At 32.3% G+C, this 72,089-nt stretch overlaps 1 protein-coding gene across 6 annotated transcripts; it reads left to right on the top strand.

The window, feature by feature from the left end:
* The first annotated feature begins 14,089 nt into the window (after window positions 1–14,089).
* On the top strand, window positions 14,090–46,698 carry LOC127733084 (caspase-7-like). 6 transcript variants are annotated; one of them, XM_052242370.1, is made up of 6 exons: window positions 14,090–14,305; window positions 25,912–25,954; window positions 28,114–28,481; window positions 33,684–33,889; window positions 45,709–45,883; window positions 46,243–46,698. In XM_052242370.1, exons 1-6 carry the CDS (start codon window positions 14,236–14,238, stop codon window positions 46,455–46,457), a joined length of 1,077 nt encoding a protein of 358 aa, XP_052098330.1. In that variant the 5' UTR covers window positions 14,090–14,235; the 3' UTR covers window positions 46,458–46,698. The 6 variants fall into 6 exon arrangements, with proteins under 6 accessions (XP_052098330.1, XP_052098331.1, XP_052098329.1 ...); XM_052242371.1 differs by lacking the exon at window positions 45,709–45,883 and adding an exon at window positions 39,535–39,709 and having other exon boundaries at window positions 14,093–14,305; XM_052242369.1 differs by lacking the exons at window positions 45,709–45,883; window positions 46,243–46,698 and adding exons at window positions 39,535–39,709; window positions 40,125–40,578 and having other exon boundaries at window positions 14,095–14,305.
* The last annotated feature ends 25,391 nt before the right edge of the window (window positions 46,699–72,089 follow it).

The raw sequence follows: 72,089 nt of genomic DNA, 5'->3' as shown, positions 1-72,089 counted from the left end.
TTTGAAACTTAAGAAGGTACTTCGAGAATCTCAAAAAAAAAACATATTTTTATGTGTTTCAAATTTATCCTGTAAATAAAGATCTTAAATATATTCACAAATAATACGTAACTAAATTATACTCATTCGTTCAATCATAGCCCTCCACAGATGACTTCTTTCCCCTGTAGGGTACACAAAAAGGGCAATATTGAACCATATACATGACATACTACTATTTTCGTTATATGAAAAACTGTGAAAGCATCAATGCAAAGCTGAGTTTTGCTATTGAGAATACTTGTCTATACCGATTAATTATAGAAAAGAGAGTTGCTTTATGTTCCCACACCTACAATATCCCTCTTTCCTTATAAAAACCTGTTAGAGTAAATTGTAACCAATTTTTTATTACATTTAAAACAAAGTATGTAAAATACAATTTCAACAGAAAAGTTGCTATTAAATTCGAATTTATTCGGTCCAAAATGTGCAACATAAACACAAAATCTAGGTTTTTTTATACAACATATTTAAATTTCCATTAAATCTCCACAAATACTTTGAACGACAAATTTATTTTACTCGCGTAGTGGTATTAACCATATGTGGATTCTTAAAAATTCTAAAGAACTTCTGGACAATTTTAAATCTCGGTCTATTTCTGAAATTAATTCTAACATAACTTTTGATATTTTAACCCTGTATACCAACATTCCCCATGTGAAATTATAAAATTGTTTTGAATAAACATTGAATGACAAAATTTCTTCTTATGTGACGTTTACATTTTCTGACGTCAGACGCGCGAAGCAATGAATGTGGTTTATAATTTGATAGATGCTTTTGTGATTTTTTGTAAATAATTGTTTGTTTTGATATTGTAACACAGTGATGACTGCTGTACCCATATTTTGACTATTTTATTTATAATGTCTGTTTTGTTCACCCATCGTTGTAAATATAACGGAATTTAATGAGACTGTCGCACAAGTGAGAGGTTTAGCGCTATAAAACCAGGTTCAATCCACCATTTTCTACATTTGAAAATGCCTGTACCAAGTCAGGAATATGACAGTTGTTGTCCATTCGTTTGATGCGTTTTGTCATTTGATTTTGCCATATGATTAGGGACTTTCCGATTGAATTTTCCTCGGAGTTCAGTATTTTTGTGATTTTCCTTTTTTTTGCTCCAAAATTTCAGAGGTTGTTATAAAATCAGTAAGACAAGACTGTCTTATGATGATGCAAACCATTGTTAAACATTTCAGACATGAAATATGCAAAACCAATGTGTGTTGACTGTACTCATCTTAAGTATATAATTGCCGAATTATGTCACTTGGGAGTTTTCATTCCAAAAAAAAAATACTTTGTCAAGTATAATTTTTTTTTAAGTTCATCATTTTTGAAAAATAGAAACTATAAAATGAAGCACTAATGAAATTTTTGTTGCCTAATTTGGCAGTAAGTTGAACAATGTTAAACACAAGAGAGAATAAATTGTATCTAATTTCAAAAACTTGGCCTCTTTTTCCATTAAGAGGGACACTTTTAACAATGAAAATGCATTGAATTTGCCAAATAATGATTTTTTTCTATCAACAGTCCGAACATAACCAAAATGGTTTTTTTTTTTTGTATTTTGATAGATTTAATTTCAAAAAATTCTAAGTGATTCATTCACGAATTGTGGAGTTGCTGTTTTTTCGTAGAAGTTGAACAGACGTATCAAGTTACATTTTCATGTGTCAGACCACCATTTCACCCACTCCAACTTAGAACGTATGTAAAAGTAGCCCTTCCCGGACAAAAATAGTGCTTTTGATGTCATTGTTTACTTAAACTAACCAACAAAATTGCAGAAATGAAACTGTTGATGAAAGAGAAATACATTTAGACGATTTTGAGCCAAAATTTACTTGTCATTGAGTTTGCATTGAAAATTGAGGAAAAGTGCTCTCCATAGTATACTAAAGATTTCAAGAAAACCAGGGTTTAGTTTTAGTAGAAGTTACCCTCGGAAGGTTGTTAATTTACTACAAGACTTTAAACATGGGTTGAGAATTGGCATGTAGAAAGTGATACATGTAAAATGCAGGATATACCTGGTTTCTATTAAGTTAAACTTAAGGTAAAATATTTAGAAAGCTGTGGAACTTGAAAAATTTGGTTGAATAGATTGGGATTTTGAATTGGTGGTCTGACACCTTTCAAGGCCAATTTTGATCCGTTTTGACGATTATTTATTTTTTAAGTACTCCATGAAAAATATAATTGTCTGTCGCTACTTAACTATAATTGTATTAAATGTTTTATATCAAGAGAATTCAATAACAATTGACAATTATACCTGATGAAATGCACAAGAAATGATATCGTATATTTCTATAGTTTGACATTTTCATTATCATCCATTATCAGGTCTTCCTGTAATTCATTTTAATACTGATTTATCACATGTGAATTATATATGGTTTTGTCGTACTTAAATCATATTCGTTAAATCCAATTAGCGCAAATAATACACAGACATTTAAACTTTGTAAAATGCGTACACCGTCATCTAATATTGTTTTACTAAAATGAATCACGTATAGATTTTAAAGATAAAAATCATCGATCAACAACAATAAGAAAGAGAGCCAACAACGCAAGTAAATTAATATAGATATTTAAAGGTCACCATATGACTTTCTACGATGGAAAATACATGGATTTATTTGAAATCGCCCTGAGTATGAGTAGATCGTGAATTAATTCGACAGAGTTTACCAAATGTCTTTTAATAAGTGAACTTTTGAAGACCTATGGACCTTTCAAATGTACATATTAATTTATACGAATAGAAAATATTATACCTTAAAAAAAAGGAAACTGTAAAATTAGCAGATCCTTTCACCGGAAAAATAAATGAATCCTTTATGACACCTTTTAAACACTGAGAGAAAACCTCATATGAGGAGAAGTAACGCAAGAAGAAAAGTTGTTTACAGCCAGATCCAAAAATCAAAAACGCGTCACAAGAATAACAAAAAACTAAAACTTCATCAAGGTTAAAAGAATACAGTCATGATAATTGTTTGGTGTTAAGTGGTCTTTTCAATTTTATATGAACTGCTTACCCGTCCGCTTACGCTTTTGGGGTTCGTGTCTGCTGTTCAGTTTTTGGTGAAATTCTATTGTTAACTTTTCGGCTTTTTCGTTTTGGCTGTAATATTGTCTGTCTTATGTCGACTCGTTATTTTCATTGATATCGTTTTACCTTTCTTGAAATCTTTCTTATTAGGTTCTTTCATAGAATCCGTTTAAGTTGTTTATAGCTCTTTAGACTCGGGACGATTGAGAGCTAGACGTTTTGTAAAGACACCAGTCCTATCTATAATTAAAGACTGTATGTGCCCTCTTGGTGTTATTTTGTGGTTATTTATGTCATTGGTAGTAGTCCTCTACATCTCCATTTACTCATTTTAATAAGATAAGATGTACCAAAGGTTTATTTTTCCTATAATTCTCAATTAATATAAGTCCTAATAGAACAGACAAAAGATTGTATCAAAGAATAGGCAAATTTAGCATAACTAATCTGATTACACATTTTTTCGATGTTTTTCATGTGCAATTCTTCTTAATGTTGATTTCAATCTCTTGACACTATACACTACATAAATTCCAAGAAAATCGTGTTTCAAATATTCTAAATTGTGATATGGATTTTCATTCCGAAAATGTAAAACTATGAAACCAGTCAATTATCAAATCCCAAGGTTCTTTTGGAGTTTTTATGTGCATATATAATTATGAACATGATATTAGTGACAACTGAGGTGTATTAAAAGGCATAATTTCTTTAAATACTAGATGTCAAAGTGAACCCGGAACACAAAAACTAGTATCAATACTCATTACAGAATGTTGTTCGTGACCTCATTTGCTAACCTTGAAAAATATACGACATAAGACTACAAGCGCACTCCAAATCAACATTTTTAGATATAATTCCACCAAAAGATGGTACGTCACATTCGGTTTCATACGAAAAAGGGTCGAAAAAAAAAATATTCTTTTGAACTTGACAGTTGTAGGAACTTAACCCTGCATTTCATTGCAGAAAAAAAATTCCGGGTCATAAACATATATGGATAGTTCATTCAGCTTAAACACTTCAATTATTCATTTATTATCACACTTCTTACATAAATGTGTGATAATTACTCCAAAATTTTGATTTATTAGCCAAAAAAAAAGGGAGGGAATGAGAGGTGTAAATGGATCAAAAGGAACCTTAGAATGAAGACAAAGATGTACATTAGCGGTGTTTATCATATTAGAGTACTCTTTTGTAGCCTATTCAACTCTTTTTATGCAGATGAGATGAATATTTAATCATTTATTGGTCAACACTATATTCTATCATGATGCGGCGTGATTTGCATTTTTCGAAGAAATTTTGCTCAAATCGCTGTAGATGTCGTCTTACATTATACAAAATTTCTCTCAAACTATTGAACGAATTGTGACAAAACTTTACAGTAATTCTTGAACAACAAGTTTTTCAAACAAAAAAAGTCACATTCAGTTCATTTAACAAAAATGTCTTCTTTAAGGTTTATTACTTGATCAAAAATGATTACCAATATAAATTAAGTTATGGTGTAATTGTCATTTGAACACGCGATCACCAATACAAAATATAAAAAAGCTATTTTGATCACTTGACACGGGTTTCGTCGGGTGTTAGGGTTATAACTTCAATGAAACAGGTCGGTTTTCAAGACGTGAAACGGTATGATAGCGATAACGCGCCCAAAGTTAAACGTCGATTGAGAGATTTTTTGCAATACCAAATTGTGTCCGAAAATTGAAAAACGATTCATGGTCCAATATATACATGTAGGAGAAAAAATAAACGATTGACGAAGGTCTTTCTAAATATATATCCAGGCCAGGAAGGGATAGTAACTCTGACACGTCGAAGAATATTAGACTTGTATAATTTTGCAAGGCTGGTTGCATTGAAAGGCTGCATATCTCTGTTTATACAGGTAATACCACAATGTGATAATATATTTAGATAAACTCATCATAAATATCAGGATTGAAATTTTGTACGCTAAACGCGCGTTTCGTCTATATAAGACTCATCAGTGACGCTCGAATCAAAATATTAGGAAAAAAAGCCAAATGAGGTACGAAGTTGAAGAGCGTTGAGGGACCAAAATACCTAAAGGAATAGTGAAGTAGAAATAGAAAAGTAATAAGGGTTTTGTGAGAAAATAAATCTAAATGTCTGGATACGCAATGACGAAATAAAGGGTTCAACCTGTGTATGCTACCACCACACGTTTGACTTTATTTGATAATTCTTGGTGATACTTGTTTGGTAATACATGAAAACCTTAATTAGCAATGTTCACCTTATGTTATGAAGAAATAATATTGACAGTTATAAAAAAGAATTTTCATAACCAGGTTTTATTCTAGCTAAAGGTCTAAGTAAAACTAAATTTGGAAGAGTATGTTAACACCTCCTTCCGTATCGAGGCGAGCATTTACTTTACACGTACACGTCAAATCGTTTAAAGATCAACTTTAGCACCTACAAAATTCGGTCAGCATCCATTCTGTAGGTTGGAAACGAAATATAAGTAGAACTAAAAATATACTAAAACGTATTTATAATTACTTCTGCTTCTGACAGAATTTTCATTTATCATTGATTAAATATGCTTGGGAGCTTATAACTATTTTTAGTATTACTGTTAGCTTCTGATGCAAACGATTATTTGTTTCTTTATATATGTGTCTTGGTTTATCAATATCTATAGCTTTCTAATATTTATAAATGTTTTATATTCTAGTCTAATAAATGAAGTTTTTTACACCTACGTTTTATTTGGCGAGTATCATTGAGTGTAAAAAACTGCAGAACCATAAAACTTTTCATGATTGTATTCAACTGTTTGTCAATTGTTCGGGTTTTTATAAAAGAATTTGTATCCTATAGATTCTTGAAGCAAAATATTTTCTTCGTATTAAAAAATCTTATCTTATTGTTTAACTTTATATGTAACTACTAGAGATATTTTCAGATATGTACATAGTGAAACTTGCAGTTCGCTAGCATAGTGGGCAATCTTATAGAAAATTAGTAACATAACGAATGAATTTGCGCTCGGAATGAAACCTATAATTAATTGACTGTTTACAAATATACTTTTTGTATAACGGTCAAGATTATTATTTCAGTTTGACTACATGTACCACATGTCAAGATAAGAAACATTTGACATTTTACTGATGAAGGATATTAGTTATCCGAAATATTTAACATTTGTTCATGATTTTACTTTTTTTTGGGGGGTGATGTTGTACCCTTTAAGACTTGCTTTTTATATATTATATTTTGTAGTGTACTGTATCATAATCATATGATCCATCGCCCCGTAAGATTTATCGTTGGCTATTATTCAGACAACTTCTTTACATATATACATTTTGAAAGCTATTGAATATTTTAGTGTTGATCCCTTATACTATTCAATATCACATTATATAATTTATAGGGAACAAGATACAAAGATTGTGACCAAAAACAATAAGTCGAAAAAAGACAATAACACCATGGACAAATGAAGAAAACAAAAACATAAAACATCTGGCAGAATACTGAATATTGAGCAACACGAACCTCAACATAAACCGTTAGTGAACTCATATGACATGGAAGGCACAGTCCTTTAACCACAAGTAACACTCGTCGTGTTGCTCATGTCAAGTAAAATCAAATCTTCGGCGCAGATATCATAACTGTTCCATTCTGTCCTGGCGGAAAACGGTAGTATTTTTTTCATCATAGGCGACAAAACTAACATTTTCTAAATTTGTCACTTTAATGATAAAAACAAGGACAAAAGAGTTGGACATTAGTACTTTATCATTCTGTTTGACCATCTTCGAAGAGGGCTTGTTTATAGTACCTATGGCTACCGTCATGTTACATACAGTTAATGAAATTTTGAAAGTCTTTTCAAATAATTCCCAAGAAAAATATGTCCATGTGTTTCAAAATTAACATTGTAAATATTCACAATGCAGATACTCATAAAAAGAATATATTATCTACATCTAATCACAGCGCTCTTAACCTGCCTTGGGTACACAAAAGGCCAACCTAATGCCAGGAAAATGAAATACTACTTTTGTCCCTACTACATGTACGTAACACTACAATATATATTAGTGAAACATTGCAAAGCACGCATTTAACGGATACCAACTGTGTGATCGAGATTGTCAAAAATCCAAACAAGTCACATTTGGTGATGATATAAAAACAAGTAATTGGATGATAGATAGATATTCCTTCATAAGTGCTCCAAGAAAATAGGCTTTAGTTGCTAACATCTACGTAATTTTGTCTCTGAAGGGTAATTATCTGATTGGCAATCATAATGAAACTCATCAAAGATACCAGGCTTAACATTTTACACCAGACGCGCATTTAGTACGAAAGCCTCATCAGTGACGCTCAATCAAAAGCCCAATTAAAGAACGATGTTGAAGAGGACCCAAAATTACGAAAGGTTTTGCCAATTACAGATAAGGTAATCTATACCTGGGGTCGAAAATCCTTAGTGTTTCGAAGTTTTAAATTTTGTAAACAGTAAATTTATAATTATGACCATATCAATGATAATTCATGTCAACACAGAAGTGATGACTACTTGACTGTTGATACCCTCGGGAAGAAAACCTCTACTTGTAGTGGCCTAGACCAAGACATACCACATCTCCTTATCTAATATAAATTTCAGATTTTTTTTCTAGTTCTTATTAATAATAATTATCAAATCGTGAAACTATTCCTCTACAATTCACGAAAGTAAAATGTCGTTTAAAAAAGCGAATTAAGATAGAACAACACTACGAGATAAGTAAAAATGTAGTCTAGAAACTTAGTATCTGCAGACTTAAACATGTTGTTGAAAGTATTTATAGTGATACTAGTCTAGTGAACATTAACATGTAATTTTGCAATTATACCTCCTTTTGATTACTTATATCTTCAAACTGAATGGGACATGATTTGTCAAATAGGATAAACAGAAATGGTTGTATACATATTATTTTATTTATCGAGTTGTTGACTTGTTAATTTTGAAATGACACGATTCATCTGATGAATTGATTAAAGAAACTTTGAATGTTATATCATTTCTTTTCTTCTATTATTTTACTGTATTCATGTTTAAATCCTCATATGAAATCTTCAACGCATTTATTTCCCCTAAAGTATCATTTTTTAGGACATGGAAATTAAAAAGATATGCCGTAATAAGATATGTATTAAAGAAATTTCTTAAAACAATTTTGTCGTTGGCATATTTTTAATTGATAAAATCTTCATAGAACAGAGTTGGGTATCAACTATCTTTCTAAACCGAAAGTGTTATGTCTCCATATTGATTACTTCTCTGCCTTTAATAGTTCGTTTAATTTCATGTAACAACTCTTTACCTTTACATGAACAATTTCATAGCGTGCAGCTTTATTGGAGGCAACTGGAGTGTCCGTATAAAGCGATAAACTTTCGGCGAAGAGCTGACAAACTCCATAACAAACAGATAGTCATAAACCCTTTTAACACGCATGCAAGATTCAAAGCGGATACCATTAAATCCGATGTATATCTGGATTCATCGTATTGGAATTGAATCCTGATTGCGTTCACACGAAATTCTGTAAATAAATGTCTAATTGATATTCTTGCTTCAAATCTGCATACAAGAGTAATCAATATTAATGCATGCCAGTGATTTTCTGATGCAAAATATAATAAACAAAATAGATACGCAAGGATATATTCTAGATTATAATATGCATTCGCGTTCTCTAGTATATTTTTTTAGCACTCAAATTCGATGCAAGTTGAAATCAGATGTCAAATTAACTACCTCATATGGTTTGACTCAGTATTCACAAATATTCATTTAATGTGCGAGCTCAAACCGGTATTGTCAAATCGGATTTCAAATCTGATTGTTTTTCGTCGTATGAAGGGGGGTATAAAGTAAAAACATAAAAATACTGAACTCCGAGGAAAATTCAAAAAGGAAAGATCCCAATCAAATGGCAAAATCAAAAAAACAAACACATCAAACAAATGGATAACAACTGTCATATTCCTGACTTGGTACAGGCATTTTCTTATGTAGAAAATGGTGGATTGAACCTGGTTTTATAGCTAGCTAAACCTCTCACTTGTATGAAAGTCGCATCAAATTCCATTATATTGACAACAATGCGTGAACAAAACAAACAGACACAATAGGCAAAAATGTAAAAAATAAGGGTACAGCAGTCAACATTGTGTTTTCATCTTAATCACTATAAAAACAAACAAATGTAACGAAGAAGCACAAAAAGGCATACATCAAATTTAAAATCCTCATTTTGCTTATACGATTTTATTTATCTATGTAAAATCCACCCATAAAGGATGGAAGGTTTTAAGTACTGGCGTAAAATCGTGCGTTTGAAATTCGCACAGGTAGACATAAAATAATTTTGTCGTTCAAAGTATGAGGGGATACATAAATACAGAGTCACGTAAAATGGTATAAGAAAGCCTTTATTCGACCGAATAACACATTAACTCTTGTCGTCGTGATGATAGCCCGTATAAATTGATATCACATAACTACCTAGCTATGAAAGTCAACTTGTAGAATATGTTTTCAACTATGTATATCTACCTATATCAGTCGGTAATTCTGTTGAAGCGAAAAACAAATTGTGAATTATTGTGAATCCGTGCATAAATTGTTTTCGGTGTCTCCTAATTTTGTACTATCTCAACTCACTTGTTTACATGGAATCATTCTTTCGTTGATTGTAGAGGAATAGTTAAACAATTTGAAAATCATTATTAATAAGAACAAGAAAAACAAATCTGAAGTTCAATGTTTGCAGTATCGTCCAATACGTCAATCTTTTCGAACTAAATTAGCCAATGATAAGAATTATTCAGGAAAGTAAAATTATCTCTATCAATATTAGAAAGGCTAATCATAGAGATATTGTGTCATCAACTAGTCAATAATTATTGCACATATAACATAAAATTCGTTTGAAGTTATCTTATAGCGTTGTCAGATTTTTCTATCTATAATTAATCAAATTTGCAAATTACAGGTTAACAAATTCAAAAGCAAAATATGATGGTTCGTTTGGTTGGACTTTTGAACAGACGATGTTTTGAAAATATTTACATGATGACTGTCATTAAATAGGCAAAACACGAACTATTAAAGTGCATTCACCATCTACGGAACCACCTCGTCTACTTTGAGTCTAATCTGATTTGGTCTAATATGCACTTTAACTATGTTAGAACTGTCAGTACTGAGGCTATTTCATCAAGATAAAAACCAGTATCCCTCAGGATATCAAATAAATGAATTTGACATTTTATACAGCAGCTATTTGAATACCATCACAATCAGAACCTGAAAAATATTATTATCAAGAGCGTTGAGCCGCATGACTATATATAATCAGGTATATTTGTAACTTAGGTCCAGGTTACATCCACTTATTGACATAATTCTGTATGTTATTCTGATATATAGTTTTGAGATACTGACTTATTGGTGTTTGCTTTTATTGTAGTTTAGTGTTTCTGTTGTTCCGTTGTTTTCCTCTTATAGTTGATGTGTTTCCCTCGGTTTTCGTTTGTTACCCGGATTTGTTTTTGCTTAATCGAATTATGACTATTGAACAGCGGTATACTACTGTTGCCTTTATTTATTGTTAGTTTATCAATAAGATTCACACAACTTGTTATTCTTCTGCTTAGGATAACAAAGGGCTTCTAAGAGCCTGAATCGCTCACCTTGTGTTAACTATGTCATTCTGATATTTATTTTTTTCCTATATTGCAATCAGTAATGTTTGATAAAAACGTCATTAAATGAAAAGACTGAATTTTTTTAAATAAAGCAAACTGGATGTCAAAGTGAACCCTGATCACAACACTAGTATTATTACTCATAACAGGATGTTGCTCGTGACCTCAGTTATTAACCTTTAAAAAATGTGTTCAAAGACTACAAGCGGATGCTAAATTAATATTATTAAGGTTTATTTCATTGAGCTATAATTATGAATAAAATTAAAAATAGTAATTGGCATTCCAACAACGATCAACCAATACAAATTTACACGCGTTTCGTCGGGTGTTAGGATGATAACTTCAGTGATACAGGTCGGCTTTTACGATGTTGGTTTCACAGCTATATCGCGTTCGAAGTAAAACGTCCATTGATGGATATTTTTCAATACAAAGTTGTGTTAAAAAATTAACAAACAAAATGGATAACAATTCTAAAACGCCAAGAAAATCAGACTCGAAAAATTTGCAAAACTAGTTGAATTGACATGCGGCATACCTGCTATTACGGCTAATACCACAATATGAAAATGTGTTCAGAAAAGAGAAGTAATTGGGGTTTTGTTAGTAAAAATATCAAAAAAGGTCTGTATACGCAATGACGAATTAAAGGGCTCAACCTGTGTATGCTACCACCAAACGTTTGACGGTATTTGAAAATTCTTTGTATTGACAGATATACATAAGAATTTTAGTTCCATGTTATATTCTTGCAAGGGGCCTTAGTAAAGCGAAATCTGGAAGAATATCTTAACACCTCCTTCCGTATCGAGACGAGCATTTACACGTACTTAGGTTCTGTCAATTCATTAAAAGATCAACTTTAGCACCTAATAAAATGCTGTCAAAATCCATTCCGTAGGTTAGAAATGATATATAAGTAGAACTAAAAATATACTCAAATATATTTATAATTACTTCTGCTTCTGACAGAATTTCATTTTTCATTGATTTAATATGCTTGGAAGCTAATAACTATTTTTAGTATTAATGTAAGCTTCTGACGAAAACGATTATTTTTACCTTATAAATGTGTTTTGGTTTATTAATATCTATAGCTTTCTAAAATTTGTTATTACAGAATAAGCAATAAAGTAACGACGTTAACATTACACCTACGTTTCATATGGCAATTATCGTAAAGTGTAAGAAACAAAAGACCCATAAAACCTTTATTATAGTGTGTCAATTGTTCGCTCTTTTTTTTAAGAATTTGCATCCTTCCTAAAGCAGAATCATTTCTTTACAACAAAGAATCTCATTTCATGGCTCAAATTTATAAGGAACCACTACAGATATTTTGGAAACTAGCAGTTCGCTGGCATAGTGGGCAATGTTATAGAAAGTAAGTAACATAACGAAAGAAATCGCGGTGAAGGATGTGATTTATTATAAATTGACTATTAACATATACTTTTTACATATACCTTTTGAAATTTATTAAATACTTGAGTGTTTATCCCTTATAATATTTAAAATCACATTATATAAAGAATGGGAAACAAGATACAAATCAGTAAGTTGCTGATCATAGAGTTCTCACAATTACCCAAAGCCAGTTCAATTCAAACTCAAACTAATACATAAACCTTGTTTTTCATAAATTAGATACAAACAATTATATAAGGGATTTAGTGGAAAGAGTTTAAAAACTATCAAGAATGGTTGTCCTTAAAATAAAGCGTGTTTGATAGAACTTGAAATATCAAACGTTACTTGAATGCAAATATCTAACTGTATATTAATACTTTTGAACATTGGTTTTTCCTTATCCAAATCGTTGTTGCAAAATTTGGAACAGTAAACTGTATAGTAAAAACGATTTAAGATTATATGAATGTCGGACACTTGCCTCTGATAAACAAAATTCTTCTAACTAAGTGGTGAACATTTTCAGACTACTTTTCAATTTTCTTCATTGTCACTTCAAATTAAACGCTACCTTTAATTTCTACGGTCGTTAGAATAAGAGAAACATTGATAGCATATTAAACTCATTTTTGGCCACTGGTTCTGGTTGTTCCATTAAATTGTTTTAGGGATTCGCTCTGTCCTTCCAATTTAGGTCTCGACCGTATTTGGTTAAGGTATTCGAAAACACGGGTTAATAGATATAAGAAGATGTGGTATGAGTGCCAATGAGACAACTCTCCATCCAAGTCAAAATTTATAAAAGCAAACCATTATAGGTCACAGTACGGTCTTCAACACGGAGCCTTGGCTCACACCGAACAGCAAGCTATAAAGGGCCCCAAAAAATTACTAGTGTAAAACCATTCAAACGGGAAAATCAACGGTCTAATCTATATAAAAAACGAGAAACGAGAAACACTTATGAACCACATCAACAAACGACAACTACTGAACATCAGATTCCGGACTTAGGACAGGTGCAAAAAAATGCAGCGGGTTTAAACGTTTTATTGGTACCAAACCTTCACCCTTTTTCTGAAACAATAGTGTAACATCACAACATAGAAAAACACACTATAAAATATCAACTGAAATAGCTTAATTCAATCAAAGGACATATTAACACCATTGAACATACACTGAACAAATAAATTTGACCTATGACACAATGTAAATACAAAATAAATAAACTAAGGGAAGAATAATAAAAGTAACATGTTATATCGGTAAGAAATGTTAAACAATTAAAGAAAAACAATATGCTCGAACAAAAATACCATCCATTTGCAATAACTTTAAACACAGGTAAATGAAAATAATTTTGTTGTTAGGTATACCTGTACAGTACCAATAGAGAAAGGAAATATTTTTACAAAATAAATAATTTTGAATACAAAATAAATAAACTAAGGGGTTAAGTTGGTCTCATCTCATTTATATTAATATCCCACGTTTATATAATCATTATATATAGTTTCGCCCTACACAGTTTAGACATTTAAAGAATAAGAAAATTCGCAAATTGTTACACTTAACTATACTTATTTGTGATTACTGACTGTAATAACTTGTCAAATAACACATATTTAGCTAAATGTATGTCATAAAATTAAACATAACAGAAAATCGTACACCCGGTTTGAAACGGGTTTTAAATGTATAGAAGATTGACGGGGTTAGTTGGCATGTGCTTATCAAATGTTTCATCAAAATAAAATTTTAAACCTTTTGTAGAATTCAAGGTAATAGTTCAAGGGAAACATATTTGTCTGTTAACTTTATCTGTTGACGTATTCGTTATTGGACGGATCTTTATTGACAAATGATAGATTTTCAAGAAAGAAACAGTATCTAAAGATTTGCTTTGGATACTTATTTGACAATTACACATGAATATATCAATTGGTAAAAGTAACAGCATATCACATATTAGCAAGAAAAAAAAAAATATGCAGTCAGGTAAGTGTCATTTTGAAATACTGTTCAATTTGTGGTATCAATTGTAAAATCACACTCCAGTTCGATTACGAGCGCAGGTCATTAATTTTGTTTGACAATACCTTATAAAAGTAAATGAAATTAAGAAGTGCAGTATTTCGTCATCCTTGTGATGACAACTTTGTTGTTGGTTGATAGTCTATCATGTTATCATTGCTGTCATCGATTGTAACATTGATGTCTGTTTAATAAATTGAAATATTTTGATAATGAAAAATGCAAATAAACTCATCATATTTAACAGGATTCAAAATCTGTATATCAGACGCGCGTTTTCTCTACAAACCACTCATTAGTGAATCAGCGCTTGTATACAGTTACAATAATTTATTATCCTACATCATGTCGACAACCATTTATGGTCCTACATTCTGTCAATACTTATATGTTAGCATTGCGTAATGTTATGCTTTTTAAGAGTGTCTATAAAATCTTTACACTTAATCCGTTGGATGTGTACTGAATGATAATGAAGTCTGATTTATTCATTAGTTACAACTGAAAATGGATTAAAAACAACAGTCACTGTAGTATGTCAATGTTTGAATCTCTTAAATCCTATAACAAATTACAAATCAAGGTAAAAGCAGAAAACTTGCTACCTACGTGATTTGGTCTCTGGTGGAAAGTTGTCTCATAGACAATCATACCAAATCTTCTAATTTCTATACTGAGGGAACCGCATTAATTTCAAAAGAAGGGAGACTGGTAACGTCGACTTATTAAGTGTTTTCATTTTTTATTGCGAGGGCAATTTATAGCTTACGGTACAGTATAGGATTTGATCGTTGTTAGGGCTATGCGTTTGATTAGGATTGTTTACATCTTCGTCCTTGGTGTCTTGTGGAACTGTAAACTACAGTCTGTAATAGGATTACGAAGCTCGAACACTTCACTCTGCTATCAACAAATAGAGGCTTAAACCGATCTCCTTTTATATACATCGTATAAATTTTTTAACTTGAAACAGTTATTTTTAACTTTATCGCCAACTTCGAGGTTCAGATACCAAACCAAATTCTAGCCCCTCATGACAAACATCGAGATTTAAAGTTCTTGCCACAGATTAAACTCCAAATTGTAGCATAGAAAAATATAAACCTGAGAAACCCATGTGATTAGAAACACGGAATTGACTGAATAATTACAAACCACCTTTACAAAATATTGTGGCCAATTATAGTTTCAAAAGAGCTCGGTAGCTTACAGTTATCATGACGATTTCAAGACCTGTTTATACAAGCAACAAGCTTCTAGCTAAGTGGTTAAATTTTCAGTTTTCCTTTCAATTTCACCTGTTGTCGCTGACTTTAAGCTAAATACTAACATTCTTTTATTTGTGAATGAACACTTTCCATCTTTTACGGTCGTTGATCATATGAGCAACCAATCATGTGACCGAACTTATTTTATACTAAAAAGCGCGGCCCTTCTTGCACAATGTACAATCGAAAATTTAAAAAAAAATCTGCGTTACGGGCTAAAAAATAATTTGTTTATTCAGATTTTGTTAACATGGATTTCTTTCAGAATATTATAGCTATAATAAAAGTTATAAACTTTGTCACGTAATCACCTCTTTGTTTGCGACTGGCTCTGGATGCTCTGCTAGACCCTTTCTGGTGCTGTAAATCGTTTCATATAGCCTTATCCTAACCCCCATTTAGGACTCGAGCTTACATGGTAAAGGTTGTATGGATCTTATCAAAATTAATATGACTCGGTTGTAACTACCATAATATTTTGCTTCACCCTAAACAGTTTTGACAATTAAATTATATGCAAATTCACAAACTGTCAAAGTTTATAATTATTATCAAACGAAATTGTCATTATATTACTTGTCACCGACTATATACAATGTACACATCAAATTACACAAATTAAAACAATCAGCTATACACTTGAGTATAAAAGAAAGCCTAAAAACCGGTTTTAAATCAAATAGCAAATGTATAGACGACATGCGTTTAAATAAATGTTTCATAAGATTAAACTTCTAAACTTTTCGTTGAATTTAAATAACAGATCTAAAAAAAATATTAGTCTTCCAACCTTATATTTGGTTACATATTCGTTGAACTGACTAATTATATTTTTAAAACAATTAGACACTATTTAAGTCGTGACTGTGTATATTATTCGACTACCAAAAATGGTAAAAAACAGCATATTACATCAAAATAAATGTTAAAGAAAGGATAAATATGCAACCAGGTAAGTGCCGTTCTGAAATACAGCTCAATTCCTGGTATCAAGTGTAATTGCACACTTCGGTACGAACTAGGATAATTATGCAGATGATTAGTTTTGACTAACAAACAATTACAGAAGTAAACAAATTCGTGACAGTACAGTTTTTCGTCATTCTCTGGTGATAACTTCGTTATTAGTTGCAAGTTTATAATGCAATGTTTGCTGTCGTCGGTAGTTTTAATCTTATCAATCCATTAAAATCATAAAAAATATAGGTAAAAAACAAAGACTTGGGGAACGAATAAACTCCAGAAAAAAAACGAGATTGGTTGCGCCGACAGACTAAGCGCCTCCTGCTCTCTTGTAAAGCCCGCCGTGCAAAAACTAATTAAAAATATTACAATAAAAAATATGTCATAATCGGTATATTTACAAACTTTAAATAACTGCGAATGGTCTTGGAATGGTACCTCGTGTTATTGTCAAACTCATTTTGACAGAATTTTACACAGTTTGTTTTATGTTGTGCTGTTACACTACTGTTTGTGGTAAGGAGAGGATTGAGTACTAAAAAATGTTTAATTCCCGTACATTTTTTTATCATCCAGTCAGAAGCCTGTACATTGATAGTTGTTTTCTGTCACATTTGTTCTTCGTTTATTTATTTTTTTGCAAATTACAACCGTTGGTTTTCTCTATTATATTGTTTAACATTTTGTCAGGCCTGGATCCTTTTGAAGATAACTGTGCTGTGTGGGTTTGTTTATTGTTGAAGGCCCTACAGTGATTTTAGTTCATTTTCGTTAAAACCCACATTTCGAAACCACAATTCATATTCCTAAATAATAAATTAAAAAAAGGTAAATTGCAAGACCATACGACTTGGCCAATTCAGAAGTTCTACCGAAAAAGGTTCCTTTTTATTCAAAGGGGTAGCTAAACTATGTTTCGCACCTTCTAGAACGTTGACTACTAAAGATGAATTAGTGTGTGCCAATAAGAGAATGTATCCACTTTAAAGAGTAAAACGCCTGAAGAAGTGGACTAACAGTATTGCTCTACTATGTGAAGGAAACTAAGTATATACCAACGTATAAAGCTTTAGGTGGTAAACTATCATCATTTTCAGTTCCATACAATGTAGCCTTATTCTTCCACCATAAAAAAACCACTCTTATAATATCCTTTTGTAGTAGAAAATGCTAGAGAATCCGAAAATAATTCTAGAAGTATTCATTTTACTTACAAGCAAAACAGGTAGATTCTGCAATTCTCCAGCAAATGCCTGTACAAATTTACTTGTAATTGAATATATAATACATGGTCATATCCAAATTATCTAACTGGATTTAAAATCCATCATAAATGCCTACATATGCGAGATGTTAAATCAACATTGCCAAATATAGACTTCTTACTCTTACCAGCGATAGAAGCATTTTTGTAAGTAGGAAGATCTATAAAATTTGACACCTCAGAAATGAAATCGTCACCATAAGGACAGAGCATTGGTCAATAAGTGGTAGTGCGCCAGTAAGGTAATTTAAGTACCAACAGCTTTACACTATCGCATATACACTAATGCGAGTGGGATAAAAGAAACAGGTGTAACAAACCACCCATCGATTCCTCGGCAGTAAACCTATAAAGCGTCAACGCTTGATGAATACAAATTCCAAAATAATAAACAATCAATTTTAACTGTCATCAGAGGTAAACCAATCAATCTTATAAGGTCCCCAAAGAGATTAAACTATCTAAAATATAAATTCAGAAATAGTCCAATAATCTAAATCAATAATCCAAAAAAGTTAATCTACTCTTTCATTCTCAGTACGTGTAATCCATACAATACCAAAATTTACACCAAGATGTCGTGGATACCCTGCATACATCATGCTTTTCAATAACATATATTCAAATTGCTGAAAAAAACCCTCCTAAATTATTGAAAACTATCATTCTGCAGTGACAATAATATCTTGGTTTAAATTCGATACACCGATTCGGGTTTACGCCCTCAATGTGAATCTAATATCATCATTGTGTTTGATATGTTGCTAAACATGTCTAAAGCTAACTTTTGCAGTATTGATTTAGTGCTCCCTTTACTTATAATACTAACAACATTTTGGTTGGCGGTTAACCATTTTATATTCTTGCCAGTTCAAAAATTTATCAACGACAAAAATTAATTTTTCAATGCAGTCAACTCCTTCCTTGTGGAATTTCAGATTCTAACCACGTACCGTGAACAATACCACATGGGTTTTTCACAATATAATCACCGTAACCCTTATTGCTTGGGTCACTATGCACATTAGACTGTCAAGAAACAGCTTACTTGAAAGGTTTAACATTGGCTTCATGTAGATTTCACTTCCAAAAACTATTTTGGGTAAGCACAAGTCAATTTCTGAAATTGTTTTCATAATCTTATCAATACCATTGTCAGGAATACTATAAACTCCTTTATCTGTATCAATGTTGATGCCTAAAAAGTGAGGCTTTTAGTAGGTGTCCAGATAGAATTTTCGGTCTTTGGTACAAGCCCCTACTTAATATTTCTCTTTTGACTACACAATTCCTCATCATCATGTACAACAAGTTCATCATCTAATAAAACAATGTTTTGCTTTCCTTCTCCTCTCTATTTTGTAATCAGTGGTCAAGTTAGTTTAGTAAAAATATAACAAGCAGTACTGAGAACAACAATACTACTATTGTACGTTTGTTTTTTCTACATTGGCTAGAGGTATAGAGGGAGGGTTGAGATCTCAAAAAACATGTTTAACCCCGCCGCATTTTTGCGCCTGTCCCAAGTCAGGAGCCTCTGGCCTTTGTTAGTCTTGTATCATTTTTAATTTTAGTTTCTTGTGTACAATTTGGAGTTTAGTATGACGTCCATTATCACTGAACTAGTATACATATTTGTTTAGGGGCCAGCTGAAGGACGCCTCCGGGTGCGGGAGTTTCTCGCTGCATTGAAGACCCATTGGTGGCCTTCGGCTGTTGTCTGCTCTATGGTCGGGTTGTTGTCTCTTTGACACATTCTCCATTTCCATTCTCAATTTTAATATTTGAAATATTTTAACACCGTTAAATTCCCATGCACATCCTAGATATTTAGTAAGAGGCGGGAAAATATCGACATGGTGATTGCAGAATGTACGTCATACTTAAACATAAATGGGTGAAGATGGTAAATTCATTTCAGGTAGGCCACAATGGTAGTCTTTTCGTCCATTCCTCTGTCCATATCGTAAACTTGGATATGTCTGATAGCTTGTTTCGAAGCTTAGAAATTTTCAAAAATGTGGTTAAATTTTCGAGGCATGAAGTGAGATCAATTTTTTCAAAAAATTGGGCAACCCCGAGAGGCCCTACGTGATGCCGCTTCAGCAAGTGAAAAGTCAGTTAAATTCTCTGAAAATTCAGTTCTTTACAAACATTTAACAGCTCTAAAGTTTTTACATCTTTATTGTACAGTCCTCTGCTCTTCAAAAAAGGACAAATGGCTAAGCTCAGTCAATAACTTAAAGAGCATCATGTCCAACATCATTGCATACAGGTTTTTTTTTATTTCTATTCATAGTTGAGTACCTCATTTTGGGGCGCATTAGGGATATTGACCCATATGAATTGGAAGAATATAATGTTTTGGAATACGCATAAATTCCAATTGTACACTCTGCTTCCATAATTGTCTGTTAAATTCTCTCAAATCTAATATTAAACGTCTTTTACTGTTTGACTGAACTGAAATAGTTAATGGACTAACAACAAAGGGAATATCTGACGTCTCTACAATTAAACCTCTAGCTACTAAATCTGTATTAGCCGATCTAACAAAATCTACATTTGTCAAAGAAAATAAATTATTAGACAACCAAATCGATATTGGATTTGAATAGAAAAGTAAAATATAACCATCTCCTTTATCATGTATATTATTTATCATAAATTTAGGCTCACCAATATCTATCAAAAATTGATTGATTTTGCTAGGTTTAATCTCACAAATTATATCAGATTGACCTAGTTCATATTCAAAATAATCATTGGTCAAATTATAATAAATATAATTATCTATAGGTGAAAGTTCAAGTTAATGAAAAGAATACTCATTTTTCAGAAATTGATTGAGGTCTGGATTGGGTGGCTGGTTTACTACTGTTGACGTAAGGACAGCTTGACCGGTAGTGTGTGTAGGACCTACAACAGGAGCATTGTCCCTTCTGCATTTTTCCAGCATTGAAACCTTGTTAAAAGGGAATTCCGTTGAACAAAGGTTGCTGAGGCCCACGAAAGTACTGCGGAACGAAATTTGGAGCCTAACCTAAAAGAGACTGATTGTTGGCCTAACTAAGCCTTCCCTTTTTTCTTGTGAACATATCTATTATCAGCTCGGATTATTTTCGTTTTATCCTCAGAATCCCTTGTAACAGGATTAGCGTCATATTGCCTAGCGATATCTCAACCTCCCTGGGGGGTGTCAGCTGTTTAAATGATCTTGTTACGATGATTCATTCTATCTTCGGTAGATGATAACAAATCTCGTGCATAATCTTCTTTCTCTTTGTCTATGGCCCATAATGTCAGAACAAGATCCTCGAGATTTTCAGCGTTAAAGTTAAATTGGATCTTAGTACTGTCATATTTCCATTGATAGATAGCGTCTGTTTTAAACTTCTTAACCTGGGATTTCATCAACTGGTTAACACCCTGATACGCTTCTCAGAGTCACTTTAGAACCAATAATTGCCTCATTTTCTTTACTCTGTTGGTTTACAGCGTTTAAACGGTTGTCAACGAGATATCTGGTTCACCTTCATTACTCATTACAAATTCTAATGTTCTTCAATCGATAAACACAGTTAGTTTTATTAACGTGACCGAACGAGTAGACCCTATAAAATGATTAAACTGCCAAATCGCACAAAACACATAACCTAAACCCCAACTATGGACAGAAAATTCAGAAGAAAATCATTTCATTTATGACATGTCTTATTTTTACTGACTGAACATATTAAGATTCGTGAAATCTTAAGATTATCTATGGAGTGACCAAATATTGTAGCCAAATATGGTCTAAATGGCCCCTACTGCTTTTTTTCTATTATTCATAATAGACAAACCGGTAGAATAATTCGTACTACAAATAATAATATATATGACACAGACTAGAATTGCCTAATATGGTATATATGTTACAGGGAATTTGTAAAATCAAGGATTTTGTAAAATCACTGGACTAATTAGTGATTTTGTAAAATCACTAACAGTTTCAGTGGTTTTGTAAAATCCCTGAAATTGTTAGGGAGTTTACAAAATCACTGAAAATAAAGCTAGGTATTTTGTAAAATCCCTGATTACAAGTTTAACTTGCTATTAGAAATGTGTTTTTCTTAATATAAAAATAGACTAATGATTTTGAAATGCATTTGTTTAATAGATACTATGAGCTAAAACTAATATATAATGATAATGACTTAAAGGCATATAAACATATATTTAGACCACTATTTACTTATTTTTGCATGACAAGTTTGGGTGACATATACTATTACATAATTGTCCTGATTTTCTACAGGCACACCTATTTTGTTCACATTTATTCTTTCCAGAACATCGACATTTTAAAAATCCTTGTCCATCACAAATGGAAGACAGTTTAACAGCTTGTCGAATAGATATAAAGTTTTCAATTGAAACAGCTGGTGGACTCAAAAACAAGGAATCAGTGGGTTCAAACTGGTTTCTTGTGTATGACCCTAACAGAATACCATGCTTGGTAGCAAGACGATAGCCTTTCTCTGACTTTCCATGGACAATAGCCATTATATTTCGGGGATCACCTTTTCCGCGATCAACGACTGGGATAGGAATGATAATATTACATCCAATGTCTACTTCTTCTAAAACTCTATTAGACCGACTAAGCATACGATTAGCTTGTTTTACCATTGACTCGGAAGCGTTTGCACGTTCTTTTTCAATGACCGTTTCTGTATCACACAGAAAGCAAATTACTTTTGACTGAAAGTCTTCTGTTATGATAGATTTTCCACATAAAGCATGTACAGTTTTGTTACAAGAAGAACAAAGAAGTTGCATTCAATGCAGTTGCTTCACATACAACACACATGTCAGTTTTTGGTTCAGTAGGTTGTGGCTCAGAAATCTCCATTGCTTCATCATCAGTTGTACATATGTTTTCGTCATCAGTATTTATATTGAGCTCCATGTTTGCTAAATCTGACAAATGTTTTTCGCTGTCAATTTTAGCTATAAGTTCATCAGGGAGTGAGGATGATGTTAGCCCAACTCTTGCGTCTACCCCAAACATAGCTTTGTAGGGAGCTCTGTTTATGCCTGAATGATGACTTCTGTTTTTCTCAAACTGTACAAATTTGACACCGACAGGCCAGTCTTTACAATGATTATCTCGCATCCATGTGATAACCATATCCTTGACATCAGCATTAGCTCGCTCAACGCTGCCCTGACTCTGGGGGTGTCGAGGTTTACCATGAACAATTTTACATTCCGGCCATAAGTTTTTAAGCTCACTAATGATGTTTGCAGTGAATTCGGCACCATTATCACTTTGGAGGATGTTTGGAGCTCCGAAAAGTAGGAAGATATCAAGTATTTGCATTGCTACTTCATATGCACGCTTTGATGTAAGTGGGCGTAAAATTACAAATTTTGTTAAATGATCTTGGTATACCATTAAAAATCTATAGTCATTGTATTTAAATGATTGCATGTCTATCAAATCAACCTGTCCTCGGGAGTTGAACTCTTTGCTTATTATAGGCTTAACGACAATGCCTTTACTAGCAGTTCTACGTTTTTTAAGTTGGCATTCCTCGCAAAGTTCCTTGTAAAGTTATAAAGCTTCGTATGAAACATTTGCATACTTTCTATTTGCCTCCTTTACCATTTTATCCCTACCACCATGACCTATTGATATGTGAATTTTCTGCACTATGCTGTACATGTCTTCAAGACATACATAATATTTTACATCTTCATCTGACGAATACCGTTTTTTACGATTTTTTTCACATCTCCACATTGAAGAACTTCATACCTACATTAAACAAAATATTTACTGTACTTTTATTTGGATTAAAAGAGATGAGAAAGTTTAGAAATTTATTTAGAGTTTTATCACTTTGTGATAGAATACATGTATTTGAGATATGACCAAAGTAAGTAAAACGTTGACATGCAAGTACGTATTCTTACCTATATTCTCTGTTGTCTTTTTTTATTATCATTTTGTGAATATAAATGTTATTTTCTAGTCAGCAAATAAATAATACAACACTTATTTGCTTTTTATATATCAATTTTCATGTCAAAATAAGATGCTCTTGCCCTGATAGGCATGAATGTAATATTTGCCACTGGATCAAATAACCATTTTGTGAATATAAATGTTATTTTCTAGTCAGCAAATAAATAATACAACACTTATTTGCTTTTTATATATCAATTTTCATGTCACAATAAGATGCTCTTGCCCTGATAGGCATGAATGTAATATTTGCCACTGGATCAAATAACCATTTTGTGAATATAAATGTTATTTTCTAGTCAGCAAATAAATAATACAACACTTATTTGCTTTTTATATATCAATTTTCATGTCACAATAAGATGCTCTTGCCCTGATAGGCATGACTGTAATATTTGCCACTGGATCAAATAACCATTTTGTGAATATAAATGTTATTTTCTAGTCAGCAAATAAATAATACAACACTTATTTGCTTTTTATATATCAATTTTCATGTCACAATAAGATGCTCTTGCCCTGATAGGCATGACTGTAATATTTGCCACTTGATCAAATAACCATTTTGTGAATATAAATGTTATTTTCTAGTCAGCAAATAAATAATACAACACTTATTTGCTTTTTATATATCAATTTTCATGTCACAATAAGGTGCTCTTGCCCTGATAGGCATGACTGTAATATTTGCCACTGGATCAAATAACCATTTTGTGAATATAAATGTTATTTTCTAGTCAGCAAATAAATAATACAACACTTATTTGCTTTTTATATATCAATTTTCATGTCACAATAAGATGCTCTTGCCCTGATAGGCATGACTGTAATATTTGCCACTTGATCAAATAACCAAACCCACTCAATTTCTTATTCCTTACATATGTGTTTTTCTTCTCTTATGACAGCAATCAACCTAATCTTCCGTTTAAAATTTTATATTTGATTATCATAAAAAAATGAAATATTTTTTTTACTTTATTTTTACAGTAATTACAGAAAAAACTATAATAAACAGTAACTTACTTTCTAACTAGGTAGCAATAAGAGTTTGTTTTGTCTTCTTTCTGTGGCTCTTTGACAATAAGTTCCAAAATTTCATCATATTTTTCCCGGTTCCATATGTTGCACTTTAATTTTCCCTCAACTATTTGGAGTAACTTTTGTGTGTATGTTTGCTCTTGATTTAAAGACATCTATGCCTGAGACATTTTTCTACAGTATGTCAGTTGTTTAGTGCATGAAAACTGCTCACTTAGTATTAAAATAAAGGCCAGATTAACCTCAAACTTATTGAGTGTTACTGCTGTAGGCTTTTTTCACAGAAATTTTCAATCAATAAGAATGAAATTATTTTTACAAATTCCCTGAAAACAATCAGTGAATCTGTAAAACAGATCTTAATTATTTCAGGGATTTTGTAAAATCACTGGTCAAAATCAGGGATTTTATAAAATCACTAATCAGTTCAGTGATTTTACAAATTCCCTGAAATTTCAGTGATTTTACAAAATCCCTGATTTTACAAATTCCCTGTAACATATACACGGTCAGTAAATTGTATATTGGATGAGAGCTCATGTCGAGTCCCGATATTAAACTTTTGAGCGTATATATAAAATTTTAGGCCACTGATGGACTATGTAATATTTATATCATACATACTGTCTGTTACTTTGAAAAAAAAACATGAGTATCTGTATCTATGATGAATACATTTACTAACTTTGAATATTTTACATATCTTATATCGTAGAATCACATGAACGATAACTCTTGTATCGTCGTGTATTTTCAAGATACTAGTACACACAGTCAGCATGTGACACCGCAGAATTCTATTGAAATATATAGAAGGTAGGATATAGGAAATGTAATACAAAAATCAGAAAACGTGGTATGATTGCTAATGAGACAACAATCCGCTAGGAATTTACACAATCATAAACCACCATACGACCCTCAACAATAAGTTAATCCCATAGGATATGATGCAAACATACTTTGTTAAAGTTTTTTTTTAATCAAAATGTTAACCATATATCATCTGTTTTTACAGAAAGCCAGTTCGACGATTCCAGTATAATGAAGCTTGTTAGAAGGTAAATGACGTTTTCAAAGCATATAACAATGTTGCATCATACATTTAATTTCATAAGAAGATAAGTAAATCTGTATAACACATTTTTTTTCTGCCTAATCAGAAATTTTATGTTAGAAGTTAACGCAATTAGGTGATTAATGCCGTTGGTAAATAAGGGCACCGGTTGTTTACGATGTTCAAATCACATAAGTCGATAAAGACAAATCAAGGTAACAAACAAAAACTGAGTGAATAGCATGAACTCATAACAGAGCAAGACGGGTAAACGTCCCTTGCCGTGCTTGTATCACCCGGCATGCGAATCCATACTCATTCTAAATGTCACATTCGCAATAGGAAAAAATCGATAAAATTACAGATCTATTCTTGTATCTTAAGATTTAAAACTGCAAAAAACATGTCACTAGTGAATTTAGACACAGACAAATCGTTTTGGTCAGCCAATTTCCGATGGTGACGATAAAACTCTGGTAGTGTCGATTTCAATCGTTCTTTTACATTTCTCTGTTCTACCAGTTTTTGTATATTGAGCACACCTCTGCTATTGAGGTCTGTACAGTGTAAACATGCACCAGCGTTAGGTATCAATTTAGATATGTAAGCACCGCACGATGGGTAGAGTAAGTTTGAACATTACAGCTTCTAAGGAAGAATATAATGAAGTTTGCCTTTTTCTTTAACTCCACGTTGAGCTATATAGATGGTGTCCTCTCACTAAACAATTCAGAATCAAACGCATCTATTCCATCAGATTTGAAATAAAGGATACAATAGATACTTTTAATATAAAAATAAGGAGATGTGGTATGATTGCCAATGAGTTCAAATGATGTGGATATAAGCAATCATAGGCCGCCGTACGAACTTCAACAATGAGAAAAACTCATAACGTATAATCGGCTATAAAAGGCCACATGAAAAATGTAGAAAAAATTCAAACGAGAAAACTGACGGTCTAGTAAATAACAACACAATTTACGTTAAAACAAATATGTTATATCTGCGCAATGACAACCACAGAACTATAGGTCCTGACTTGGGACAGACTCATAAAGAATGTGGCGGAGTTAAACATGTTTGTCAGTGTTCAACCCTTCCCCTATGCTGGGACAGTCTGCCTATTATATTAACTTTCATCTCGAAATTGACAATGAGGATCGGTTGAGAGAACAAAATTTACGACTAACGTGATGATTTCCGCATCCATTTGGCGAATTTTCTAATTATATGTAGCAACATTCCAACAGATCATATGAAAAATAATCGGCAAATCAAGTTTTTGAAAAAAAGAAAAATTTTAATTTTGATTATTTCATGTATGGGAATAATGTCATTAAATAATTTTACCATTTGTGTAATAATATTCTTTATTTGGAACTGGATCAAACCTATCAAAATCGTACTTAATATTTAGCCGAAGGCTGCGAATGTCACTAATAATTTTACTGTTGCTTGAAAATAACGTAACAAATTATAATATAAAAATAAGGAGATGTGGTAGGATTGCCAATGAGACACCTATCCACCAAAGTTCAAATGAAGTGGATGTAAACAATCATAGGCAACCGTACGGCCGTCAACAATGAGTAAAACCCATAAGCATGGTATCTTTGAGGAGTTTTTACAACCCCTGAGTCAATATTTAATGCCACGGGGTTGGACATTATGTTCCTGATGATATCACGACCCCAGTAGCAAGCACTTTGTGTTGACATGAAATATCAATGATAATTTTTTTTCTGTAGATATTTTGTATAAAAATTGGAATTATTCGATACTGCCAGGCAAAGATGGTCTTAGCTGTATTTTGGAAATTGTTTGGCTTGCAATGCTCTTCGACTTCGTGTTTGGTTTTGCCTTCTATTTTGTTTGTTATTAGAGTAGCATTGGTGAGTATTATGAGACAAACCGAGCGTCTGGCGCATCTTTGATAGTGTAAAAAAAAACATTTGCACCAATTTTCATTTGTCATTTATAGAAAAACATAATTCGGGAGGAAAGGATGAAACTTTTTTTCTAGGTCAATTGCCCTTTATGTGGGTTATCTTACATTATTCCACTACACGTTACATAATAATTATCATTAAAAATATCTATCAGCTGTATCATAACTAGATATTGCTCCTAATGATATACTTTTGACAATTTCTATTGTAGAATGAAACAGGCTTTCATAGTAAAACCAGAGAGTATCTCTGGGACAAATGAGGATTACATCAGGTCCTCAATCCCGTCCGGAGAATTTAACGACAATTACGGCTTTTCATCAAGGCAAAGGGAACTAAACGCACACTTAAACACCACTAGATTTTCATCAGACACGAGAAACAGTAATAGCTACCAATTCACCGGTCGTAAGATTGGATATGCCATATTCATAATTAATTGTAAGTTTGATGCGCAAAGCGAGCGTCCATTTGCTGACCTAGACTGTAAGAATATGAAGAAACTGTTCGAGCAACTAGGATTTGAGATAAAGATGTTAGAAAATAATTCTAGCGAGGAACTGCTCCAAAACCTGAAAGGTATATCATTTAATCAAATACATAAAAACTACCTGACCCTATCTTAACTGTTGTTGATACGGACTCATATCAATTTAGTTTCAGATACTTTTGTCTAGCAAAACTTGCTTAGAGAGACTAAAGGGACATTCAATCTCATAAGTCGAAAATGAACTGACAACGCCATGGCCATCGGACAAACAACAGTACACAAAACACAACAAAGAAAACTAAAGAATGAACAACACGACCCCGCCATCTCAGGTGCTCCGGAAGGGTAAACAGATCCTGATCTACATTTGGCACTCACCGTGTTGCTCATGCTAGTACAAATCCGGTGGTAAGTCTTATTCGGTAGGTCACATTCGGAGAAAAGGGAACGGGATTGTAGTTACGACAATTGGAACATATCCGTTATCATCTGTGAAACGGATATTCCATAACGGTCAACCAACTCGTGATGAGGTCCATAAAATTGACGAATGAATGATTTTAACTTTACCACTTGGAACTCTTGGTTTAATAGCTTCCTCGTGAGCAGCAACCCTCTATCAAGGAAATCATTATAGGAAAGACAAGCGCTGGAATATCGTATCATCTGGGAGATATATACTCCGTATGCAGGCGCTGCTGGAATGTTGCTACATAGAAATAGAAAGTTCACAATTGGGAAGCTGAAATCATCTCTTTTGTAGTAAAGCTTTGTTTTAAAGCGACCCACATTTTCAATTTCTAGATGTAGGTTAAGGTATGAGGCCGACTTAACTGTATCTGTTGTATCCTTTATATCAAGTTCGATGGGATAGATGCGTTCAACATAGTCACAAAATTTTGAATTATTTAGTGATAGAACATCATCTATATAGCGGAAAGTAAGGTTAAAGGATACTGCTAGCTTCTTTCTAATTTTTGTCTTCTTAAGAAGTTCCTGAATGAAGTAAGCCTCATATAAATTAAATAATCCAGAATTTCCTCCTTGCTAATTGTCGTTTGTGTATATGTTGGGTTTCCAAGTGAATTGTCAATACCTAATTCACATAGAAAGAATTGAATGATCATGCTGGTTAAAATGCTAGTAAAGAATGTCGCTTGCATTGTTGTTGATGTCTGATTTATGGCCTCTCTTATCTTGCCTTATTCAACCATTACTTTGTTTAAAAGTTAAAATTTGTTGAGTTATCAAAACTATTGATAGGTTGATTTAATAAACAAAATCAAGCATTTAATGCATAGTATAAGCAAAATATCATTGATGAGTTTTATATGTTCATCAGCAGGATTCGAAATCGTACTGCTGTGAGATTGTGGCTCATCCGTATGATCAGCGTCCTGTGCCCTTCAACTAATTGATCAGGTAGGCTATATAAAATATAACTCTCAATTGTCGAGAAATGCCCTTCCCAACTCGGTCTTATTTACGGTTATAACACAATACATGATGTATGATGCTATTTTAACGGTATAACGAGCAGATCAGCCGTTATCTGTCCGTTGTAAATGATAATTATATTCACTATGCAGTGACATCTATATATTTGTCTAATTTTGTGACAATTTTATGGTGAATGACGACAGTCTGTCTCATCTCTTGACTTACATCTAGAAATAAACAATGAGGATAGGATGAAAACAAAATTTACGACAAAAGAGATGATTTCAGCTTCACAATTGTAAACTTTCCATTTCTATGTAGCAAATTCCAGCAGCGCCTGCATACGGAGTATATATCTCCCAGTTGATACGATATTCCAGTGCTTGTATTTCCTATCATGATATTCTTGATAGAGGGTTGCTGCTCACGAGGAAGCTATTAAACCAAGAGTTCCAAGTGGTAAAGTTAAAATCATTCATTCGTCAATTTTATGGACCTCATCACGAGTTGGTTGACCGTTATGGAATATCCGTTTCACAGATGATAACGGATATGTTCCAATTGTCGTAACTACAATCCCGTTCCCTTTTCTCCGAATGTGACCTACCGAATAAGACTTACCACCGGATTTGTACAGCATGAGCAACAAAGCGGGTGTCACATGTAGGTCAGGATCTGTTTACTCTTCCGGAGCACCTGAGATGGCGGGGTCGTGTTGATATACTCATAGGGTCTTTGCATCGGAAATAAACACATTTATTCTAAAACCAGTTGTTGGCATGATACGGGTTATGTTTTCCTCGTATATTTTATGATGGCATGGTACTCCCTAACGGGAGGAATTGTGTTCGATTTTCATATGATGAAGACATAAGTTTTTGATCAGTTTATTGAGGTCTGGAGGTGACATGTCAGTAACTACTAGAAGTACTTTAATAATTTATGTTGATCATTGTTATTATGCTTGGTTTCTACTGTTACTTCTTCTAACATTGGACTCAGACTTCTTTTAAACTGTGTTTTACTATATGTATTGCTGTGTTTTTGCTTATTCCACATTGGCTAGATGTATAGGGGGGGGTTTAGATTTCACAAAATATGTTTAACCCCGCCGCATTTTTGCGCCTGTGCCAAGTCAGAATCCTCTGCCTTTGTTAGTCTTTTGTGTTTTTGTTTTGGTACAATTGTATGTTTCGGAGTTTAGGATGGGGTCAATTTTAATCTCCTGAACTATGAAAATAAGAAGATGTGATATGATTGCCAATGAGACAACTCTCAGCCAGAGACCAAGCGACATTGAAGTAAACAACTATTGGTCAACGTACGACCTTCAACAATGAGCAAAAGCTATACCGTATAGCTAGATATAAAAGGCCCCGTAATGACAAATGTAACACAATTCAAACAAGAAACAAGAAACTTAACGGCCTGATTTATTTACAAAACAATGAACGTAAAACAAATCTAATATACAACAACAAACGACAACCACTGAATTACAGGCTCTTAACTTAGGACAGGCAGATAAAGAATGTGACGGGGTTAAACATGTCCGAGGGCGTCCAGCACTCTCCCTAAACTGGGTATTGCTCTTAGTGTTATACTTACATCTTTATGAGGATATTTATTTGATAATTCATACCGAATATATAATCATTCATTTGTGTAAATCTTACAAGGTGCTATGACCACCTATGACTGTAACTTCACAACATACGAACAAACTATAAAAAAACAGTTGAAAAGGTCTGGACTCGTAAGATCGATACAAAGCAAAACAAACAACTGACAAAAACACTAAAGACACAAAGTATAGATCTGAGATACTCGCATGCATGAATCACCCACCATGCAAATCCATAAACCGTGAAAACGTCACAATCGGAAAAAGGACACAATCAACAAACCAGATTTGATGAAGTCTTTATAGTGTTAACATTCTCGAACGTAACGTATACATTGAGATATATAAACACTATTACACAGGACTAACACTACATAAAACATATACTTATAAATAAGAAGATGTGGTATGAGTGCAAATGATACAACTATCCATCCAAGTCACAATGTGTAAAACGTAAACAATTATAGGTCAAATATAAAAAAAGAAGATGTGGTATGATTGCCAATGAGACAACTCTCAACAAGAGACCAAATGACACAGAAATTAACAACTATAGGTCACCGTACGGCCTTCAACAATGAGCAAAGCCCATACCGCACAGTCAGCTATAAAAGGCCCCGAAATGACAATGTAAAACAATTCAAACGAGAAAACTAACGGCCTAATGTATGTCCAAAAAATTAACGAAAAACAAATATGTAACCGAAACAAACGACAACCACTGAATTACAGGCTCCTGACTTGGGACAGGCACATACATACAGAATTTGGCGGGGTTAAACAGGTTAGCGGTATCCCAACCCTCCCCCTAACCTGGGACAGTGGTGTAACAGTACAACATAAGAACGAATACTACAATTACAAGTGGACGTGGCCGGGTACTTGTACATCCAAACAACAAAAAGACACTAAGTACAGATCTGAGAGGACGGCCTTCAACACGAAGCCTTGGCTCACACCGAACAGCATGCTATAAAGAGCCCCAAAATGACTAGTGTAAAAATTCAAACAGGAAAACCAACGGTCTAATCTATATTATAAAAAACGAGAAACGAGAAACACTTATGAACCACATCAATGCAACAAACGAAAACCACTGAACAACAGGCTCCTGACTTAGGACAGTTGCATACAAATGCAGCGGGTTTAAACGTTTTATCAGGCACCAATCTTCACCATAACCTGAAACAGTAGTGTAACATTACAACATAAAAAGACACACAATAAAATATCAATTGAAATGGCTTAACTCGATCAAAAAGACACATAAACAAAAACAAAAACAAACTTAGTCTGTATTTTACCCAAATAATCCTTGATCTACAAATTTGTTGTAGCTTCTTTCCATTCCTTCATTTGGGATTAGAATTATGTTTCTGTGACTTCATGGCACATCCGCATGCACTATGTCAAGTTCCCTATACCTATCGACACAATTCTTAGTCGAGTGATTATTTTCCTTGTCGACTTCATACACAGTACACATTGACGTGCAAATTGCATAGAGTCATACAGATGGAATACCTTGCAGATCAGGTTTTGTTACTGCCAAAAAGAATCTAAATACTTGGCATATAATAGCATCAATATATTATAGTCTTGTGCGTCTTATTATGTGACAACTCTACAGCAAACATTTTCCATTCAGATACCCTAAGAATATACCAAACAATGCAATATCAGCAAGTTTGTGGACTTTTAAATTGAATTATCATAACTGTACCAAGGATATTTATTTGATTTCTGAAACCGAATATATAAGCATTCATATGACCGACTTTGACCGAACATTTAGGTAGACAACTTGATCATTATTTGTACTGCAAGTCCGGTTTCCGAGAAGAGCTTTGGTTTCGTATGTGAAAAGGTACACATATTAACAAAAATTCTAAAGTCCAGGGTAAATTGAAAAGGGGGAGGTCCATAAAACCTGAATAAATCAAACGCTCGCTTATATCAACCAACTGAACGAATGAAAAATAACTGTCGTATTTTTGAATTGGTACAGGAGTTTTCTGAATGCAGTAACACAGGAGTGTACACTTGATAAAGAATTGTATTTTATGCATGCATTCTCTTTTGGAATGTTTGGTGTTGTCATAAATAAAGTATTAAAGTTAGAAGGTAATCAGATGTGCATTTACATATTTTTAAGGTTACTCTTGCAATTTGTAAAATAAAACAAGTATCCTTGTAGCTTTTAATTATTCTTTTCTTTTGATAGTTATAAGAAATTCAATAGGCAGGGATCATGACTGTATGACGTGTATAATCAGCTCACATGGTTGTGAAATTCCCACACGTAACAACGAGAGACAACACGTAATTTTTACTAAGGACAGCACTGTGTTGACAGAAGATATACTACACAACTTTGGTGACGATGAATGTAAAAATTTAGTTGGAAAGCCTAAAATGTTTTTTATTCAGGTATGTCATATTTTAATGTTTATTATATCAAACATTAATGCAGCTATTTGACTTGGCCATGAAAAGAGAAAATATATAGATTTGGCCAACATATCAATACTTACTTATATTGTCACAATTCGATAATTTAACTAAAACGTGGTTTAGTTTCTTAAATTCGATAACTGATACCACTTAGTGATTGACTTAATAAAAATGCGAAAATCGGCATCGTACATGTTTGATTGAATTACACATTTACTGTAATAAGATAAATAACTTGATCATTTATACAAAGAAGTTTTTTTCTTAACTCTATGGATCTTTTTAGAGGAACAACCAACAAAATACTATTAGTAAAAAATAAAAGGCAGATAATGGGACGCCACAGCTGTCTTAAGTGGAACTCTGATATATGTTATGTTGTTTTTAACATTACTTGATGATATTTTGTCTTCACATAATATGGTTTTGACAATACGTAATGATGGTTTGATATAACTCAATATGGAATAGTCATTACTTAATGATATTTCGATATTATACGATATGGTTTCGTATTGACTTGATATAGTTTTGTCATTACGTAATATGGTTTTGTCATTACTCGATGTGGTTTCACCATTATTTAATGTGTTTGTGTCATTAGGCAGTGCGGTTTTGACATAACTTGATGTCTATGTGACTTAACGTAATGTATTTGTTTCATTACATGATGTGGTTTTATTATTTCGTAATGATATTTCAAAATTTGACAATCTTATACTACATGATGTGTTTGTTTCAGTATTTGATGTGGTCCTGTCATTTTTGATGTGGTTATCACATTACTTGATGAGGTAAAACCACGTGACCATTTCGGAAAAAAATATGTTCTATTTTTAAACCTATTTCCATATGTCATTTGTTTAATGTGCTTTGGATGAGTATCGCTATCCATTGAGTTAAAGTTCAAATTAAAGTTCGAGTTGTTGTTCAGAGTCATTTGGTATGAAAAAGGGGAACGGCAGACAAAACTAACAAAAAAAGTACTAAAAAATTAACAGCATTTCGGACATAAGGGGAATATCCCCAAACCACTTGTTCCTGCCGTTTTTCCCCTAGTTCTCAAATGGAAGCAGTATGATAATAAATTCGTAAAAGATCCCACGGAACCCTGTGTTTCGCCTGATATTGCTGCTGTCAGTGTAAAAGCGTAATGTTGCATTTATCGGTACATTTATTGGTAAAAACAAAATTTAAAAAAAATATTTTTCTGTAGATGCTTTATCTTGATCTTGAAGAATAACTCCTATACAAGTTTTATAACAATTCATGGAGTTTTACAAATTTATCATGTCAAAACAGTTTAAATCGGAATATTTAATGCAAAAAAAATATATATGAAAATAAGAAAATGTGGTATGATTGCCAATAGGAAAACTCTCAACAACAAACCAAATGACGTAGAAGTTACCAACTATATATGACTGTATGGTCTTCAACAATGAGCAAAACCCATACCATATAGTAAGCTATAAACGGTCCCGAAATGAATAATGTAAAAACAATCCAAACGAGAAACCTAACAATCTAAATGATTAAGACGCTGACGCCACTACCGACGACGGAATATAGGTTTGGTGTGTCTCACTGCCGCTACATTAATGTCGGAGGCTCGACACAAATCAAAAGACTTTTACTTTATTGTCAACAAATGAGACACTTTAAATAAACTCACACTAAAGTTACAGGGAAATGGGGGGGATCGGACTAAGCGACAAAGCATCAAATCTATAAAATAAGAATTCTCCGATTTTTTTAGCGTGTATGATCATTTGAACATATACTAATATCGATCTTTTATTTTTATAAATTGCATTGTCTGATATACCTCCCACTAATTGAAAAAAACAAACTTTTTTGAATATCTGTTTCACAGATGACGACGGATATGTTCCAGTTGTCGTACCACAATCCCGTCATCTTTTCCTCGAATGTGAACTACCAAATAAAACCAAATCACTGGGTTTTTACCTTCACGAATAACACGACGGGTGCCACACGTGCCTTCCGGAGCACCCGAGATCATCCCGATGAATTTATATTACCCATTCATACCGATCTATTTATTTAAGCCAATTGAAACTGTTTTTTTACATTTATTTCTTATGCTGTGCTGTTACACTACAGTCCGCCACGTGCACTTTCTTTATGTGCCTGCCCCAAGTCAGGAGCCTGTAGTTCAATGGTTGTCGTTGTTTCATGTGTTTCACATTTGTATTTCGTTGATTGTTTAGTTATAAATTAGACCGTTAGTTTTCTCGTTTGAACTGTTTCACATTTTCACGTGGTGGCCTTTTGTAGCCTACTATACGGTGTGTTGAAGGCTGTACGGTTGCCTATGATTGCTTACATCCACTGCATTTAAACTCTGATGGATAGTTGTCTCATTGGCAATCACACCACATCTAACTTTATTTCAATTTCTATGTTGTGTTTTGTATACTGTAACATTGTTTATAATTATCTGTTGTACGCATAACCCTGAGCCCTCTTTTCGAAAGCACGAGCAAAAGCCCTTGATCCGCAATAAAAAATTTAAATACAAACTCATATTAGATAACTCGAATTTCAACTCGAAATCGTAATCTATATGAGACTCAAATTCGAGTCTAACTCAAATTCTACCTCAAAAGGTGACTCAAATTCAAAGTTGAAGTCGAATTGTAACTAGAACTCTACCTTTAAATGTGACTCAAACTCGAAGTTCAACTCGAAACTCAATGCTAACTAGAACTTTAATTCTAATAATGGCTTGAATTCTAACTCGAAATCGAAGACTAACGCAAAGTTTAACTCGAACAGTAACCCAAACCTTTATTTAATCTCTAACTCGATGGATGGCCACACTCATCCAAGGCACATGAAACATGGAAATCTATTTAAAAATAGAACTAGTTTTTCCAAATTGGTCACGTGTTTTTACCTCATCAAGTAATGTGATAACCACATCAAAGAATGATAGGACCACATCAAATACTGAAACAAACACATCATGAAGTGTAAAATCGTCAAATTTTGAAACATCATTACGTAATGTTAAAGCCATATAAAGAATTGGCAAATCATCATTACGAAATAATAAAACCAAATCATTTAATGAAACAAATACATAACGTTACGTCACATACACATCAAGTAATGTTACAACCACATTGCCTAATGACACAACAACATCAAATAATGGTGAAACCACATTGAGTAATGACAAAACCATATTAAGTAATGACATAACTATATCAAGTCAATACGAAACCATATCGTGTAATATCGAAATATCATTAAGTAATGACTATTCCATATTGAGTTATATCAAAACATCATTACGTAATGTCAAAACCATATTATGTGAAGACAAAATATCATCAAGTAATAATAAAACAACATAACGTTATATCAGAGTTCCACATAAGACAGCTGTGGCGTTCAATAATATGAAGATATGCTAATTTCTATTTTTTTTATAATTTATCTACTTCTTCGGATGATGGTATTTTACGTCTAGATTTATATTTTGATGAAAAAAAACAGAGGAAGAATCCTGCAATTTGCTGAAGCACTCGTCAAAGATTAAATACGCCAACAAATGTTAAACTATATTGCAAATAGACATATATGAACAACTGTTCACTGAGAACTTCGAAATATCCATGTTATAGGAAAGGGCCCGCCCCCTCTGGATAATGGTGAATTCTACAGCTTATTTTCAAAATTATCGTCCTATTTCCTTTATTCAAAAAAACTAATTTAATTTCGGAAAAAGAAAAAGACCAAAAAGACAGTATACAAAACACAACAAAGAAAACTAAAGACAGAACATTCTTCTAAAAATTCAGAGTCAACACTTGGAACATTGAATGTGGGTGTAACCCAAGGCTCATATATTGGACTTTTGTCTCAAACGTTTATACTGATGTAGCTAATTCAATGTTTAATAAGACTTATTGCTTATGATAGGCTATTCATATATTCCATAATATTACAGATACAGATAGGATATTAAAATTATTCAGAAACTTTAAATAATTGGTTAAATATAAAAACAAGAAGATGTGGTATGATTGCCAATGAGACAACTCTCCAGCAGAGACCAAATGACATAGGAGTTAAAGACTAGAGGTCACTTTACAGCCTTCAACAATGAGCAAATCCAATACCGCATAGTAAGCTATAAAAGGCCCCGAATTGACAAATGTAAAACAATTCACACTATAGAAAACTCACGGCCTGAATTATGTACAAAACAATACACGAAAAACAAACATAATATATAACAACAAACGACAACCTCGACATTACAGGCTCCTGACTTGAGACAGACACATACAGAAAGTGCCGGGATTTAACATGTTTGCTGTCGTCAAACCCTCCCCTAAACCGGGACAGTGGTGTAACAGAACAACATAAGAACAAACTATAAAACTCAATGGAAAGGGCTAAACTCGTCAGATCGATACAAAGCACATTAAAACCCTCACAAAAAAACACAAATTACATATCTCAGAGTACTTGCAAATACTGAGAGCTAGTTCAAAGCCAAATAACAAATAATACAAAAGCATGTGTCTAAGACTAAAATGTCAATCAGTTCACATTCAACATCCAATGGATTGAGTATAAAGGCGTCATTAACAGTCAGAGAACAACATGATCATGTGCAATGCAAATAAAATTGAGAATGGAAATGGGGAATGTGTCATAGAGATAACAACCCGACCGAAGCGCAGAAAACAGCCGAAGGCCACCAATGGGTCTTCAACACAGCGAGAAAAGCTGGCCCCTAAACAAAAATGCTTGTTTTTAAATTTTAATAGAATATAACGAATATATGTATATGATATTTAATTTCTCGAAGGACCTCCAACATCCGAATTGATATATGTTAAAGACTATATATAAATGTTGATGACCATAAACATTTTAACATTAGTTTTACTAGCAACTGCCAAAGTAAACCATATAGATAAAAAATAGTTGTCCTGAACTTTGTTCCTAGGGAATTTAAATACTACTTTGCATATTAGTAACTGAGAACAATCAAGTTGGAACTTAAAATTGTCAAGTTGGATGTTAAAAATGTCAAACTGAAAATGATTTATTTTTATATATAGAATATCCCTACAAGTATATTGTACGTCTACTTATAGGGTAAAGAGATGTCGATTGAAAATATTTTGTAAATCATTCCTCTCTTCTAAATTCGCAAATGGAATTTACAAGCATAATATATTAGATGAACAAATTTTACATACAAAAGTATATAACTGATGCAGTCTATTGAATTGTATTTTTATAGATCTTATTAGGTAAATTGTGAACGTAGAGTAGAATTTTTTACCCATTTTTCTTAGTATTCTATTCTAAATTTTTAGATATTATGCGTTTTCTTTAAATATCCATCATTAGAAATAATATCGTCGGAAGGAATAATAAACAAGATTGTCATGTTATTACTTATTATGGACTTAACCCTAAAGAAGTGTATTAAAAAAATGTTCTTTGATTATTCTGGTAGGCTCAGCTTTTCCCTTTTCCCTTTTGCGACCAGTCAATTTCTTAAACATTTTAACCATAGATAGCGACAACAATGAATTAAATCTTCCTCCTAAATTTTTTTTTCATAGGCATGTCGATGTGTTGGTGGTGTTTCAAAGACTAGTGATATTGACAAAGGATTTGATATTCAAGATAAATCTGCAAAATGCAATGCAGTTTCATCTACAGAGAATATGAACGAAGAATCTGTTTTCCAAATACCATGTGATGAGGATTTTTTGGTTATGTTTACCTGTTCCTCTGGTATGTATAGCAAGTAAAAATTTACTAATGTTAATCTTTTATGAACACCATGTCAAACATAGTTTATATTATTAAACATGATTACATAATGTGCCCATATCACGCGTAATCTTTGCAAAAAGCAAAGTCTGTGCCAAGCATAAAGACACATTTCTGTACATCAAATTAGTTTACTTTTCAATCTTTACAAAAATTGGTTTAATTTATGTTTTACAAAAATATGATAGTCGATTCACTTGTTTATGTTGTATTTGTCAGATAGCTACACATATTTTGTCATCAAATATTTACTTTTGATACTAAAGTTGATTTCACTGCGAATTTTATAGCTGGTTTTGACCCTTCGGGTACCCACTAATTTATTTACATGCTTTTATGTACATCTACTATTTTTGTATATATTATTTGTTTACAGGCAGACTGGGTATATCCGATCCAAGTAAAGGAGGATGGCTCATGTACTGTCTGTTTCACGTATTTGAGAAATTATTAGATACCAACTACGAACAAGATTTTCTTCAGATTTTAACCAGAGTATGTGGGAAAATGGCTCGAGAATTAGTAGCAAAGTCTGAAAGTGTCAAAGAATATGATAAGACAAAATCCGCAGCCGTCATCTATCATATGCTAACCAAAGACTTATATCTGAAACCAAAGTAATTTCGTTGTGTTGGTGGTACTTTTATATGAACTATTATTCCAACTCGATAAAAAAAAAACTTAGTGTTTTCTTGCAGACATGTTTTTAATATGTACTTTGCTTTTCTTCTGTTTTTTCAGTTGCAGTTCTTTTTAATCTTTCAAAGGCAGATAACAGATTTAATTACTCTTTTTAATATGTTTTTAGTCAAATAAAGTGCTTTGATACACTTATTTGTTATTTCCGGAAACATATCTTTACATTCTCATTTAGTTTTTTTCCAAATTGCTTTATAAGCATACCAATATTTTGGTTTTGGATAAAGCAATGGCTGCTGAAACAATGCATTACATTTAGGACTGATTAATTTAGATAAATAGAAATTCAAGCTTGCAACTGGACAGTTAATATCTTCTCATTTTTAATACACACGGACCTCTTGTCTGAATCTACTTTGTGGTGTGTTTTATTGGCCTCGTTATAGGTCATTGTGTAGTAAGTGTTACCCTTTTCATCTGTGAGTTTACCGAAAGATGACTTTTTCAAGCTCTTTAGCCCCTCCTGTCCTCGTCTACCAAAATTTAACATCAGGTCCCAGAAAACTTTATTTTGAATTGTAACTGGTGTATCCGTGTTAAAAAAAAACACTTGATTACTACCGCTGTATGTCGCCTTCAGCTACATGATTTTTTGTGCACCATAACATCTTTGTTTAAGGTTTTTACATGATTAGACGTCATGTATGAGTTATCGTTCATCAAGTTAACATTTACGATTAAATGGTGGACTGGTAAGATGACGCGATATTGCTGCTCGCATGCCAACTATGCAGATTTCGAATAGTCTGTCTCTTTATTTGTTTGCAGGCTTGGATAGAAATAGCATTATTTGTCATTTAATGTTGAGCTTTCAAGTTCCTCAAATTTATCATCATATCTGTTTTTTGTCTACTACATATTCGGAAATGAATATGATGTTTTTAGGCCAGTATTCTTTATTTTATCAGTTTACAGATTTGCCGACCAGATTTTTTCAGCACTTTCAGAAAAATGAATTTGGAATTTCATGCTTATTTTTATTCTTGGCGACCCGTGGACTTCATCTCAAAAAAAATATTATCAATCTTTAACTTTTTAACCGTATATTGGTATCATAATATTTTGCAGTTTGAATGGTCTCTTCAAAATTAATGTTCGCTCAATATTAGGTTGATACATGTACAAGTGACTTTCAAACTTTGTCAACTTAAAATACTTATACACAAACATATTCAGGTCGGAAATACGTAAGCTAATAAATTAGAAAATAATGGTCTTATTAATGTGAATAATGTGGCAATTTTGTCTTCCCCTTAAACATCACCGGCATACATGTACATTGTACAAGTACAATTTAGTGTTTATTAAGTATTGTCTTGTTATTTACATACTGGCAGCTAAAGTAGATGTGTAAAACCTTATTTATGAGGTCAACAATATGTTTCCATGGAATTTGATTCATGTCATTTTTTGTGTCATCAGAGGATTAAGATTAACAAATTTATTACGTCATTGGCTCATTGTCTGAAATTCACAATTTTCATCAACATGTTGAGCTTTCTGAATAGTCTAGTTGTAGTATACACACAACATGCATACATTGTCAGTTCATAAAATATGGGTTTTTTTTCCGTGACGATGAAAATATAAACTGAGTGACGATCTTGTTGCATTTGTAAATGGATTAGAAACATTGGTGGTATATTGGTACTAACGCCTTTTTTTAATATGAGAATGGTGTTCGATTCCCTGTTAGCGTCAATCCATTTTATTATTTATGTAGCAATTTTGCCATTTCAGTACTACAGTCTTAGTTACCTGTACTTCACTTTCCTTTTAACAGCATTTAAATGAATAAGTTGAATTTGATTGATTAGAATGGGATTTAAGTATCCCGTATTTGTATTTATCATGGTTTTATTTTGATTTGTGTCCACATGTCACTTGTCAATTTACATGTTTGGCACTCATACCACATCTTCTTATTTATATTGTTATTTTAAAAATCTTTTATTAAGTATATTGTTGTGTATTTGAATTTTATTTACCCCTGAAAAGGCGCATTCCTTTTTTGTTGCTTAGTAGTCTGTTCAACTCTAGCTTGAGACAACATATATATGTGCTCTCTGCTTGGCTTTTCTTTGAACCTTGGATTTTTTGTGGATGGTTTTGGTTCTAACACTGCTTCTGGTACATCTTTAGTCAAAGTTATGGATGATAGTTCATCATCTGATTGTGAACTCTCATGCTCAAACTGGAATATGATTTCTTCTGTTAGGCGATTAAACATTGAATTGACAGATGCATTGTAAATTTCATGGCTAAATACCCTGTTGGTCTGTCCAGGTGACAAAGATTGAATCACATATTGAACTACAGAGTGTTCTTGTCTGTGGTGGTCTATAATCTTATAAAGTTGTCCTCTGTGATATACTTTTAGCCCAAATTGCAATCGTATTGTCCGTGCGTATGCCATTTTGTCTGTAAACAAGCAGACGCCATGAAATATGTTTTTCAGAGGGAGGAGTTTTGAAAAGCCAACATGAACGTTGCCGTATCTAGGTCAATTATGTCAATTGCGAATTGTAACACATTGTAGTCGTTGTTTATTTATTAGTAACAAAATGTGCGTCATTTAAGAGTTTGAAAGTGTTTTAAGTTAATAACATATATTAAATGCATGCCAATTTGATAAAATCTATTTTTTCTGCAGTAGTCAACATACGCATGTGCAAATAAATTTTATTGGTTTTCGAGCATGGCTTTGTTTACAAAACGAAAGAAGCACGTCATATGTGATTGTAAACAATTGTTCTACGAATGAAGTCTTTATTGTTAATACAATCCAAAATCGTATGACCGCTATTAAAGTTATACAAGTTACCATGCAACCAGAGTACGGTTTGTACATTATGTGTGTAACTAAATCTGAAATAGATCTAGATAATATATAACTTAAGGTTTTTTTTAAATCTTCAGTGAACAAATTTAGTTTTTCTGATAAAACTTTAACGTCAATTTTAAACTAACACAAAAGAAACACAAACTATAAAAGACATTAAGTTTCGTGATTTGTCTGTTTATGTTGCTAAAATATTACCTATGTTTTATCAACATGAAATAAGCATGATTAGAGTACATGAGCTATTCTTTGTTAAACCAACAATTGTTAATCAATTAATTTCTAGCATGCCTGATTGTTTGTCTTTAAAACTGTGTCTAACATGCATGTTGATAATTCGAAATAAAATGTTTGCTAGATGCTGCAAATAACGGAAATGGGCCCGGAAGACGATATAATAAAATGCTAAAATGTTATTATCTCTCCATGAATAGAATGCATTAACAACAAAAACCTCTAACCATGTTTCCCTTTGTCATTTATATGTATGTCGTAAAATTTTGTTTATTTAAGATTACAAGTAAATTAATGTATGAATATATATATACATGGAATAGTGCATGAATAACAAAAACAACCTTATCACGTAGAAGGCAGTTGACTGTAAGATTGTTCTAATACAATGAATGGTGATGCAAGAAAAGGGAGAATAAGTTTTACTGTGAAATTTTTTGATAGAGGTTTTTGTGAATACGCAATCCATGTTCATTTTAAGATATCAAATTAATCTTAAATCGATTTTTTATTCACTGTCACTGGGTCGGTACCACTGCTGATCTTACCGAGGCTATTATACATCCAGTAATCATTCGACACAAAGCATGCCTTTTTCCATGCAGAAAATCTCAGAAGATGAATTAAGAAAATTAATCAAAAACAACGATTCATACATCCTCTGGCAAACTGAACGTTAAAGAAATTCCTTTCGGACTCTTCTTGACTAAATACTGCTGATATAAAATTGAGAATGGAAATGGGGAATGTGTCAAAGAGACAACAACCCGATCATAGAGCAGACAACAGCCGAAGGCCACCAATGGGTCTTCAATGCAGCGAGAAACATTTACATATCGTTTGCTTTTGAAAATATTTTTTACTAAGACAGAAAATCCAGAAAAGCACATTCTAGGGTGCTAATTCAGAACGCTGAAATACTTTGATTTTACAAACCATTATCTAAGTTAGTAACTGAAGATATGATTTCCGTGTGCACAACATGAATAATCCTCAACGGGTACGCTCGAGAACACAAATTCTGAAGGCAAAAATATATAACGTTTGAGACCATAAATACGAAAAGGGCTACACTAAATAACCAAACACGTCTTAGATCAACTGTACATTAGGGATGTGTATTATGTATTAGACTAAAATGTCAATCAGTTCACATTCAACATCCAATGGATTGAGTATAAAGGCGTCATTAACAGTCAGAGAACAACATGATCATGTGCAATGCAAATAAAATTGAGAATGGAAATGGGGAATGTGTCATAGAGATAACAACCCGACCGAAGCGCAGAAAACAGCCGAAGGTCACCAATGGGTCTTCAACACAGCGAGAAAAGCTGGCCCCTAAACAAAAATGCTTGTTTTTAAATTTTAATAGAATATAACGAATATATGTATATGATATTTAATTTCTCGAAGGACCTCCAACATCCGAATTGATATATGTTAAAGACTATATATAAATGTTGATGACCATAAACATTTTAACATTAGTTTTACTAGCAACTGCCAAAGTAAACCATATAGATAAAAAATAGTTGTCCTGAACTTTGTTCCTAGGGAATTTAAATACTACTTTGCATATTAGTAACTGAGAACAATCAAGTTGGAACTTAAAATTGTCAAGTTGGATGTTAAAAATGTCAAACTGAAAATGATTTATTTTTATATATAGAATATCCCTACAAGTATATTGTACGTCTACTTATAGGGTAAAGAGATGTCGATTGAAAATATTTTGTAAATCATTCCTCTCTTCTAAATTCGCAAATGGAATTTACAAGCATAATATATTAGATGAACAAATTTTACATACAAAAGTATATAACTGATGCAGTCTAATGAATTGTATTTTTATAGATCTTATTAGGTAAATTGTGAACGTAGAGTAGAATTTTTTACCCATTTTTCTTAGTATTCTTTTCTAAATTTTTAGATATTATGCGTTTTCTTTAAATATCCATCATTAGAAATAATGTCGTCGGAAGGAATAATAAACAAGATTGTCATGTTATTACTTATTATGGACTTAACCCTAAAGAAGTGTATTAAAAAAATGTTCTTTGATTATTCTGGTAGGCTCAGCTTTTCCCTTTTCCCTTTTGCGACCAGTCAATTTCTTAAACATTTTAACCATAGATAGCGACAACAATGAATTAAATCTTCCTCCTAAATTTTTTTTTCATAGGCATGTCGATGTGTTGGTGGTGTTTCAAAGACTAGTGATATTGACAAAGGATTTGATATTCAAGATAAATCTGCAAAATGCAATGCAGTTTCATCTACAGAGAATATGAACGAAGAATCTGTTTTCCAAATACCATGTGATGAGGATTTTTTGGTTATGTTTACCTGTTCCTCTGGTATGTATAGCAAGTAAAAATTTACTAATGTTAATCTTTTATGAACACCATGTCAAACATAGTTTATATTATTAAACATGATTACATAATGTGCCCATATCACGCGTAATCTTTGCAAAAAGCAAAGTCTGTGCCAAGCATAAAGACACATTTCTGACAAAAATATGATAGTCGATTCACTTGTTTATGTTGTATTTGTCAGATAGCTACACATATTTTGTCATCAAATATTTACTTTTGATACTAAAGTTGATTTCACCGCGAATTTTATAGCTGGTTTTGACCCTTCGGGTACCCACTAATTTATTTACATGCTTTTATGTACATCTACTATTTTTGTATATATTATTTGTTTACAGGCAGACTGGGTATATCCGATCCAAGTAAAGGAGGATGGCTCATGTACTGTCTGTTTCACGTATTTGAGAAATTATTAGATACCAACTACGAACAAGATTTTCTTCAGATTTTAACCAGAGTATGTGGGAAAATGGCTCGAGAATTAGTAGCAAAGTCTGAAAGTGTCAAAGAATATGATAAGACAAAATCCGCAGCCGTCATCTATATATGCTAACCAAAGACTTATATCTGAAACCAAAGTAATTTCGTTGTGTTGGGGGTACTTTTATATGAACTATTATTCCAACTCGATAAAAAAAAACTAAGTGTTTTCTTGCAGACATGTTTTTAATATGTACTTTGCTTTTCTTCTGTTTTTTCAGTTGCAGTTCTTTTTAATCTTTCAAAGGCAGATAACAGATTTAATTACTCTTTTTAATATGTTTTTAGTCAAATAAAGTGCTTTGATACACTTATTTGTTATTTCCGGAAACATATCTTTACATTCTCATTTAGTTTTTTTCCAAATTGCTTTATAAGCATACCAATATTTTGGTTTTGGATAAAGCAATGGCTGCTGAAACAATGCATTACATTTAGGACTGATTAATTTAGATAAATAGAAATTCAAGCTTGCAACTGGGCAGTTAATATCTTCTCATTTTTAATACACACGGACCTCTTGTCTGAATCTACTTTGTGGTGTGTTTTATTGGCCTCGTTATAGGTCATTGTGTAGTAAGTGTTACCCTTTTCATCTGTGAGTTTACCGAAAGATGACTTTTTCAAGCTCTTTAGCCCCTCCTGTCCTCGTCTACCAAAATTTAACATCAAGTCCCAGAAAACTTTATTTTGAATTGTAACTGGTGTATCCGTGTTAAAAAAAAAACACTTGATTACTACCGCTGTATGTCGCCTTCAGCTACATGATTTTTTGTGCACCATAACATCTTTGTTTAAGGTTTTTACATGATTAGACGTCATGTATGAGTTATCGTTCATCAAGTTAACATTTACGATTAAATGGTGGACTGGTAAGATGACGCGATATTGCTGCTCGCATGCCAACTATGCAGATTTCGAATAATCTGTCTCTTTATTTGTTTGCAGGCTTGGATAGAAATAGCATTATTTGTCATTTAATGTTGAGCTTTCAAGTTCCTCAAATTTATCATCATATCTGTTTTTTGTCTACTACATATTCGGAAATGAATATGATGTTTTTAGGCCAGTATTCTTTATTTTATCAGTTTACAGATTTGCCGACCAGATTTTTTCAGCACTTTCAGAAAAATGAATTTGGAATTTCATGCTTATTTTTATTCTTGGCGACCCGTAGACTTCATCTCAAAAAAAATATTATCAATCTTTAACTTTTTGTCAAAGAGACAACAACCCGATCATAGAGCAGACAACAGCCGAAGGCCACCAATGGGTCTTCAATGCAGCGAGAAACATTTACATATCGTTTGCTTTTGAAAATATTTTTTACTAAGACAGAAAATCCAGAAAAGCACATTCTAGGGTGCTAATTCAGAACGCTGAAATACTTTGATTTTACAAACCATTATCTAAGTTAGTAACTGAAGATATGATCTCCGTGTGCACAACATGAATAATCCTCAACGGGTACGCTCGAGAACACAAATTCTGAAGGCAAAAATATATAACGTTTGAGACCATAAATACGAAAAGGGCTACACTAAATAACCAAACACGTCTTAGATCAACTGTACATTAGGGATGTGTATTATGTGTAGCCCCGTAATGTGCCAATTTCATCAGCTAATTATGTTTTACCCGATGTTGCACCTCATCGTCAATGTTTGGAATAGGGACAAAAACTGTTTACAAAAATTAAGGCAAAAAGATGTTGACTTCAGTACTAGTGATTTAGACCACATTTCAGACGATGACATTGAAAAATATGATGATGTCAATAGAACATTTTTTGCAAGGCTCTATGACCATAAATTTCATCACGCTGATCTTAATAAACTTATGGTTAGGAAAGCTAAACATAAAGATGCCAGCTAGCTCAAAGTGTACCTATGCAAATCAACTTCCCTGCAACATGTCATAAGAGTTTCGTTGCAGACCAGTATTTGGACTTCTTCACATGTAGCACAGCCAACACAACAGTCTGATTTAGACTCAGGCTGGGAAGGATGCTTGTCTTTTTCAAGGCGCTAATGTGTTCCGAATACTTGCAAGTTTTACAAAATCTTTGTCCTCAAAAGGTTTATTTTTGTTCTGAACAAAATCTGTCTTGCACCAAACTTTGCACGTGTTAAGGAAGTGAAGCGTGGTGCAGTGCTAATACACAGAGTATATCCCCAAACGATTACAAAAAATATGACGTCTAGCTAAGATCTTTTTATATTATTTCTCAGTGTAACTTTCATAGCATTTTTACTGTCTATTACCTTTTAATAACAACCAGAGCTGGTGTATGTGGCTCTTCAAAGACAAACTAAAAAATTGCCTTGACCGAAAATCAAATTACAACGTTAGAAAATCGAGTTTCTAATCAATAACGTCTTTAACAATTAGGTATGACAACACATTTTCATTAGAATAATCCCTACAAGAAAATGCCCATGGCATAAAACTGATTCTATTTTAAACTGAACCAATAGGTAAAACAAAGCGAATCACACCTCACTTTCGCTTCAAATGACAATTTTTTTTTTTGGGGGGGGGGGGGGGGGGGGGGAGGGGGAGGGGGGTTTAATCAACTGATCTGTAGACTTATAGTGCCTACATTTTGGTTAAAAATATTGTGAAACTGGTGAAATACGGATTAGAAAATGATTTCAATAAACGTTGTGCTGAAAAATATTAACAATTTAAAAGCTAATCGGTTTTAAAAGTCAAGGTCACATCTATATTTTGTCATAAATGGAAAATTTTTGAAATGACAGCTCTTCATGCGAATAGTCAAACTTGTCGTTTTGGCATCTATTGCAATACATTGTTGTGATACAATCGTTTTTGTAGCATTTTAATGAATATATCTCAGAAAATTCCATCAGTTTTTCTCATATATTTATAATTATTTCTCATAATATATAATTCATTATATATCTAAGGTTTGACTCTTGAAATCAATTTCACAAAAATGTGGCCATTCTTGATTTTTGCGACCACACTTTTTTTTTTATTGTACACAGTTTCATCTTTTCAACTATATGCGATATAGGTGCGTGTTTTTCTGGTTTATTAAAGTTATTTTTTTTTCTCTTGTAATACTAAGAATACAATATAATATGAAGATATAATGGGGCCTTTTAGAGCTTACTATGGGTTTTGCTCATTGTTGAAGCCTGTATGGTGACCCATATTTGTTTATTTTTTTTCCTCGAGTCTTTATGGTTAGTTTTCTTTTATTTGTAATCAATCATTATCTCCTTATGAGAAAAGGAGCTGAACAATTTTTAGAATTAAACGTTATAAAAAGAAAATATATCTTTTTTAAATTTTACCAAGATGAACACTATCGTCCTTCCTTGATATTCACAAAATAAATGCCATTTATGTGTGTTACGTGTGAGTGTGTTCGTTTACCACGCTTTACAAAGATTAAACATCTGTTGGAAACAATATAAGAAAAAAAAAAAGGATTTGTTTGACGGTACCAATACAAATGAATTGTAAACATAAAATGCAGATGCATTGGTTATATTTCACGAACAGTCATTAGACATACGACACTGAAAATACTATCTAGTTCAACTAATATGCCTAACACATACGACTGTAATGACAATACATAGTTCCGTTTACAATCAGTAGACATTTGAAAATAACAAAACTGCTAACAAGGAAGCAAACAAACCAAAGGTTGCAAGTGGTAAAGTTGAAGTCATCCCTCCTAAAAAAGGTACATGAGTTGGTTAACGGTTAAGAAATATCTGTTTCACAGATGACGAAGAATATGTTCCAATTGTCGTAGCCATAACCTCGCCCTCTTTTCCTCGATTCTGTCGTCACTAAATACACATCAACGAATCGATACTAACATTGTACATGAGCAACACTACAGGTGCCACATAAGTTCACGGCCTGCTTACCCTTCTGGAACACCTAAGATCAACTACGGGTTTTGATATGATTCATGTTGCTCAGTTTTTAGTTATCTATGTTGTGTTTTTTAAACTATTGTTTGTCTTTTCGATTTTTTTTCTTTTTTAGCCATTGAGTTGTTATCGCTTTGGTATCTTTCTATACCATATCTTAGATATGACAGTAGCGGAACTAGCTTTTTCGCCAATATTCCTAAGATATACGACAGTAACAAAATAGCCTAGTTCAACTAACATACCACAATAGAAAATCTAACTAGTTCCAACAACATTCCCTAATAAAACATATCACCATCCTAGAACGAACTGTACATTCTTGATTTAATTAAGAACTTGGTTTTACTATTAGCTAAATAAACTCCTCATAGATACCAGGATTGAAATTTTATACGCCAGATGCGCGTTTCGTTTACAAAAGATTCATCAGTGACGCTCGAATCAAATTACATGTATTTCAAGAATTAAAATTGAGAATGGAAATGGGGAATGTGTCAAAGAGACAACAACCCGACCACAGAACAGACAACAGCAGAAGGCCACCAACAGGTCTTCAATGCAGCGAGAAATTCCCGCACCCGGAGGCGTCCTTCAGCTGGCCCCTAAACAAATATATATACTAGTTCAGTGATAATGAACGCCATACTAAACTCCAAATTGTACACAAGAAACTAAAATTAAAAATAATACAAGACTAACAAAGGCTAGAGGCTCCTGACTTGGGACAGGCGCAAAAATGCGGCGGGGTTAAACATGTTTATGAGATCTCAACCCTCCCCCTATACCTCTAGCCAATGTAGAAAAGTAAACGCATAACAATACGCACATTAAAATTCAGTTCAAGAGAAGTCCGAGTCTGATGTCAGAAGATGTAACCAAAGAAAATAAACAAAATGACAATAATACATAAATAACAACAGACTACTAGCAGTTAACTGACATGCCAGCTCCAGACTTCAATTAAACTGATTGAAAGATTATGTCTTCATCATATGAATATCAGGCACAATCCTTCCCGTTAGGGGTTTAGTATCATACCATCATAACATATATGAGAAGAACATAACCCGTGTCATGCCAACAACTGGTTTTTAAATAAATGTGTTTAGTGCAGATGCAAAGACCCTATAAGTGAATCAATATCAACGCCAAAATATGCAATCTTTAATGACCTGACAACAGTATCGTAACTATATCCCTTCTTAATAAGTCTATTTAAAGGTTTTGTTAGTTTCAGAGGTGAATACTGACATTTTTGTGCTTTATAAAGAATATTTCCATAAAAAATTGGATGTGAAATACCTGAACGTATAAGAAGTCTGCATGTTGAGCTATATTTACGAATGATGTCCTTATACCGATGATAAAATTTAGTAAATGTTTGACTAGTTTGTGATATCGAAAACCCTGGTGTAATAATTTTTCAGTAATACATACATTTCTCTCGTTAAAATCTAAAACATTGTTACATACACGAGCGAATCGTACAAGTTGAGATATATAAACTTCTTGTTCCAATCGATTTCATTTATCAAGAACAGTTCTTTATAACATTATAAATGGCAAATAAGATATCTCGGTTATCTTTCCCTGAAGTTCTTTTGATCTGAGACAATAACAAGCTACTAACGTTCAATAACAGTCTGTTGAGTAGCAAAGTGTGTTACACGTTATCAAGTTTCAACAATATTCTGTTATTGAGTATTTACAGTGTTATTGAGTAATGACGTATACATCACTAGTTTCATTCGACACTATCTAAACATGGAGCAGGCCGAAGATACAAATTGAGCAATCAAAAACCATACTTCGATTGAAGACACAAAACACCATGGCAACAAGACAAAGAAATGCTCAAAATAAAATTGAGCATCATCGACCAAACCATAAACTATAGGTGACTCACTTGCTTTGAAATGTTAAATAGTTTCACACCAAAGTCAGTAGGGACATTCGATGTGTTGCTCTTAACAAGTTCAAATTTAGTGACAAGTCGTTTTCGGGTTAAATAATAAACGCTGAAAAAAGGATACGGTTTTTGTTTATAACTGTTCTAAAAAAAAGTAAAATCACAAAAATACTGAACTCCGAGGAAAATTCAAAAAGGACAGTCCCTAATCAAATGGCAAAATCAAAAGCTCAAACACATCAAACGAATGGATAACAACTGTCATAATCCTGACTTGGTACAGGCATTTTCAATGTAGAAAATGGTGGATTGAACCTGGTTTTATAGCTAGCTAAACCTCTCACTTGTATGACAGTCGCATCAAATTCCATTATATTGACAACGATGCGTGAACAAAACAAACAGACACAATAGTTAAAAATGTCATAAATAGGGGTACAGCAGTCAACATTGTGTTATCATCTTAATCACTATAAAAACAAACAAATGTAACAAAGATGCACAAAAAGGCATACATCAAAGTTAACATCCTCATTTTGCTTTTTTATTATATGATTTTATTTATCTATGTAAAATCCATCCATAAAGGATGGAAGGTTTTAAATACTGGCGTAGAATCGCGCGTTTGACGTCACACAGGTAGATATAAAATAATTTTGTCGTTCAAAGTATGACGGGATACATAAGTACATAAAATATAAAGGCTTTATTGTCCATCCAACATAAGATAACAACTATAAGAATCACACCAATTATCACTTTGACAGCTTACTTTGCATATTTAAGGGTATAACTAAACCTGAGGCTCCTGACTTGAGACATGCACATAAATAATGTGGCGGGGTTTAACATCTATGTGAGCGCTCAACCCTCCCCTAACCTGGAACAGTGGTGTAACAGTACAACATAAGAACAAAATATAAAAATCAGTTGAAAATAGCCTAACTCATCAGATCGATACAAAGAAGAATACATCTAACGAAAACACAGACCGGACGTAGCAGCGTATCTATACATCCCACAACAAAAAAGACACTAAGTATAGATCTGAGAGTACTTTAAAGCCAACAACAACTAATTTAAAAAATCATATATCTAAGACTAACATACCAATCCGTACACTTTTTTTTGTTTTAAATCTTCAGTCAATGAATTATGCTTTTTGATAAAATGTCAACGTCAATTTCAAACTGGCACAAATATTAGAACACACTACAGTTTCGTGATTTGTTTATTTAAGTTCCGTAAGTTATTATCCATGCTTTATAAACCTGAATTATACATGATTAAAGTACATGAGTCATTTTCATGAACTATCAAATGTCCTGTAATCAGCTGGTTTCTACTATGACAGATTGATTGTTTGCACAACTGTGTCTAACATGCATGTTGATATTTAGAGATCATTTCAGATTAAATGATTGCTGGATGCTGTTATTAATGGAAATGGACCTGGAAGAATATAAAAAAAAATACAACAAAGATAATAAAATTCTATTAAATCGCCATGGATAGAATGATTTAAAGACAAAAAATGCTTACCAAGCATGTATGTCTGTCGTATTTGAATTTATCGTGAAGTATACGGTTTGTTGTAAAATTGCTCATTTACGACTTCTTGTACATAATGTACGATAAATATAAATAGTAATTAATGAATTTGATGTGTAAAGCAGTTGAACATCTGATTATTGATATACAACGAAAAGGAAATATACGAAAATAAAGAGAGTAAGCTTTATTAACATATTTTTGAAATATAGGTAATTTATGAATAATCAAGCCATACTTCAATACAATCAAATAAATCGATTTTTTAATGCCAATGGTCGGTACCAAACCCAATATTGCTGTAGGTATTATACATCAAGTCATTATTGCATCGACGTAAACCATGCATTTTCCCATACATAAAATCTCAGAAGATTTAGATTTTTTTAAACATCGTACAGTTCCAACATCCTCGAGCAAAGTTAATTTTTAATAAATTTTCAAAGAATATCTTTGACTATAGTGCTAGTTTGCACATTAACAAATTGTTTGGTTTGGTTTTGTTTTTTTGTTTATTTTTGTTGTTTTTTTTTTTTTTGACTTTTGAAAATATATACTGTGTGCATTTTTCTTAGATGGCAAATAAAAAAGCACCTTCCATACTGCTTCAATATTTTGATTTAATCAAACCATTATTTAAATTTATAACCGGACATATTATTTCCAAACGCACAGCATATCTTTCTTGAATTATCCTCAACGCTCGAGCACAAAAATTCCGAAAGTAAAAATATAAATCGTTTAAGACCATAAAAACCAAAAGGGGTACACAAAACAACCACAATTGTCTTAAGTCAACATTACATTAGGGATTTTCTAGACATTTCAGACAAAAAGTTTCATTTGAAATCATAGTTATGCTTCTATTACTGGGCAGATGGCACTCTCGTTGAATGATAGTCCATTAGTAGTTTTACTGATTCAAATGTAATTCAAATTTATGATACGGAACTCTGCAAATCAGGTTTTACGTATCTTTCATGGACAGAAACATTTTAATGATTTTTTTAGCCATAGTTGGGTTATTTTTTCTAATAAAATTTAACTTAAGAAACTAAGTCGAATATCAGTTATGGCCATTTTATCATAGATTCAGTGTTGACAGTGATAATACAAATATAGATAATAATTTTGTTCAATTATCAATTGATAAGTATATTCAAAAGACGAAAAGACCTTTAAGTGAAAAATAAAATCTGACACATCTAGGTTAGCTATCAACATCATAGTCAAACCCAAATGTTTACGATAGACAATAAAACCAGTACTGACCCTACAGTTAGCATCTACATGTATGGTATATAACCATATGAAGGAGCAAGGACCATATCAATATATTTCCGTGTGGACTACATGAATTCTTGATTAATTGCAGTTCTACTCGGGAATACAAGTTTAAGAAGCATACTACATAACAACATTTTAAAGCATCAAAAATCTAAGGTCTGAAACTGAACAGTACCAAAATTAGGACAATTTTAATATGAATTTGTTAAAGTTTTCACAAATTTCCAAATTTGATTCTTAATATTCAGCTTATTATGATGGATAAGATACTCATTTTCAAGGGCACAGCAATCATCAATATAAACGAACGCTGAAATGATACATCCCACACACTTTGTGACTAAATTGGATATAAATTCATTACAGTTTGATGTTGCTGTCTTATTGACAAACACCCCACATCCTCTTTAATTCACATATAATGTATAGATTTTGAAATGCTTGTATGTTAACAGGAATTCTACAAAAACTAGGTTCTTTACTGGACTCTTCATACTATTATTGTTATAATCACTATAATTTTAATTGTTATTATCATATTTATTTCTTATATCTTAAGTATTATTATCATTATGAAAATTTTATGCTTTTGTCTCGATGGTATTTATTCATAGCTTTTCTTGAATCAAAAACGAAATTTATCATTTCGTATGGATCAATTTCAAGGCTCGGAAACTCTTGGATGAAATATTCTATTAACATAAAAAAACAATACCAAAAATTAGGTTTGGCACCATAGACTCCGACATCAATTCTCTTATAAAAGGCAAAACAACGGGTTATTAGTATACCGATTTTGCTGGAAAAATTCATAGGTATAACAACCAGTAACCGTCACTTTTGAATCATGTCATTAAATGATAGATTTTATATTTAATCGATACATGAATGTGTTAATTTGCTTTTCTTGTAGCAATAGAAGATGATATGTCAACCAAACACATCGCCATTCTACCATTAAATTCGAAGGTCTCCTTCCTACTCTAAATGTGAGCTTTATGTCACTTTAATCAAACACTTACAGTGAATTGAAGAGACGTTTAGACTTTAATTTTAAAAATAAGAAACCATTTCACATTTTTGAAAGAAATTGAATATGCTAAAGCAACGTGCAATATTGCATTCTACTAAAACTGTAAGTTTTCCAAAATCAAGGAAGTCATATAGAGATAACGTCATTTCCCAACACGTGTATCTTCCAACGATGCGTTTGGTGTACAGGAAACTCGGCATTTACCTATCCTAAGCGGATTAAAAACAATATGTTTTTACTAATGAATGAAAAATATTTGTCTGAGGATATCAAGTTTAACGTTTTTAGGCAATGCTCCCGTTATTGAATAAAAAGGCGGGTGACGGTAACTGGCCTTTCAACAAGAATTACTCTCATTATTATTAGTATTGATACTGTTTGCTTAGTCTCGGTGGTATTTATTCATATCTTTTCTAGATTCAAAACAATTACAAGTTTACCATATGGTATAGATAAATTTAGATCTTATCATACGATACGGATTAATTTCTAGTTTCAGAAAGATTTAGAGCTTACCGCATATATAATGGAAGTTATTGACTCAGGATAATCTAGAGCTGATCATTTTATGGTATGGGTTAATTGCTTAATATATTGTGTTTTTCAGATTGTTTTGTTTGTCTTCTGTCCTTTTTCGTTTATTTCTATGGCGTTGTCAGTTTGGGAATGTTTTCGACTTTTGAGTTTGAATATACCGTAGGTATCTTCCGCCTCTCTTTTGTAACAATTATGTTCAATTTTAATGTAGATCGGGTGTCTTTTTCTGAGCATCCCTTCTGGGCATGTTGCAAATATATTTTTCTATTTTAAAAATATTTTACCAAGTATCATTCAATATAAAGGAACAGAAACAGAAACATCTAACCCTTAAAATTCAAAGATTTCACTATGAAAAAAATTAAGTGTCGTTAAGTGTATTATAAATTTTCAGAAAAAATCCTTAAACATCAAGGGTAGATAATTATATTACATTTGAAAGTTTGTGTTTTTCGGATTTTTTAAGAAACTATGGCCTGTGACCCCCTATTTATATTCGATATTTCGGAAGTGTTCATTAAAAGCAATTCTTTCACAGAGTCTTTACAAATTATATCGATTAATGTGTCCTCAATCAGAATAAATAAGTTCCCCCCTATATAATCCATATAAGATAACAGTGATTTCATTAATTTTAATGTATTTTAACCAAAAAAAGAGGTCCGTGACCCTCAGTTTTAATATTAAAATTTGAAAGTACATTGACCCAGAAGTGTTTTGCAAGAGTTTAAGAAAAATCTATCGGCGAACATTTAGACACCCAAGCTACTTAAAGGCAATTTGTTTAAGTAGCAATATCATACAACTCCAAAATTTGATCAAAGATCAAAATAGTTATAAAATAGTTATGCATAAATATGACTTGTATTGCATTTGTGAAAAAATTATTATACATCATGCATATTTATTACCTCTGATTGAATATTTAGGCGCAAAATAACACCATTGTTTAACACAATCCTTCATTGTGTTATGGCGAACCGCTATGTAATGAAAATGAAAGAAAAGCAAAGGGAAAAGGGAAAATAGTGGCGTATTTGCGAAGGGAATTAGGAATAAAGTTAGGAAAGTTAATGCACTAATATTGAACTAATTGAAAATTTATTATTGATATCGAATAAATACAATAAATACAATATCACTTGCAATTTGTATTTTCCTCTACTTAGAAGATCATTTTTTTACTCAGGTGAATTAATACAAATACTTTATGGACTATCGCAAAACTAACTGTTCGATTTTTTAAGCTTATCTGTGTTATTGGTGACACAGTTAAGTGTAGTTATATGAAACAAAAATGTATTTTGTCATTTTTTTCTATCAATTACTATCTGGAACTGTTTTTCCTCGAACGTTTTTATTTCTCCCGCATGTAAATAAAGGCAACAGTAGTATACCGCCGTTCAATAGTCATAATTTGATTAAGCAAAAACAAATCCGGGTAACAAACTAAAACCGAGGGAAACACATCAACTATAAAAGGAAAACAACGGAACAACAGAAACACTGAACTACAACAAAAGCAAACGCCATCATACATAGAAACGGACTGTGTGATAACAACTGCCATATTCTCGACTTGGTAAGCGTGTTGTTGACATACATTTGAAGCACGATCTGATTATCATAACATAAATTTAATTAAATGATTTCGCAATACTAAAAAAATATTTTCATAACAACTTTGGACTAAGCATCATTGAAGAGTAATTGTTAGTCTACAACTGGGCTTATACATCTGATGATAGATGGTCAATCCGTAAGAATATCGCCAGCCAAGTATCTTAGTCCTGACATGCACGTAGGGATGCTTTTTAATGACATTTACTTTGCTATGATATAACTTCATAAACCACCTAATGTTAAGGATTTTCACTTATGCAAAACTATGATTCCTTGTCACGATTTGGCTAAACATTTGGTTCTTCTCGTTTAAACCAGCTCTATGGCGTTTATATTAGGTATTGATATATCTAAACTATTCGATCTCCATTCTCATGGACGACATATTATTTATCGACATGTGCACCTTCTGTAATAGAGCAATAGGAATTATATTCCGTTTAGTGCATTAAAAGACTTTGTTTGGTATCCATGAGAAATCATGAGCAACTAGATTCATTTCTTAAATCGGAGATTAGATCAAGTCTCCCGGAAGGGGTTTTGCTTGCGGAGAAAGGAATTTCCGTTGAACGTTTGAGACGTACGGTTTCTGATAATAATTTGTCTTTCAGTAACAAGGAAGAGAGATACGAGAATTTAAAAGTTAAGAGTTAAGAAATACAATTGTTCAAAATCGAAATACGAGAAGAAAAAATGTAGGATGATTCACTAACAAAAATCTTTATTAAGAACAATGTTTAAAGACAATAATTGTAGGGTAACTTAGTGAAGTTTGATAATACATTGCTTGAACAAATGACTTCATCGGATCCCAAGATGATATGTTTTTGTTAATGAAAGAAAGGACAGGATAGATTGAAACATTGAAGAATTGAATATAGGTCCACGGACAGGAGCAAAATGAAAGAAAAGCAAAGGGAAAAGGGAAAATAGTGGCGTATTTGCGAAGGGAATTAGGAATAAAGTTAGGAAAGATAATGCACTAATATTGAACTAATTGAAAATATGTTATTGATATAGAATAAATACAATATCACTTGCAATTTTGAGAGTTAATGCTTGTATTTTCCTCTACTTAGAAGATCATTTTTTTACTCAGGTGAATTAATCAATGAGTGATGATTTCTCTTATAGAAGAAATTTAAAGGTCCAAGTGAAAAAACTACACAGAAAACAATAGCTAATGTATTTATTCGATGGGACAATAAAACAGACAAAAGTTTAAAGACCTTGACCAAGAGGAGATGACTCTGTGGAAATGTTTCATTTGGTCCGCAATAACATTTAACTGATACCAGAAACCACCATCAACAATAATTAAGAATCATTTGGTAGTCGACAAAAACAAAGCAAAAACGAAAAAGTGTTATATTGTATAAGAAATGACAGATTAGAAATGTATATAAAATAATTATATAATTTTAGTTATAGGTTTATAAAATATTTATATGATTATATCATTTTACATTTCGTAATTCAATAAGGAGATGTCTGGGAATCAAAAACATCTTTAAATGTCTGAAATAGATTGGTCAACAGTATCAAGAGGACTAATAAAATCAGACATGGCGTGGGGTTCTTCAGCTGAAATGTCAATAGAATTTTTAAAAATAGAAATATACGACAGGGTTTCTGTTTTATTTATTCGCAACATTTCTAGAATGGGGACGATTTAGACCTTGAAATATTTGACTCTTTGTATTGACCTCTAGATGTATTTTTTTCTGTCATTGGTTTGCTGTCTGACTGACGTCTTCCACATATCTTATTTTGTGTGTATTAACGACGTTATCAGGAGGTATTCAAAAATGAGACATAAGATAGCTAGGGGACATTTAAAACTCAGATGATGAGAGATAACCCGACAACGCCATGGCAAAAACCTGAGCAATTACACGATTCCTATCAAAAACTAGGAGTAATCTCCGTTGATTCGTAAAGGTAAGCTCATCTTGCAACCCTATTGCTCATGGTAAGTAAAACTCAACCAGTGATATGTTACACCAGTGTCCCAGGCTAAAAAATGGGGGTTGGCACAAGCAAGAATGTTTAATCCCATCACATTTTGTATGTGCCTGTCGCAAATCAGGAGCCTGTTATTCAGGGGTTGTTTTATTGTTTTGTACATAAATCAGGCAGTTAGTTTTTTCGTTTGTGTTGTTTTACATTTCTCATTTCTGTGCTTTTTATAGCTTACTTATATAGTAAAGGTTTTGTTCATTGTTGAAGGCCGTACGGTTAACCATGGATGTTTACTTCTACGTCATTTGGTCTATTGTGGAGAGTTGTCTTATTGGCGATCATGCAACATCTTGCTATTTTTATATAAAAGAACAAAAATAACTTGCCATATATGAATTCTCTTGGTTCTTCTAAAATTTAAAGCATTAATTATTTCATTACGTTATTCTGATCTTGTCTCATTATTTTTTCTGCTTTATGTGTCAAGTCATTCAATATTACAATGTTTAAACAAAATTGCTTATCGCTGCGACAGTACTTATCATTGATGATGACCATTTAATCAATCATCTTCATTCTATACGATAATCTGGTAAAATTGTTCTCTCTTATGCACCTTTGCGATTGTTAATTAGTCATTTTAATATAGTGACACCAAAATAGCATTTTTATTTCTGAAACCGTATTGCTATATAAAAGATACCTAATTAGTCTTACTGCTTTAAATGTGAGACTGTTTACCTCATACCATCTGCAGTACATGGTCATAATATGATTATGCTGTTCTATTTTCCTTATCTAGTTATGTGATAGAATAATAGAAAAATGTGTTAAGGGTGTTTTACTGTTTGCCTTGGGTAGTTCTTAAACGATGCTGTTCTCGAGTCCATTGACTGCATTAATTAACATTTCTTTCTAAAAAAAAGGTTATTGAAATGTCCCCTACGCTTTAAAACACTGAACACATTGTCCTATCTTGTGACGTTATCGCGGTCTTTCTTATTTAACGGTATCTAATTGTATGACAATAAACAACGTTTTTGTATGTTAACATCCGCAACTATGTTTAGAAAATGAAGTCTATGTTTATATCGGGGAGGGGGAAAGCTATTTAAACAAAACAACATTTCAATTGAGATAGCATGAAAGAATCGTAATATGGCTTTTAAAATAGAAACAAGGATATGTTGTATGATTATAGGCAACCGTACGGCCTTAAACAAGCTAACAAACATATTAACGAATGATCTGGAAAGATTTCTTAATATACGAACGAACATATTAGTTTGACAATCTTTTGAAGAAGTAGGTTTTTATTTCCAACATGGAAGAGGATTTGTATGTTTGTTGACGCCTGAAAAACGAAATTCAAATGAGGCTTAGGTTTTCGGATATTTATTGGAAATTTTCCATCCTTGTTTCAGAAACACAGGTTTTGAACATTTTGTTGTTTTTATTTAGTTACTTTCATAAGGTCTACCATACCCAGTTTTGTAGTATCTTCATTCGAACAGCCGCAAGAATTGCATGGGAATTGGCTGATACAGTAAATGACCTTCGACAAATAGTTGAACAGTAATTTATTTTTCTCTACATATCTCATATGAAAAAATGAGAAAAGCTCGACGCCTGAAGGTAACAGTACTGACTCAAATACAAATAAAACAAACTAGGACTTATCAGTTTTAAACGTTAATTGAATATGCTCATAAAGTTACTGTTACCCTCTTTTATGACTTGCCCTCTAAACGAGTCTACTTATATCACATTGTCAATTTGACAAAATTTGTTGTCACCATGACACAGCACATATGTGCATACTAATCGTTTAATGGCCACCAGTCATTCAATCAATTTAATTAACTAACTCAAACGTTCACCAGATAAGATGTATGTCTCTTGTCTCCAAATGGTAACAAAATTCATTTCATGTTGAAGGTATCAACATTGCACTTTTCATTTTTGAAAAATGTCCATTACGTGGCATACAGGGAGAAAAACTATTCAGATATATTGCTCTAAATGGAGAACTGCTTTCTAAAAGACATTTGCAATACGTAGTTATAATATGATTATGTTGTTGTAAATTCGTCATTTGTTAATGTGATAATTGAATAACCGGAAAATATTTTTTAGGATTTTCTTAAAACGATGGAAGTCTAGTCTTAACTCTGTGATAATTTTGTTGTCGATTTTTTCAATAAATCTATCAATATTTGTTCCTAATGAGATCAATTGAATGCCACTTATACTTACTGATACTAAAAAATACTTTCCTTTACGTTCCAACATTATAAGCAACAAATTAATACTGTTTTTGTGAACCTGTTATTCACATATACGTACAATTTTATAATACTTAACATATTTTCAGTATGTAATGCATTATTGAATATATGCTCAATAATATTTATTGTATCGCTATTTTGTGGATTTTTCCTTTGATCTTTTTTCTGATCATTTTTCATATCACGCAACTCGCTTGAGATAGAAAATTATCGTCAGAAACGAAGGGCGCACGTGCGGTTGTCAATGTAAACATCAACGACGTCATAGGCAAAAAGCGATAAACAGATAACCAATGGTCTTTCTAACTCAGGGATGTTTCTCGGCCACATCTCAACTCAGGGCTGTTGCCCTTCGATGAGATTGTTGCTGATAAACATCCTCTTGTTTGAAAAACCATTATTAATTTACCATAACAAGTTTGAAAGGCGCAAAAAGTAAACAAATGCATCCAGGCATATCAGAAGCCTGTTGTTCAGTGGTTGTCGTTTGTTGGTGTGGTTCAAAAGTGTTTCCAGTTTCTCGTTTTTTTTTGTAGATTAGACCGTTGGTTTTCCTGTTTGAATTGTTTTACACTAGTCATTTAGGGCCCTTTATACCTTGCTGTTCGGTGTGAGCCAAGGCTCCGTGTTGAAGGCCGTACTTTGACCTATAATTGTTTATACATTGTGACTTGGATGGAGAGTTGTCTCATTGGCACTCATACAACATCTTCTTATTTAGATATAAACGAGTTACTTGAAAAATATCTTAATAGGAAGAGTTAATGATACCCCCCTCCCCGATTTTTGGTGGTGTTCGTATTACTCGGTCATTAGTTTTCTATGTTGTGTTTTGTAGACTGTTTGTCTTTTGGTCGGTTTTCGTTACTTTGGCAAGGCGTTGTCGGTTTGTTTTCTAATTAAGAGTTTAACTATCCCTTTGGTATCTTCCGCCTGTCTTTTGTATTTTGGTAACATCAATTTCAAAAGAAAAACATTATATATTTCTTGGTACCAAACGAGGGGATAGGATAATTTAGTTCATGCAGTTATCATGAATAGTCAAAATATTCAAAAAAAGGGAAGTCCATAATAACTAACAAAATCAAACGCTATCAACCAACGGATCAAGTGAAAATCAACTGCCAAGGTATGAGATATGAGGTAAAACGACGAATGCATCAGAGTCTGATACTCGCTGATAGTCTTGTCTTTAAAATCGCTTAACATTCCGTTTAATAATTCAATGTCACATATAACTCAACTAAGATACCAAGCTTATTACAATGTTGGTCTGAAATTAAATTAAAATTTGGATTAATTTCATTGGAAAAATCAAGTTCTAAGATACTTCACTATTTTTTTTTCAATTAGCAGTGGTACAATCCATATACTGATGCCTTTAAATAATACAAAACGTAATATCAAAAATACCAAAATCCAACCTTAATTCAAAATCTGGTGAGTACATATGAACTGACAAAACTAAAAGTTCGACTATATCCAACAAAAGAACGACTGGAAAACAACTGTTATATTCACGACTTGATATAGGCATTTTCTGACGAAAAAGGACATTGGGGAATTCTTAACTGTGTTCTACAAATTCGATTCCGTCTGTACTAATATTTCATTCCTCATTTCATGTCTGTTATTATATAACTTAAGGACATGATAAAAGTTTATGTCATTGACATTTGCTGTTGTGACAAGGATTATCCTTCCTAAGTGTGTAATAGGAAGTGCTAGTCTGTTCTATTCAGGATTCTAACATGACGTTTTTCTTTCGCTTTGTCAACAAAGACATGTTCTAATTTTAATAGAACATGGACTGTACGTGATTGACCTCATAATTGAAATTGCAACGTCAGTCGTATTTTGAACAACGCCGGAGGTCAAAATGGACATTGAGTTGGTGTTGCTAGCTAGAAAATAAAATTAAATCATTCTAAAAGTAAGTTTACATGGATTTATTCATTTTCTATCTTAAAATGGTTGATTTTCGATAACGTTTTGGCTTCATCAAATCAAAATTATTGCCTTTCGCTCGGTATAAAGATATTGACAAATATAATGCCTATCCATGTTAACATGAGCATAGAGCATGACATGAAAGAATTATTTCTTAAATATAACGTATTGTCTTATAAATGCTATTTACCTATTACATGTATTAGTTACTGTTTGACATTGTATGTAACCGAGTTCAGTATTTGATTAATTTTACCTCCTTTTCACTGTTTACAAATCGAGGATACGTTTTCCTCCATTGATCTCTCTATGATATTAGAATAAAAGAAGATGCTGTATGATTGCCAATGAGACAATTGTCCATCGAACAACAAATGACGTAGAGGCCACCGTATGGTCTCCAGCAATTAGCATAACCGTATCATTCTCTTAGTTTGTGAATTTCCAGAAAAACAGTTAAACTTCTGGGTATAAAGAAAACAACATTTTTATCAATATCGTTTTGATTTCATCCTTAATTGCACAAATGTGTTATTGCAAACAAAGATGAAGAGAAAGTGTGTCAGTTGGATAAGTTTTTTTTTAAATCTAAAACTGTATTTTGCACAAACAAATGATTTGTATGAATATGAAGATGAAATCTTAAACACATTTAAGTTTCGTGATTTGTGTATCTATGTTGCTTAAAATATAACCGATGTTTTATAAACATGAATCAAGCATAATTAAACCATCAATTGTAGTCTTAATCATTTTATTTCTTGCATGCCTGATTGTTGATTGCACAACTGTGTCTAACATGCATGTTGATAATTCGTGATATAATGTTTACTAGATGCTGCAAATAATGGAAATGGTCCCAGAAGACGATGCAATAGAAATAATAAAATGATACTATCTCACCATGAATAGAATAAAATGACGACGAAAAACGTCTAACCAATCACTTTCTTATCATTTTAAATACGTCGTATTACTTTGCTTTGATTACTTGTAAGTATTTTCTGATTAATATGTAATGTTAAAATATGCAATAGCGCATTTAAAAGAGAAACGACCTATTTGGAAGGCCTAGATATTCTAATAAAATGAAAAGGAAATATGATGCAAGAATATGGAGAATACATTTTACTGAGGAATGTTTAAATAAAGGTCGTGTATACATAAACAAAATCTTCATTATTAAGATATCAAATACAGATTTTCATTACTGCCACTGATCGATACCACTGATGATGTTACTAAGGATGTTATACATCCAGTCATCAGGTCACACGACCATGCCTTTTTCCATGTATAAAATCTCAGTAGATGAATTTAGAAATTTTTACAAAAACTATAATTCCAACATCCTCTGTCAACGTTAACATTAAAGAAATTCTTTTCGGAGTCTCCTTGACTATATAGTGCTAGTATGCATATTAACCTATCTTTGGTCTTGAAAATGTTGACTGTGAGTATTTTTTTCTACGATCACAAATCAAGAAAGCACATTCTATGGTGCTACGACAGAAAGTTTGACTTCAATATCATTTAAACAACAATTTAAGTTAATAATTGAAAATAAAATTTCCGTTAGCACAATATGGGTTTCTTGAATTATCCAAAAGTATCAATATAAAACGTATGAATCCTACACAAAACAAACTTAGCTATTGGGCGGATTGCACCCTCGTCGGATAATAGTCCATTATCAGTTGTACTGAACCAAATGTACATAAAATGTATGATATGGAACTCTGCAAATCATAATTTGCATATCTTTTATCAATGGATGACCTAAATATAAATCATAATGTTGTACGATTCTCAATTGATAATTATATTTACAAGACTAAACGGAATAAAAGTGAATATGAACAGATAGCCGTACGACAATCAACGTTTGATACATCTAGGTTAGCTATAAACAACATGGTTAAACCTAATTATGTACACGGAAAATGAAACAGGTATTTACCCTAGCATCATTGATCTATTATAAAACAAACGATCTAGAAATATATTAACCTATTTTCGTGTGGACTACATGAATTCGTGAATGATTTCAGGTCCTTTTGTTAATAAAAGTTTTTAAAGTTTACTACATAAGAACATTCCAAAGCATCAAAAACTCAAAGTGCTGAAACTTAATAGTACCTTATCTAGGACAATTTAATGTGACTAGTAAAGGTTTACGCAAACGGCTTAATCTGATTCTTGATATTTATCTCCATGTGAAGGAAATATGCCCATTGTCAAGGGTACAACATTCATCAATATATAAACGAAAGCTTAAATAATACACCACACACACTTTGTGACTACAATGGATATAAATTCATTGCAGTTTGATGTTGCTGTTTAATTGACGCACACTCCTCATCCGCTTTAACTCACATATAATGCGTATATTTAGAAATTGTTTTGAATGTAAACAGAAGTTCTATATAAACTAGGTTTTTTGGGGGTTTTTTTTGTGGTTTTTTTTGTGTTTTTTTTTTTTGTGTTTTTTTTTTTTGTCTTTTTTTTATAATATTATTATTTTCATAACTATTAGTATTACTATTACTATAGCAAAAGAAGTATTTCTTATATACATATATTAGTTTACTATCATTTAATATAGACAATTTGCTTATGTACCGGTGGTATTTATTAATATTTTTACTACACGACACGGATAAAATTTTAGTTTTAGAAAATATTTAGAGCGTACCACATGCTATGGAGTAATTTCTTGACTCCAGACGATTCAGATCTGATCATATAATGTATGGGTTCAGTGCTCAGACTCTGGACGATTTCAAGCTTGTATAGGTGCCTGCCGATTACAGTACTATGGTGATCTTATGGTGACCTGCAGATCTCAGTTTTGTTTTATTTATGTTGTTTGATTAGTCTGACGACCTAAACATCATACGCCATTTTATCCAATTTTATGAAGAAAAAAAACTTTACTAGATATCAGTATGCTTCATCTTTTTTTTTCTTTAATTTTGCAAAGTTGTATTTTGTAGATTGTTTATCTTTTTTGTCCTTTGTTCGTGGCGTTGTCAGTTTTTGAATGTCTTTGACATGTGAGTTTGAATGTCCTTTTGTATCTCCCGCCTCTCTCTTTTGAACAATTATGTTCAATTCTATGTGCAATTTGGTAAAGGAGCAATATCAAACAAAAGAGTTATTGATCTTCTTATTATGCCTAAAGATGACTTTTGCTGCATTAGGAAAATTTTTATAATACATTATGCAGAAATATTACCTCTGTTTGAATGTTTTAGGGCAAAATAAGGCCATTTGTGCACACACGCGTCTATTCAACATTTCATACGCACTGTCCCTGGTAGATATTTGTCTTTCAGACACAAAAATTAGACACACAATAAGATTTAAATGTTTTGAACTGAATAATGCAATTGCTAGTGTTTTGAAATACGAATACAAAGAGAAATAGATATTGAAGTGTACGATGATTGACAAACAATCAATCTTTATTTAGAAGTATGTTTAAAGATAATAATTGTAGGGTAACTTGGTGAATTTTAATACATTGCTGAACAAAATGACTTCGTTGAATTCCAATATGATACATATAAGTTTATTCTAATGGAACCAAGTACAGAACAGATGAAAACTCGGGAGGATGGAAGAATGAGTCTACGACTAGGAGTAAAATGAAAAAAAACTTAGGTAAAAGGGAAAGAATCGGCGTAATGTCGAAGGGAATTTTAATAATGTTAAGGAAAGCTAATGTAAGACCAATTTAACGAAAGATATAACTGTCGGCTTATTAAACAAGACGCGTTTAAAGCAATAAAGATTGATCTGAGCATCTTAATTCAAATAAGTCATAAACAGTAGTTGTCATCAACGAGAAAAAATGGTAAGTTCGAAGGCAATAGATATATCTATACCATTAAACTAACTATACGCTGATATTAACCATAAACTGATACTAGATACCAGAGTCACCAACAATACAAAATTATGTAGTAGTCGACAAACGCAAAAACAGACAAAAAAGTGTTATATGGTATAAATAAGCCAGATTAGAAATGTATATAAAACAATTATATATTTTGAGATGCAGAATTGACAGAAATTCATATGAAACAATTATTTTGCATTCTATGATTCAATAAGGAAACTGTCTTGGAACCAAGAACCTCTTTAACTGTCTAGAATAAATAGGTCTACAGTATTTAGAGGACTAATAAAATCAGACAAAACGCGAAGTAGTTTACTTAAAATGTCAATATATCTTTTACATATACAAATATACAACATGGTTTCGGTTTTATTTATTCGCAACATTTTTAATAGAATCTGGAGAAATAAGAAATTGTCATATTTTGAGACATTTGTCTATTGTTTCAGTCTGTGTATTGACCTCTAAATGCCTTTGGTTTTTGTGCCTTTGGGTTGCTCTCTCATTGACGTTACTTTTTTTCTTGTTCTATGCATAGTAATGGTGTTTTTTCTAGAGGTTTTTATATAAATAAAAATGTGGCTGAAGATATAAAGGGGACTTTTAGAACTCACCATTTAAGATAATCTGACAACGCCTTGGCAAAAACCCAGTCAAAAAGTGGGGGTGATCACCGTTGTATCGTAATGGAACGCAGCTATTGATCATGATAAGTGAGAGTCCTTCGGTGATATCCATTCAAGTGAGTTCGATGGGATTGTTGTTTTTAATTCTCTAATATAGACTTACATAGTAAGTACCAGCCTCACCACACGACGAATTTAAAAAATTAAAACATAACTTGCTATCTGTGTGTTCTCTTGGTTCTGCAAAGCATTATTTAAGAATTACCGTGTTTATAACGTTATTCTGACATTCTTTCATTAATTCTTTGCTTTATGCGTCAAATAATTCCATTGTGTAATGTTGACAAAATATGTAATCACTGCGACAAAGCCCTTAAGTGCTTATCATTGATACTGACCATTTAATCAATCATCTTCATTACATACGTTAATCTTGTATCATTATCTTTCTTATCTACCATTCAGATTGTTAACAAATTTGATGAAACTGACACCAAGATTGCACTTTATTTCTGAAAACCATATGGCTAAAGAAAAAAATATCTAAATCTAATTCTTGCTTTAACTGAGAGACTGTTTCTTTCATAACATCTGCAGTACTAGTAAGCAATCATAATATGTTTATGCACGTTCGTTATCTATTTATATGATAAATGAATAATTGAAAAATGTTTTAAGGATGTTTTACTGTTTGTCTTGACTAAGCTCTTAAAATAATGCGGATGGTGTTGTCTAGTCCATTAAATGAATTGATTAACATTTTTCTTTCTAAGCAGTTTAATGAAATGGCACTCACGCTATCAAACACTGATCATAAACGCGTTTTCCTTTCTGGTAACTTCAAAACGGTCTTTCTCGCATAAAAAACCCCGTTGCAGTACATCGATTATTTATTTCTTTTATACAATTGTATGACAATGAACAACGTTTTTGAAGGTTGACATCTGCAACAATGGTAAGAAAAGCTAGAGTTACATAAAAGCTCAATATTTCTTTCTTTATACCTCGAAGTAATTGTTTAGAAATAAAACATTTCCTCTCAGATCACATTGAAAAACCGTAAAATGACTTTAAAGTTGCAAAGTATTTACAGATATATATACAAATGATCTTTAAAGATTTCTAAATGCATGTATGAATATATTAGTATTGAAAATAATTCATTGAGTGATATTCTAATTTCGAATATCGGAAGGTCGTTTGTTTGTTGACACCTACCAAAGGACATTAGAGAAGGCTAAGAATCTTGGTAATTTATTAAGAATGTTCCGTTTTATTGAGTAACACAGGTTTCTAACATTTTTGTGTTTATTTTCTTTACTTTAATCAGTGTTATCATACCCATTTTTCCTTTTTTGTCTTATTTCTATTCGAACAATCGCCAGCATCTCATAGAAATTGTCTTATACAGTAAGAGTCCTGCGACAAATAATTAAACAGTAAAGTCACTATTTCTCATTTATTTTTCTCTTATTGCGAACCATATGAAAGTTTTCCACTTGGTCAAGGTATTTAAACTTTTGTCTGTTCACTTGTCCCATTGAATAAATACAATAGCTATTGTTCTCTTTGTAGTTAATTCACTGTCACCTTTAAATTTCTTCTAAGAGAAATCTATCATTCATTGATTAAATTACCTGACCAAGAAAATTATCTTCTTAGTTGATTAAGTGATGCTGAATTTATTCAATATCAATAATATATTGTCAATCTGTTCAATATTAACACTGATTAAATTATGAAAAGTTTATTTCTGACAAAAGTTTTAGTATTGTTCTAATTGAATTTGCATTTTTTTGTGGTTGTTCAGTTATAGAATACATTTAAGAAGGCCTTAATTTAAACATCATCATCATTTTCCAGTTTTTATTTGTCAAACACACAAAAAAAAAAATTTGATTTGTCAGAAATCAACTTTCAATTTTTGTATCAGTGTTTATATTGAACAAATTGAAAATGTATTGATGATATTTAAAAAATACAACATCACATGCAGTTTTGTGTGTCCTTTTTTAGCATTGGTACATGTATTTTCATCAGTGAAAGTTAAATTAAGTTAACTTTTTTGTTCAGGTAAATTAATCAATGAATGATGGGTTTCTCTTAGAAAAAAATTTAAAGGTCCCATTGAATAAACTCCACAGAAAACAATAGCTATTGTATTTATTAGATTGGACAAAAGACCTTACAAAAGTTTAAATGGACAGGTAACCTTCAAGTGAATCTGTGGAAAAGATCATTTCTTTTGCAATAATCTCTCATAGGAAAGAAGGTGAACATCAAAAGGTTACAGTATGGACTCAAATACCAATAAAACAAAAACAAAATTTATCAGTGTTAAACGTAAATCGAATATATGACTTTAAGGCTAAACGCGTCTACTCATTTCATTTTGTCATTGTGACCAAATTTCCTATCACCATGACAAAGCACATATGCGCAGACCAATTGTTATACCGCTATCAGTCAATTACTCAATCTAACTAATTAAAACGTTCACTTGATAAAATGTATGTCTCCTGTGTAACATCTAGATACTTACAAAATTCTTATCATGTTAATGGCATCAAATTGCACTTTTATTTTTGAAAATGTTCACAACGTGGAATACCGTATTACTATAGAGAGAAAAACTAATTAGAATTATTGCTACAATTGACAAACTGCTTTATTAAAGACATTTGCAATACGTTGTGGAAGTATGATTATGTTGTTCTAAATGTTTTATCTGTTAATGTTATAAATGAATAACTGGAAAATGTTTGTAAGTAACACATTGATATTGTTTCTGTGCACCTTTTTTTGTACAATTTTATTATACTTAACACATTTTCATTATGTAGTTCACATTTGTATATATGTTCTATAAAACTTTTTTTTTTGTCGAGGATGAAATATCTATTAAAATAAATGAAGTGGTTATCACATTGAAAAAAAACACAACAAATTTGAAAGCAGCAATAGACTAAACGCTCGATTATATCAACAGAAAGAGCGAGTGGAAAACAACTGGTATATTCCCGAGTTGGTATAGGAATTTTCCGCGGAAAATGGACATTAGGGAATCCTTATTTGTGATGTACTAATTTTATTCCGTTCGTACTGGGTTTTT

The sequence above is a fragment of the Mytilus californianus genome, unplaced genomic scaffold, assembly GCF_021869535.1.
Source record: "Mytilus californianus isolate M0D057914Y unplaced genomic scaffold, xbMytCali1.0.p SCAF_3, whole genome shotgun sequence".
Taxonomy (NCBI): domain Eukaryota; kingdom Metazoa; phylum Mollusca; class Bivalvia; order Mytilida; family Mytilidae; genus Mytilus; species Mytilus californianus.
Note: the sequence above shows the minus strand (reverse complement) of the source record. Positions and strands in the feature narration are given on the sequence as shown.

Coding starts and splice junctions, on each gene's coding strand:
- LOC127733084 (XM_052242369.1), top strand. CDS start 14,236: ATGAATATATCAATTGGTAAAAGTAACAGCATATCACATATTAGCAAG. Junction 14,306..25,911: donor AAAAAAAAATATGCAGTCAG/GTAAGTGTCATT, acceptor CTGTTTTTACAG/AAAGCCAGTTCGACGATTCC. Junction 39,710..40,124: donor TATGTTTACCTGTTCCTCTG/GTATGTATAGCA, acceptor ATTTGTTTACAG/GCAGACTGGGTATATCCGAT.